This window comes from Staurois parvus, unplaced genomic scaffold, assembly GCF_062004578.1.
Source record: "Staurois parvus isolate SC_StPar_1 unplaced genomic scaffold, SC_StPar_1.0 ptg001418l, whole genome shotgun sequence".
NCBI lineage: Eukaryota > Metazoa > Chordata > Amphibia > Anura > Ranidae > Staurois > Staurois parvus.
Genome location: NW_028319214.1, coordinates 208,798 through 280,886, shown reverse-complemented (window position 1 = coordinate 280,886; position 72,089 = coordinate 208,798). Strand labels below are relative to the sequence as shown.

General features: G+C 43.1%; 1 protein-coding gene across 3 annotated transcripts; it reads left to right on the top strand.

The window, feature by feature from the left end:
- Positions 1 to 18,424: 18,424 nt before the first annotated feature.
- On the top strand, positions 18,425 to 44,355 carry HMGCR (3-hydroxy-3-methylglutaryl-CoA reductase). 3 transcript variants are annotated; one of them, XM_089661972.1, is made up of 20 exons: positions 18,425 to 18,560; positions 29,640 to 29,823; positions 31,552 to 31,663; positions 31,784 to 31,871; positions 31,961 to 32,045; positions 32,143 to 32,248; positions 34,841 to 34,947; positions 35,111 to 35,230; positions 36,157 to 36,320; positions 36,749 to 36,987; positions 37,116 to 37,285; positions 37,455 to 37,649; positions 37,895 to 38,053; positions 39,164 to 39,321; positions 40,138 to 40,243; positions 40,469 to 40,639; positions 41,174 to 41,314; positions 41,414 to 41,572; positions 41,816 to 41,970; positions 42,841 to 44,355. In XM_089661972.1, exons 2-20 carry the CDS (start codon positions 29,659 to 29,661, stop codon positions 42,893 to 42,895), a joined length of 2,655 nt encoding a protein of 884 aa, XP_089518098.1. In that variant the 5' UTR covers positions 18,425 to 18,560; positions 29,640 to 29,658; the 3' UTR covers positions 42,896 to 44,355. The 3 variants fall into 3 exon arrangements, with proteins under 3 accessions (XP_089518098.1, XP_089518099.1, XP_089518097.1); XM_089661973.1 differs by lacking the exon at positions 18,425 to 18,560 and adding an exon at positions 18,672 to 18,817; XM_089661971.1 differs by lacking the exon at positions 18,425 to 18,560 and adding an exon at positions 18,689 to 18,808.
- Positions 44,356 to 72,089: the final 27,734 nt, after the last annotated feature.

Here is a 72,089-nt window from a genome sequence, read left to right as displayed (position 1 = left end):
CCAGTTTACTTTACATTCTACTCACAGTTTACAGTGGGTATAGTTTAGTTTACCCATATTTCCTGCTGCCCGGAGATCAGCAGCCCTTGGAGGAGGTAGGGGGTGGTAATCATACTGTGTGTGTGTGTAGTCCCATACGATCTATCAGTGATCCTGTCTCATGTGCTGCATGGATGACAGGAGGGAGAGCCCACAGAACACAACACAGCTCACCTCCTCCCAGCTCTTTCCTCTCCATGTTTTCTGGGAAGTGTAATGTGGATTTGGGGGGGTGGGTGTTGTTATTTGCTAGGAGGAATGGGGGGAATAGAGAGAGAGGAAGGGAGAGAGGAGAGGGAGTAGGAGAGAGGGAGGGAGAGAGAGAGTAGGAGAGAAAGTGGGAGAGAGAGAAAGGCAGAGGGAGAGAGAGGAAGTGAGAGAGGAGAGCGAGTAGGAGAAGGATAGAGAGTAGGAGAGGGAGAGTGGGGGAGAGAGGAAGTGAGAGAGGAAAGGGAGTAGGAGAGAGAGAGGGAGAGAGAGTGGGAGAGAGAGGAAGTGAGAGAGGAGAGGGAGTAGGAGAGAGAGAGGGAGAGAGAGGGTAGGGGAGAGAGTGGGAGAGAGAGGAAGTGAGAGAGGAGAGGGAGAGAGAGTGGGAGAGAGAGAAAGGCAGAGAGAGGGGGGGAGTGAGAGAGGAGAGGGAGTGGGAGAGAGAGTGGGAGAGAAAGACAGAGAGAGGAAGTGAGAGAGGGAGTAGGAGAGGGAGAGAGAGTAGGAGAGAGAGTGGGAGAGAGAGACAGAGAGAAAAGCAGAGAGAGAGAGAGAGAAGGCGAGGGAGCAGGAGAGAGAGAGGGAGGGTGAGAAAGACAGGGGGCAAAAAAGAGGAGAGAGAGAGAAGGAGAGGGAGAAGGAAAGAGAGGGGGAGAGAGGGGGTGAAAGAGAGGGAGAGAGAGAGAGGAAGGGAGGGGGGAGAGAAAGGGAGAGAGAAGGAGAGGGAGAAGGAGGAAGGGGGAGAGAGAGAGGAGGAGAGAGAATGGGGGAGAGAGGGGGGGGGAAGGGGAGAGAGAGAGAAGGAGAGAGGGAGGAGAGAGAGAGAGAAAATATCTTGTACACATGCACACACTTATTGAACTCTCTCGCTCACTCATTGGAGGGGGGGGGGGCACAATTTTTGTGTTGCCTAGGGCAGCACAAAACCTAACTACACCACTGCCCACATGCCTTTTCCATTAAAGCCACATCCACTAAATGCTGCGGCCATTAAAACCCACTTCTATCACATGTTCTGGCCATTATGAGAGACTTGTACTGTCACTTTCAGACTTTTAATTTAATTTTCATTAAAAAGACATTTTTTTTCCTAAAAGCCAAATCTGACCCACCAACAACTACCCATACCTGAGATATAAGTGGAGTAACCCTGAGGTGGCAAACCATCAATATTCAATTGGTTAGTGGATGCATGGGTCTCTTTCACCAGATTAGTCCAGCAGATCGTAGCGGTTTCTCTCTCTCTCTCTGTCTCTCTCTCCAAGTGGGGTCACTCTCCAGTTCGTCTGGTCTCCTGCTGTCAGATTGTCCTGCTCAGCAGTGTGGCAGACCAGGTGGTCAGTAGGCTCTTTCCACTCTTCCCCTCTCTCCAACTCCAGCTCTGCGGCCTAGTTCAGCACTTCAGCTGTCAGTACACTTCCTTCTCTTTTAGTCTCTCCCCACAATCTCCTGACCAATCTCCCGGGGCTTTGATATTTACATGCCCGCACCCACAAGCTACCTCTCTTGGGAAATGTAGTCCCTGACCACCCTGCTCACCAGCTGAATCCTGCTATACAGCATACAAGTTCCAGAAGGCTGTTCTGTCCATGTGAGCGACCCTGAATGGCAGACCACCGTCATCTAATGTCCATTTTAATGTACTGCAAGTAATAACATTTCAATAAGCTACAAAAAGAAAAAAACTGTTTTAATTAGTTTCTGTTATACTTTGCAAATAATTATATGTGAAAATGTATACATTATATGAAATTCCTCAACCCTGATGTACTGACTGCCTTTCTTATTTCGTGGAGCTCTAAAATGCAAGGACAACCCTATGGCAAGCAGATAGTCCAATGTATTTAGTAAGCAGCATGGCAAGTTTTTTGAAGTTGTAATGTTTTGCCAGAATTTTTGAAAAATGAATAAAAATAGATTTCACAAAGTTGACATTTTTATAAAAGTTTTTCAACACACAGCAAAACACATTTTGCCTATCTGCCCACATGTATAGAGGAGGCCAAAACCCAAGCAGCACCTTCAGGCTTTCAAGTTCCTAATGTAAACAATGCATCCAATTTGTTGACTACCCATCCAATTTTTTGATGCCCTGAAGTGCCAGGACAGGAGAAACACCTACAAAATTATGATATTTTGGAATACATTTTTTGCCACACATTTTTGGAAAACGAAGAAAATATATAGAGATATTTATTTTTTAATACACACACACCCACCTAATAATAAAATATTTCTCACACACCATGGTATATTTACTCCCCAAAACATTCTGCTATTCCACCTCAGTATGGGTATACCACATAGGTGAAACGTTGCAGTCTAGCCACATAATGGGGTTCAAAATCCAAGAAGCACCATTAAGGTTTCATTTTTCTGCCACAAGCTTTAGGAAAATGTGGGAAGAAAATGAAAATGTTTATTTACACAGAGTTCTAAATTATTAAGATACTTCTACCATACAGCATTGGCATACTTACAAGTTTGCAAGGTGCATAGATTATGCATATAATTTCCTGACTACCTATCCATTTTTGCAGGCCCTGGAACACCAGGACAGTAGAAACATAAACCAAATGAGCATATATTGGAAAATAAACACTGTTTGGTGGTATGGTGGGAATTTAGAATTTTTTTTTTTTGCAACAAGTTCTAAGAAACTGCAGAAAGATAGATAATGAAAATATATTTTTACACAAAGCTGTCAATTTAATAATTTGCACACTGCATGGGCACACTTTTTCACCCCAAAAACACATTCTGCTTCTTTGAGTATAGGGTTACCACATGTGAGACTTTTAATGTTTGGACTGATTATGTACCAGACATTATTTCTTGTGTATCATACAAATCAACCAACATTGTAATGTTTCTTTGTGTAAGTGGTCAGCTAGTGTTGAGTCACCTATAGCAGTCCCAATTTCGTATGAGCCAAACAAGCACAGCCTCCTGGTACATGACTGCCACAAAACCAGCACACAGTGTCAGCAGAGCAGTGCAGCAAGCACTGTGCCCCTGATCACTAGCCACTCCAGTATAAAGCCAGGTCCAGTGCAGTCAGCCACAGTGTCCTGGATCTTTGCCACACCAGTACAATGTTACCAGATCGGTTTTTCTGATTGTTGCCTCACCACTCAGTGTATCCCCAGATCAGTGCAACCAGTAACAGTGTTCCAAGTGCTAGCCACACCCGAGCCAGTATAATCCAGCCTGATCAGTAGCTACACCAGTACCAGAGAAGCTAGCAACAGTGTTCCTCATCACCGCCACCTAGTACACTGACAGCAGAGCCAGTGTAAGAGAGCAACAGTCTTGATTGCCAAGCACCACCAGTGCCAGTGAAGCCAGCAACATTGTCCTGATAACTAGCCACACCAATGCCACCAGGAACAGTGAAGCCAGCATTTTGATTGCTAGCCACACCAGTGTCAGTAGAGCCAGCACAATTGCACTGGTGTAGCTGCAATCATGTTATTGGGGTGGCTAGCAGCCAGAACAGTGTCATTGTGAGCTGATCGACAACCAGCAGCACTACCAGCATGATCAGTTATCAGTAGAGTCACTGGCAAAAGTGTCCCAAAATATTTACCCAAGTGAAGAGACCCTTCAGACTGAGTATGACTGAGAGTAATGGGTAAGAGATCCGTGAAAAGCAGTGGTTCATTAATACCCATTTGTGATTCTGAGGATAAAAACGGGCCCCTGCTATAGTGATTCTATCAAGTGAACTGAAGAAGTCATTTGGATGAGTAGTGAAACTTTTTCAAGAATGATCAATAAGTCTGTTGGTTTTTCTACTAATAGACAATTGTCCACTCATTTTCCATGTATGTCGATGCTCTGTGCCTATATTGTGTTTATTTTGGTAAATGGAACTTCACAATAAGATCAATGAACCAAATTGCAAAAAGTGACTTTGCGTAAGCAAACACTCAATAGAATCAATGGTGGAGAAGATCTGGGAGTTCTGGAAGATCACAAGCTTAATAATGGCATGCAATGTCAAGCTGCGGTTTCTAAAGCGAGCAAAATCCTCTCTTGTATTAAAAGAGGTATAGACTCCAGAGAGAGAGATATCATATTACCCCGGTACAAATCATTAGTAAGACCTCATCTGAAATATGCAGTTCAGTTTTGGGCACAAATTCACAAAAAGAACATTGGGGAACTGGAGAAAGTACAGAGAAGGGCAACCAAACTGATAAAGAGGCATGGAGGAGCTCAGCTATGAGGAAAGATTACAGGAACTGAATTTATTCTCTCTTGAGAAGAGGAGATTAAGGGGGGATATGATCAACATGTATAAATACATCAGTGGTTCATACAGTGAACTCGGTGTAGAGCTATTCACCCTGAGGTCATCACAGAGGACAAGGGGGCACTCTTTACGTCTGGAGGAAAATAAATTTAATCTCCAAACACGGAAAGGTTTCTTCACAGTGAGAGTTGGTTCTGGCCAGCTCAGTGGATTTCTTTAAAAAAGGCCTGGATTCTTTCTTGGATACACAAAATATAATTGGTTACTAACATTTATAGGTAAAGTTGATCCAGGGAATATCTGATTGCCTCTCGGGAGATCAGGAAGGAATATTTTTCCCCTGCAAGAGCAAATTGGGTCATGCTTTGCTGTTTTTTTTTGCCTTCCTCTGGATCAACTGTGGGTATAGGATTGTAACTTTTTTTTTTTACTGGTTGAACTGGATGGACTTTTGCCTTTTTTTCAGCCAGGCTAACTATATGTAATGGCAAATGACTGCAGCTTGAACTGAATAGGCCTATAGCTTGGATAGGCTCCTTTGCTTCATAAATGCACTTCTCAGAAAAACACATTGAACTGAATGAACTCCTTTCTCTTTAGCCTCAGCAATAAGAGATTCATTTATCACTCTGCTCTGTCAGCACCTTGCCTATATTATCTTATCAGATGAACTGCGGTCCTGTTGCTGTGCAATACAAGCAGTGGTTACATAAGGACTGCCACTCTTTAGTTGTGTAAGGTGTGGAGTGTACAAATATTCTATGGTTCTGCTTGGTGAAATGTTACAGTATAATTAAGTTTGCATTATTAAATTGAAAAGTGCAGTTAAAACTGAACTCTAAAAAGATATAAACAAACACAAATTCATGGAGTTATTTTATCATTAACCACTTGCCCTCCAGAGGATTTACACCCCTTCCTGACCAGGCCATTTTTTTGCAATACGGCACTACGTTACTTTAACTGACAACTGCGCGGTCATGCAACAATGTACATAAATTAAATTGATGTCCTTTTGTTCCCACAAATAGAACTTTCTTTCAGTGGTATTTGATCACCTGTGCAGTTTTTATTCTTTGCGCTAGGAAAAAAAAGACAGACAATATTAAAAAAATATATATTTTTTACTTTTTTGCTATAAAACATGTCCCGTAAAAAAATGTTAAAAATAAAATTTCTTCATAAATTTAGGCCAAAATGTACCTGCTACGTCTTTGCTAAAACAAATCCCAATACGTGTAAATTAATTGGTTTACGTGAAAGTTATAGCATCTACAAATGGCGATATGTATACTAGAATTTGTTTTTACTAGTAATGCTGGCGATCAGCAACTTATTGCATCCCCAGTGACACTAATACAGTGATCAGTGCTAATTAATAGCACTGTCACTGTACTAATGACACTGGGCAAGAAGGGGTTAAGATCTGGGGCGATCAAGGGGTTAACTGTGTGATGTGTTGCGGTTTACTATGAAGACAAGCTGCCTGCTGACAGGGGAGAAATCTGTATTGTTTATGTACAGACCTCTCCCCTGTCAGCTCTGCCGACGATCAACGAGTCCTGGCCGAGAATCGGCGGCTGCGACCCAGTGATTGCCAATGAGCCAATAGCGGCACGTGTAGGGTGCACGGGCGTGTGCCCCCTACCCAGGAATACAAAATCACATATATATATATATATATATATATATATATATATATATAATCCCTGCCACCTTGTAGCAGTACTTCTGCTACAAGGCAGTCAGTAATCGGTTAAACTGTTACTAAACCCAGGACCCTGCATTGACTGGTCTCCCACAGTACACAAAACATGGAAATGGGGTCTGCGGACCCCACTTTAATGTGTGTAGTCACTCTTATATTATTATATTATTATTTTTTATGATTATTTATTAAATTATAGTTTATGATTTCGTGTTTCAAGTTTTATCATATCCGGAAAGCTTACTAGACTCTTGTTCGACCAGATTTCAGTAAGTTATTCCTAAAAATTACAGGCCTACAATAAAAAAACTACATATTTCCATGCAAAATAATGGAACCGCTTTCATCACCAAAAATCTGAAATAATCATACCGCCAGGGAAGTTAAATCTTCCATGTGGTGATACTGGAGGTAAAAGAGATCTGTAACCATATCTGAGGTACGCCTGTGAGTGTCTGCCAGCATCACCGGAGAGGACACCCCTTTTTTTGATTGTTATCGAGGACCATCTATTTGAGATCATCGTTTGGGGTTTTCTATATGCTTTGTGACCCCGTGTGGGTCGCAGTTTGGAAGTGAGCACGCACACTAGCTGGTGGAGGATTGATTGATTACATTTGTTCACTGGATGTCTCACGGCTTATGCTGAAGATTCACTGTGTTCCTGTTTTTGGGACTGTTACTATTCATTTTAGGACATATTCAATGTGTCACATTTTGTTCCTCAGAATGTATTATTTATATTTACATAATTTTTGTTCACCTAGTCACTGGTATATCACAAGTACACTGTGTTGCTTTACTGATGTTTGATATTGTCTGCACTTACCATTTTTGGTAATGATTTCTGCACTTGTTGCTGTCAGCAATTTGTTGTCTTCACACTTGGATGAGGGTTAAATGTGCATTTATTTTAATATTTTATTCATTTATATGTCCATTTATTATTTATGCAGTAGCAGAGCACTCATTCATTTTACCGTGATAGGTTGCCACCCGTGCAATAAGTCCATCTGTGAAATTTTCTTTCTACTAAATATTCCACGGTCAACTATTAGTGGTATTATAACAAAGTGGAAGCAACTGAAAATGACAGCAACTCAGCCACGAAGTGGTAGGCCACGTAAAATGACAGAGCTGGGTCAGCGCATGCTGAAGTGCACAGTGTACAGGAATTCCCAACTGTCTGCAGAGTCAATAGCTAAAGACCTCCAAACTTCATGTGGCCTTCAGATTAGCACAACAGTGCATAGAGAGCTTCATGGAATGGGTTTCCATGGCCGAGCAGCTGCATCCAAGCCTTACATCACCAAGTGCAATGCAAAGCATTGGATGCAGTGGTGTAAATAAGGAGTGAGAGGAATCATGCTTCTCTGTCTGGCAAACCGATGGACGTGTCTGGGTTTGGCAGTTACCAGAACAGTACTTGCCTGACTGCATTGTGCCAAGGGTAAAAATTGGTGGAGGGGGAGATTATGGTGTGGGGTTGTTTTTCAGGGGTTGGGCTTGGCCCTAGTTCCAGTGAAGGGAATTCTTAAGGCGTCAGCATACCAAGACATTTTGGACAATTTCATGCTCCCAACTTTGTGGGAACAGTTTGGGGATGGCCTCTTCCTGTTCCAACATGACTGCACACCAGTGCACAAAGCAAGGTCCATAAAGACATGGATGAGCGAGTTTGGGGTGGAGGAACTTGAGTGGCCTGCACAGAGTCCTGAGCTCAACATGATAGAACACCTTTGGGATGAATTATAGTGGAGACTGCAAGCCAGGCCTTCTCGTCAGACATCAGTGCCTGACCTCAATGTGCTTCTGGAGGAATGGTCAAACATTCCCATAGACACACTCCTAAACCTTGTGGACAGCCTTCCCAGAAGAGTTGAAGCTGTTAAAGCTGCAAAGGGCAGGCCAACTCAATATTGAACCCTATGGACTAAGACTGGGATGCCATTAAAGTTCATGTGCATGTAAAGGCAGGAGTCCAATACTTTTGGCAATATAGTGCATATATTATTGCAGAAGACACATTTTTTGCCTCTTCTGTAATAAGAAGCCTGCCTGCTCACTTTTTTATATTATACTTTAGTTCTGCTTTAAGTTTGCAAACTTACCCAAAATCCAAACCCTGGGCATTCGGCTCATCACTAATCATATTACGGTCAATTCACTAAAGGATTCCGTATGCTATACGAAGGTCACATAACTCATTTTTTGCAAATATTGCATGAGATAACAAAAGAGTCAATTCATCAAAGTAAAATATTGAATGTGAGGTATAGGAGTACCTCGGTTTACGAACTCCTCTGTTAACGTAATTTTCAGTTTACGAATGAAAATCCACTGAAAATAATGCCTCAGTTTACGAATTTTTTTCGCAATACGAACAGATTAATTTGTTTTCAATGCATTTACAATTTTTTTTTAATCATGTCCCTGTACAGTACTATGCCTTTAAAGAGCACTTTTATAAAGAGTTTTGAACAGATTCGACTTTTTTTTACTTTTATCTGACCTCCGGAACAGATTATTTGGTTTTCAATGCATTTACAATTTTTTTTTAATCATGTCCCTTTATGCCTTTAAAGTGCACTTTATAAAGAGTTTTGAACAGATAAAAGACTTTTTTTTTCACTTTTTTCTGACCTCCGGAACGGATTAATTTGTTTTCAATGCATTCCTATGGGAAACCGTGTTTCGCTTTACGAATATTTTGCAATATGAAAAGTCCCGCAGAACGAATTAAATTCGTAAACCGAGGTATACCGTATTTTTCGCTCCATAAGACGCACTTTTTTCCCCCCAAAATGGGGGGAAAATGTCTGAGCGTCTTATGGAGCGAATATTGAGCGGCCAATCCGGTATTTCCACAGCCGCCGTGTCAGAATACCGGGCCGCCCGCTCAGCTCTTCTCTGCAGCAGAACCTTACCTGTTCCTCGGTCCAACGCTGTACAGTCTTCCCGCGCCGGCTTCTTTAGTGTGGGCTCTCGGCTGTGACAGCCGGGTGCCCAGTGCACATGCGCAAGAAGCGCTGCGCTTTTTGAATGGTACGGCGTCTTCTGGGACACATGACAGGTCCCAGAAGACGCCGGACCAATCACAAAGCGCAGCGCTTCTCATGCATGTGCACTGGGCACCCAGCTGTCAGCTGGGTGCCCACACTAAAGGGAAGACAACTCCGCGGAAGTGGGAGCGGGTACCTGTCAAATTCAGGTACCCACTCCCCCTCCCTCCCCAAAGGTCAGCAGTCTCTTAGTCATCCCCTGCACTGTCTGCAGTCTCTGGTCATCCCCTGTACTGTCCGCAGTCTCTGGTCATCCCCTGCACTGTCCGCAGTCTCTGATCATCCCCTATACTGTCCGCAGTCTCTTGGTCATCCCCTATATTGTCCACAGTCTCTTGGTCATCCCCTATACTGCCCGCAGTCTCTGGTCATCCACTGTACTGTCCGCAGTCTCTGGTCATCCCCTATACTGTCCGCAGTCTCTTGGTCATCCCCTATATTGTCCACAGTCTCTTGGTCATCCCCTATACTGCCCGCAGTCTCTGGTCATCCCCTGTACTGTGCCCGCAGTCTCTGGTCATCCCCTGTACTGTCCGCAGTCTCTGGTCATCTCCTGCACTGTCCGCAGTCTCTTGGTCATCCCCTGTACTCTCTGCAGTCTCTTGGTCATCCCCTATACTGTCCACAGTCTCTGGTGATCTCCTGTACTGTCCGCTGTCTCTGGTCATCTCCTGTACTGTGTCCGCAGTCTCTGATCATCTCCTGTACTGTGTCCGCAGTCTCCGGTCATCTCCTGTACTGTGTCCGCAGTCTCTGGTCATCTCCTGTAGTATGTCTGCAGTCTCTGGTCATGTCCTCTACTGTCTGCAGTCTCTGGTCATCTCCTGTACTATGTCCACAGTCTCTGGTCATCTCCTGTACTATGTCCGCAGTCTCTGGTCATCTCCTGTAGTATGTCCGCAGTCTCTGGTCATCTCCTGTACTATGTCCGCAGTCTCTGGTCATCTCCTGTACTGTGTCTGTAGTCTCTGGTCATCTCCTGTACTGTGTCTGCAGTCTCTGGTCATCTCCTGTAGTATGTCTGCAGTCTCTGGTCATCTCCTGTACTGTCTGCAGTCTCTGGTCATCTCCTGTACTATGTCCGCAGTTTCTGATCATCTCCTGTAATATGTTCGCAGTCTCTGGTCATCTCCTGTACTATGTCCGCAGTCTCTGGTCATCTCCTGTACTGTGTCCGCAGTCTCTGGTCATCTCCTGTAGTATGTCTGCAGTCTCTAGTCATCTCCTGTACTGTCTGCAGTCTCTGGTCATCTCCTGTACTATGTCCGCAGTTTCTGATCATCTCCTGTAATATGTCCGCAGTCTCTGGTCATCTCCTGTACTATGTCCACAGTCTCTGGTCATCTCCTGTACTGTGTCTGCAGTCTCTGGTCATCTCCTGTAGTATGTCTGCAGTCTCTGGTCATCTCCTGTACTGTCTGCAGTCTCTGGTCATCTCCTGTACTATGTCCGCAGTCTCTGGTCATCTCCTGTACTGTGTCCGCAGTCTCTGGTCATCTCCTGTAGTATGTCTGCAGTCTCTAGTCATCTCCTGTACTGTGTCCGCAGTCTCTGGTCATCTCCTGTACTGTGTCCGCAGTCTCTGGTCATCTCCTGCAGTATGTCTGCAGTCTCTAGTCATCTCCTGTACTGTGTCCGCAGTCTCTGGTCATCTCCTGTACTATGTCCGCAGTCTCTGGTCATCTCTTATAGTATGTCTGCAGTCTCTGGTCATCTCCTCTACTGTGTCCGCAGTCTCTGATCATCTCCTGTACTACGTCCTCAGTCTCTGGTCATCTCCTGTACTATGTCTGCAGTCTCTGGTCATCTCCTGTACTGTGTCCACAGTCTCTGGTCATCTCCTGTAGTATATCTGCAGTCTCTGGTCATCTCCTGTACTATGTCCGCAGTCTCTGGTCATCTCCTGTAGTATGTCCGCAGTCTCTGTTCATCTCCTATACTGTGTCCGCAGTCTCTGGTCACCTCCTGTACTGTGTCCGCAGTCTCCGGTCATCTCCTGTACTGTGTCTGTAGTCTCTGGTCATCTCTTGTACTATGTCTGCAGTCCATTGGTTCAAAATATTTTTTTTCTTGTTTTCCACCTCTAAAACCTAGGTGCGTCTTATGGTCAGGTGTGTCTTATGGAGCGCAAAATACGGTATATTGCAAAAAATAATGAGATAACATTAAAGTCAATTCACTAAAGAACACACACATTTGTTATTTATCACCTGGCAGTAGGCAGTCAGTATTTTTGCAATGTTCAAAATAACAATGAGGGAAACTGCACTGGCCAATAAGGTAAAATTATACAATGTATCAGTGTGTAAATGTTCTGCCCTGAGCTCAGGAATGGAAATAAATTGTAACATTTCACCAGAGGGAGATTGTTCTGTAGTGAAAGCACACTAGAATGTTTTCAGTTTCATAATATGTCTGTGTGCCTTTACCTGTATTTACAGAACTATCTTCCTCTGGTGAAGTGTTAGCAGGTGTAAAAACTGCTAAAAAACACCAAAAATAATGCTAAATTTATGTGATAAATATTGCAAAACATAAATATTTAACACGTTAGGTAAATAACACACGTTTTTTAGTCAGTTGACTACTTGTGAGATAAATACCACATGAATTATCTTACCTCAATGATGTATGCAGTATTTATCTTCGTGAATTGACCCCATTATCATTCATCCTTCATAGAAGCACTGCTCCCTCGTACCACTACCTGGGGATATGCATACATGCTTCCCAAAGGTTCCAGGCAGCATGCGTCAGATTCAAATGCAATAAATTATTTACTAATGTGCACATTATCATTCTATCTATATTTGTCTAGAAACACAAGAAACTGAATTAACGAATGTACAAAACCAGGTGTGTAAAAATGTGCCCTTAAATCCATAGGTTATCTAACCAGCTTGTGAATTCACAGGTTTTCCAGCCCCTGAATGTAGTTGTATGGCACATCAAATGGCAGACCCACTTCCCTTTAAAGAACCTGTATAGGTTCTTTAAAGGGATAAAACAAGAGGAAATGTGCATGTATCACAGAGATGAACAGCATATATTTTTTTGCCCTGCCATATGTTTTTACTAGCTTTAGGCATACCTACCAACTTTCTGAAAGAAAAAGGGACACCATGTAGGCAGGATGGAAATTGCTAGTTAGCTGCTGCCTGGCAGCCATCCATCTGCTCAGTGGCGATCAGCAGACAGACCACCCACTGAGCAGGTGGACTCCTCGTTCAGTCCGCCTCATGTGGAAGGGACTTAAAACTTTAAATAGGGGTTGGATAAAAGGTTTAGGGTAGGATAACCCATTTGGTAATTAAATAGTACATACAATAGTACAGAGGTTGACACTTGAGACCAAAAAAGAGGGACAATTGAGGAGGAATAAGGGACAGAGTTAACTTTTTTCTGGGGTGTTTTTGGTGAGCTGCTGCTGGGCTCTGCCCCCATTTCCCAGAGCATGTAAAATCAGGAGGGAGCTGCTCCCAGATGAGTCCTGCTACATGGGAGCAGGATTGGCTGACAGCTACCATGTATTATTATTATTATTATACAGTATTTATATAGCGCCAAAGGGTATGCTCAGCGCTGTACAGTAGCAAGGAGGACATAACATGAGACAAGAACCATACACTACACGAGGGGTTCGAGGGAACTGCTCTTTCGAGCTTACAATCTAGGAGGGAGGGGAAGGTGGCACAAGAGGAGATGGCTGTGGGGGATGGAGTGGTGGGTGGAATGGAGGAGGTTAGTTGTTAGGCGACGTCGGGTGTTAGGTGAGGTTGGGGTAGGCTTCCCTGAAGAGGAGGGTTTTCAGGGTGCGCCTGAAGGTGAGGAGGGTAGGTGACAGTCTGATGGATTGGGGTAGGGAGTTCCAGAGGATGGGGGAGGTCCTGGAGAAGTCCTGCAATCGGGCGTGGGAGGAGGAGACCAGGGAGCTAGAGAGCAGGAGGTCCTGTGAGGAGCGGAGGGCATGGGTAGGGTAGTATCTGGGTATCAGGTCAGTTATGTAGTTCAGGGCGGCATTGTGAATGGCCTTGTAGGTCAGGGTTAGCAGCTTGAACTTGATGCGTTGGGCAATCGGGAGCCAATGAAGGGATTGGCAGAGGAGGGAGGCAGATGTGGAGCGCTTGGTGAGGTGGATGAGTCTGGCCGCTGAGTTTAGGATCGACTGGATGTAACCAGATCCTTCAGCACACCATCTGCCCAGAGGGGCTCTGCTTGGCTCTCCTTCAGCTACCTTCTCGGCTATCTGTCATCACTGAATTATGCCTGCCATGAGGAGCCTGCCAACATCTATGGAGCTGCTGAGACTTGTAGTCCTCCTGAAGACACCAGCATGGACTCAACCTGTAAAGGTATGTCGGGGCAGCACAGAAGCCTGATTTAGGGATTAGGAACATTGGGAAAGGACTGTTTCTTATGCATTTGGGATTTTTTCATGTTTGCACATTTTCTAAGCAAAGCTTTATTAAAGCCAATTGGGTCCACCTGTCAGTTTTCCACGCAGACTTGATCGGACCCTCCATACCCCTTTATGAAGAGGTGGGTGTTAAATGGTCGTATGTCCTTTTACACCCACCTACATCCAATCAGATGGTTGGATATCCCTTCCCCATCCGTCTAGCAGATCGGATGGCAGTCAGGTGTAAACTGCCAGGCAGTCCATTTACATCCGACTGCCCATAGAGGATAGCGGGCTGTGTCTGTGTCCGCTCTGCATAAGTGGAGTAGACATGCTCAGTGGAGATCAGTGGACAGATCACCCACTGAGCAGGTGGACTCCTCGTTCAGTCCGCCTCATGTGTAGGGGACTTAAGACTTTAAATAGGGGTTGGATAAAAGTTTTAGGGTAGGATAACCCATTTGGTAATTAAATAGTACACAGTACATACAATAGTACAGAGGTTGACACTTGAGACCAAAAATAGGGACATTTGAGGAGGAACTAGGGACAGAGGGATTTGTCTCCAAAATAGGGGCAGTCCCCCCCCCCCTCCCCAATGAGGAGCAGTTGGGAGCAATGCATAGGTCCTGACAGCATGACAATTTCTGACCATTTGGTCCCCCATCAATTTACTTTTTACTCCACTTTCTTTCTAATTATATTACAACAGAGAAATGACTACCTGGATAATTAGAGTCATAAATCCCAACCCTACATGGACATATTATAGCATCTCTCAGCAACAGCTCTAATTAATTCTTTAATTTATGTTCAAAGTTTCTGTATAAATACAATAAATCCAGGATAGAGTGTACTACCATGGACCATTACCTTTCCAGTTAATTAGCTGTTCTCTTATAATTTGTTAGTGTACTTGTTGATGTTTCATTTTGTATATCTTACGAACAGTAATGCCCCTTGCAGACAGGGGCATCTGTGTGCTGTGCATCTAACTCAGCATTTTAAATGCACTGCCTGTCAAGATCTATGGCTGACTGAAGTATGAAGGCAGAACACCTGTATTCTGGACATTCATCCCTGAACACACGGGGCCCTATACACGCGTTTCACTCTGTCCAGCCAAAGTGTGCCATAGATGAACACACAACAGCGACTGTACATGCCCCCATGTACAAGGAGCCTCTTTAACTGGTTCTATTCTTTTGTTGAAAGCCTTAATAAAAAAAAAAACTATAAAAAGAAATGTGTTGTGGCATCATGATGATGTGTAGACTACTGCCTGCAGCCCTTCCAGTTAGGATATTCTCACACAATTAGGCTCACACAAGAGCCAATCAAGTCTGCTATCGTTGAGATTATTCTATAATATGTAGGAACGTGCTTGTACCCCAACTGGATGCAGTGCTCTTTATGAGAGATCTTGAATTTCTTTTACAGTTAGAAGTTGGTTTCAGCACCAGATCCCTTTACTGTGTTGTAGCCGAATCCATATTCAAAGAAATTTACTAACCTCTACTATTCCCTTCATACGCACTCATCAAGAGAGCCAGATTCTGCCACACATCAATACGTCCCATTGCCAGAAGGTTTGCTGGGTCTCCCAGCACAGTCTCAAGAGCATGGAGGAAATTCCAGGAGACAACCTTTTACTCTAGGAGATCTGGACAGGGCCGAAGAAGGTCCTTAACCCATCAGCAGGACCGGTATCTTCTCCATTGTGCAGGGAGGACCAGGATCAGCACTGCCAGAGCCCTATAAAATGACCTCCAGCAGGCCACTGGTGTGAATGTCTCTGATCAAACAATCAGAAACAGACTTCATGATGAGGGCCCGACGTCCTCTAGTGGCCCCTGTGCTCACTGCCCAGCACCATAGAGCTTGATTGGCATTTGCCATTGAACACCAGAATTGACATGTCTGCTACTGGTGCCCTGTGCTTTTCACAGATGAGAGCAGGTTCACACTAACATGCAACAGACAAGAAAGGGACTGGACTAACTTCACTGCTCATATGAAAGGGTTTACAGCTACTTTAAGTCCTGTAAGTTGCTAGATAGGGCCTCCATGGATTGAACTTGTTTTTCCAGCAAATCCCACAGATGCTCAAATGGATTTAGATCTGGAGAATTTGGAGGCTAAGTCAACACCTCAAACTTGTTGTTGTGTTCCTCAAGCCATTCTTGATTTCATCAGACCAGACCACCTTCTTCCATTGCTCTGTGGTCCAGTTTTGATGTTCACGTGCTCATTGTAGGCACTTTTGGCTGTGGGCATGGGTCAGCATGGACATCATGTCTGGTCTGTGGCTACGCATCCCCATACACAACAAACTGTGATGCGTTGTGTGTTCTGACACCTATCAGAAGCAGCATTAACTTTTTCAGCATTTTGAGATACAGTAGCTCTTCTCTTGGATTGGACTGCACATGCCAACCTTTAATCCCCACCTGCATCAAAAAGACTTGGCCACCAATGACCCTGTTTCCCTTCCCTGGACCACTTTTGGTTGGTCCTGACCACTGCAGACCAGGAACATCCCACAAGAGCTTCAGTGTTGGAGTTGCTCTAGCCCAGTCGTCTAGCCATCACAACTTGGCCCTTGTCATAGTCGCTCAGATCTTTACACTTGCCCATTTTGTCTGCTTTCAACTCATCAACCTCATGGACAACATGTTCACTTTCCGCCTAATATATCCCACCAATTTTCAGATGCCATTGTAACAAGATAATCAATGTCATTCACTTTACCTGGCTGATCAGTGTTTATCACCAAAGCTTTCTTTTGGCGATATACACTGCTCAAAAAAATGAAAGGTACACTTTTGAAAACACATCAGATCTCACGGAGGAAAAATATGATGCTGGATATCTATACTGATAAGGACTGGGTAATGTGTTAGGAACATAAGGATGCCCCATCGTTTGATGGAAATGAGAATTACCAACCTACAGAGGACTGAATTCAAAGACACCCTGAAAATCAAAGTAAAAAAATTATGCAGCAGGCTAGTCCATTTTGCTGAAATGTCATTGCAGCAACTCAAAATGGTCCTCAGTAGTTTGTATAGTCCCCATGTGCTTGTATGCATGCCTGACAACGTTGGGGCACGCTCCTAATGAGAGGACGGATGGTGTCCTGGGGTATTTCCTCCCAGATCTGGACCAAGGCATCACTGAGCTCCTGGACAGTCTGAGGTGCAACCTGGCGGCGTTGGACGGACTGAAACATGATTTCCCAGAGGTGTTCGATTGGATTTAGGTCAGGCGAGTGTGGGGGCCATTCAATGGTATCAATTCCTTCATCCTCCAGGAACTGCCTGCATACTCTCACCACATGAAGCCAGGCATTGTCGTGCACCAGGAGGAACCCAGGACCCACCACACCAGCGTATGGTCTGACAATGGGTCCAAGGATTTCATCCCGATACCTAATGGTAGTCAGGGTGCCATTGTCTAGCCTGTAGAGATCTGTGCGTCCCTCCATGGATATGCCTCCCCAGACGATCACTGGCCCACCACCAAAACGGTCATGCTGAACGATGTTACATGCAGCATAATGTTCTCCACGGCTTCTCCAGACCCTTTCACGTCTGTCACATGTGCTCAGGGTGAACCTGGTATCATCTGTGAAAAGCACAGGGCGCCAGTGACGGACCTGACAATTCTGGTGTTCAATGGCAAATGCCAATCAAGCTCTATGGTGCGAGGCAGTGAGCACAAGGCCCACTAGAGGACGTCGGGCCCTCAGGTCACCCTCATGAAGTATGTTCCTGATTGGTCAGAGACATTCACACCAGTGGCCTGCTGGAGGTCATTTTGTAGGGCTCTGGCAGTGCTCATCCTGTTCCTCCTTGCACAAAGGAGCAGATACCGGTCCTGCTGATGGGTTAAGGACCTTCTACGGCCCTGTCCAGCTCTCCTAGAGTAACTGCCTGTCTCCTGGAATCTTCTCCATGCTCTTGAGACTGTGCTTGGAGACACAGCAAACCTTCTGGCAATGGCACGTATTGATGTGCCGTCCTGGAGGAGTTGGACTGTCTGTGCAACCCCTGTAGGGTCCATGTATGGCCTCATGCTACCAGTAGTGACACTGACCCTAGCCAAATGCAAAACTAGTAAAAAACTGAGAAAAGATGAATAGGGAAAAAATATCAGTGGCCTCCATTCCTGTTTTGGGGGTTGTCTCATTGTTGCCCATCTAGTACACCTGTTAATTTCATTAACACCAAAGCAGCTGAAACAGACTAACAACCCCCTCTGCTACTCAACTGAGCAGATCAATACCCCAGGAGTTTAATGGACTTGATGCTATACTCTGATTAATAAGTGTTCCTTTCATTTCTTTGATCAGTGTACAAGTGAGGATTGAAGATTGGTTCAGTCACAGCCCCAGGTCTGCTGATGGGTTGTATGTAGTATCCCGGAACGTATATGACCATACATCAGTAGATGAGTGTGACGTGTGTGCACAGCGTACGTTATACGGGGCGATGCAGCGAACTGCCGGCTGTCCCCTGTAGTTCATGGCCAGTTTGCACAGCCAGGCTGCCTTGTCCCCCTCACTCCCTGCTCTCCCTTACTATTGGCTCGCCGTCAGTGAGGCGAGATCGCCTTGTCTTACACGGATGCTCGTTGCCACAGCAACTGCAATGACGAGCTCACCTGGCCAAGCCGCCCATTGGCTGCAGGATCAGACCACTCGTTGCTTGGAACGCTCTAGCACCGCCTTCTTCGTCTAGCCTGTCACTTCGGCGGATCGGGTGACGCGCTCGTTCACTCGCTTTGCGGCGGCGGACGGGAGAGGTTCTCCTATCGTAGTACCGCTTCCTGACTTGCCAACCCCGCCGCCGCCGGGCCAGTCAAGATAGATCCACCTGCCTGAAGGTGAGTGTGCGCGCCGGGCAGAGGTGACATTCGCTTTGATTATTCCAGTCAGGCACTGAGTTAGACAGCCCCGGGCAGTGCTGTATGAAGGGGTCCTTCGGTCTGCCCTCTTCTTCCTGTATGAGGTCATGACCCGGGACAAACAGTTGTGGACGAGGAAGGAGGAGGCTGGTCACCATTATTAGATGTCCTACCTGGAGGAGGCTCCATGAAGTGGGCACAGGACTGATCGCAGGAGCGGAGGGGGTGTAAGTGCGGCAAGTATCCTCTTCCCCTATGGTGGGGGGCTCAGATCCTCTAGGCTGGTGCAGGTTATATGTGTGGAGACCCCTCCCCCCCCACCTCCACAGTGGCCATGTTCAGAGCTGAGATCACAGCTTGTTGGGGTGGAAGCTCCTCCAGCCTCCATTTCTCTGCTTATAAAATATTATATGACCGAATGCAGAGAGCTGTAAAGGAAGACCAATATGTGCAGCCATGTGTATGTGAGCCCGTGTTCTACCAGACATCACCCACCGCTCACTGTGTCCCCATCCCCTATGACTCCGTGGTCCCCCCCCCATGACTGCTACTCTGTCGTCCTCCCTATGGCTGCGCCCCCCCCATTACTGTTGCTCTGTGGTCCCCCCATGACTCTGACTCAACTGTCCTCTCTATGGCTGCGCCCCCCCCCCCCATGACTGTTGCTCTGTGGTCCCCCCATGACTCTGACTCAACTGTCCTCTCTATGGCTGCGCCCCCCCCCCATGACTGACTCAACTGTCCTCCCTATGGCTGCTTGCACCCCCCCATGACTGGCTCCGCGGTCCTCCCTATGGCTGTGCCTCTCCCACAACTGCAGCTTCGCAGTCCTCCCTATGGCTGTGCCTCCCCACGATTGTGGCTCCACGGTCCTCCCCATGGCTGCGGTGTTGTGGTTACCCCCCCCAACTGCAGCTCCACTGTCCTTCCTTTAGTACAGTCTCTCCCCCCGCAGGACTGTGGCTCCACAGTCCTCCCTATGGCTGCGGTGTTTTGGTTACACCCCCCCCCCCCCCAGCTGTGGCTCCGCGGTCCTCCCTATGGCTGCGGTCTCTCCCCTCCAGGGCTGCGGTCCCCCCCCCCCCCCCAGGACTGCGGCTCTGCGGTCCTCCCTATGGCTGCGGTCCCCCCCCATGACTGCGGCTCTGCGGTCCTCCCTATGGCTGCGGTCCCCCCCCCCCCCCCATGACTGCGGCTCTGCGGTCCTCCCTATGGCTGCGGTCCCCCCCCCCCCATAACTGCGGCTCTGCGGTCCTCCCTATGGCTGCGGTCCCCCCCCCCCATGACTGCGGCTCTGCGGTCCTCCCTATGGCTGCGGTCCCCCCCCCCATGACTGCGGCTCTGCGGTCCTCCCTATGGCTGCGGTCCCCCCCCCCCATGACTGCGGCTCCGCGGTCCTCCCTATGGCTGCGGTCCTCCCTATGGCTGCGGTCCTCCCTATGGCTGCGGTCCTCCCTATGGCTGCGGTTCCCCACAACACCCCCCCCCCCCACGACTGTGGCTCCACGGTCTTCCCTATGGCTGCGGCTCCCCACCCCCCCACGACTGCGGCTCCGCGGTCCTCCCTATGGCTGCGGTCCCCCCCCACGACTGCGGCTCCGCGGTCCTCCCTATGGCTGCGGTCCCCCCCCACGACTGCGGCTCCGCAGTCCTCCCTATGGCTGCGGTCCCCCCCCACGACTGCGGCTCCGCGGTCCTCTCTATGGCTGCGGTCCCCCCCCCTCGACTGTGGCTCCGTGGTCCTCTCTATGGCTGCAGTCCCCCCCCCACGACTGCGGCTCCATGGTCCTCTCTATGGCTGCTGTCCCCCCCCCCCCCCCCACGACTGCGGCTCCGCGGTCCTCTCTATGACTGCGGTCCCCCCCCACGACTGCGGCTCCGCGGTCCTCTCTATGGCTGCAGGCCCCCCCCCCCCCACGACTGCGGCTCCGCGGTCCTCTCTATGGCTGCGGTCCCCCCCCCCCACAACTGCGGCTCCACAGTCCTCTCTATGGCTGCGGTCCCCCCCCCCCCCCACGACTGCGGCTCCACAGTCCTCTCTATGGCTGCGGTCCCCCCCCCCCCCACGACTGCGGCTCCGCGGTCCTCTCTATGGCTGCGGTCCCCCCCCCCCCACGACTGCGGCTCCGCGGTCCTCTCTATGGCTGCGGTCATCCCCCCCATGACTGCGGCTCCGCGGTCCTCTCTATGGCTGCGGTCCCCCCCATGACTGCGGCTCCGCGGTCCTACCTATGGCTGCGATCCCTCCCATTTCTCCAGTCCTCCCTATGAATGCAGGTTCAAACACACACATGGCTGTGGATCCCTTCACAACTGTGGCTCTGCCACATACACACACCTGTGGCTCCCCCTATGGCTGCAGCACCATATCCTTCAATTACTAATTATTTGAGGTTTGAAGTGCAGCCCTTTGGTGTTGGTACAATTAGAAGTGGGAGCATTGATTTGTAGAGGAGCCTTCAATAACCATAATCTCTAGCAGTTACATGCAACAAGTCCCTAGTCTGTCTTCTACAGCATGACGTCAGTCTCCTACCTCTTCTATAGAACAGTATCTGATTATTTCCTCCAGTAAGTCTTCAGCTGTAGCCCTTTGGAGATATCAGGGGCTGCCTTTGAGGCCTATTATACCTTGTAATGTGACAGACACTGATTTACAGTATTTAATTAGTGTATAGTAAAGAAAATAAGGAAGTATATGGGTGTGTGTGATATATATACATCTCACTGTATAAGACTATATCATAAAAATACAGTGTATACTGGAATCTATATAAATACACAACTGATCCAAAATGTTTTATATTAGTTTTTACCTAATAAAATATTGATATTCCTATTCAGCTTTTCTTTAGTAATAGCTGTTAATTTAGATGTACTAAAATAAAGCCAAACTATATAACCGTAAACTTTGTGGACTTTGTATCAATTATTCTACTTTATTATATATGTTGTACAATAAATAGATCTTTGACTTGATGTCTGTGATCATCATCATCCTTCAGTGACTTGGTACAATAGAAGTTGTCTGTGCAGATTATAGCCGGCGCCATATTGAACAAGAATCCAGAAGAGCCCTGCCCAGTAGACCTTTTCTATAGATTGCCTTGTTTATTTGTCTCCATTGCAGCTTAGAATTCAGATTGTGAATACACAGAGTTTATAAAGATGGGTTACAATAATAATAAAGTATATTGGATTCCCAACAATGATTTTTAGTTGTTTTGTTACTAGTTTGTAATAGATCATAATGGTAATTTGGTTGTTTTCTACTAGTATGTGTTGGGGGTTTTTTTTTTATGTATGGTCAATGATCCTTCCAGGCTCTGAGCCTTTTTAAGCTGCCTGCTATGTTAATTAGTTGGATCAGATTTTCAACAGGTACCATTAGTTATGGATGGTGGAACTAAACCAGTACTGATCATTCTTTTCTTTGTTATTGTATCATCTTATCTTACATGACTGTTAGAATTGTGGTTAATCTGCAAATCATTCACAAGCTGCTGCCTAGATAGCTGAAAATCCATCCCATCCCATAAGGACTGTTGACTGTGCTGGCACGTGATGCAAAAAAAAAAAAAAAAACCCAATGAAAGCCTTGTTACAGATATTTCTGTTGAATCTCCTTTACTGTTTATGTATCAGTCATAGCTGCCTGTTGAGAGTATATGGCCAATACACATACAAAGTGTTTTGTTTTTTAAATCTGCACATCTGCCAATCAGATGTAACCTGTGCTGAAAAAAAGACTGTATGAACCTGTTAGGTTGGTATTTAGAGACCTGGGAAGATTATATTGGAGGTTGTCATCAATGTCCTGTCCTTCTGATCAATTTGGATTGGGGACATGGGAAGTATTGAAGCCAGAGATAATTATGCAAGTAGTGTTCTTTGAAAGAGTATTTCTCTGTGTAGGTTTACTTTTCTAGAACTCTTTTTAGAATGCTCTTAACTGTCAAAATATGTTCAAAACGTTTACTCTGGAACCTGTCCAATACCTGTCATTTAATTGTTAGACGTAGAATACAAAATTGTAACTATTTTAAACTGTTCTAATATTGTAACTGTTGTTTTCCTCTTCATTTTAAATACAGAATTTTATTAAAAAAAAACTGTCAAGTAGAAATACATTTATTCAAATTACTTTAAAGGGCTTATTCACAGCATATGTATTGGGCTTCTCTGAGCAATGAGAAGGCCCATTGGCCTGAGTCTTGAGTTCACGTCACAGAACTGTTCTGCAGTGGTGTTCACTGAATAAAAATAGGACATGCTTTTCTTTGTCAGAACAGTGTGTTGTGACCCAGTACACTACATCGTATCCCCTTGCATTGAATAAACCTGAATGAAATGTTACTATGACATTTAAATACCAATTTATTTTACTTTTTACAAAAGTAAACTGTGCAATGCATCAGCCTCATTTCCATCGCAGAGAACACCGTCAGCCATGGTAAAACATAACTGTTGGTATGAACGAGCCTAAAACATCCACCCAGGTATAGAACCAGTGTGCACCCAGTGTTTTGTGCTGCAAAATTTTTCCTTGAGAATAAACCCAATGTAAGGAAACCAACACATTATAGGAACACCAGTGCAAATTAACATGACATGAAATGGTTGTCTGGCTGGATCCATGTAATATTATACAGGATTTCTATAGCGCCAACAGTTTGCGCAGCGCTTTACAAAATGAAGGTAGACATTACAGTTACAATACAATTTGGTACAAGAGGAAACAGAGGGCCCTGCTCAATCTAGGAAGAACATGTATTGCATGGACATGGTTTTAGGCTGCATGCACACTGGCGTTTTTTTTAAAACTCCTAGAAACTACTAGCATTTTTTCTGCACCTAGAAGCTAACTAGTGTTCTCCATCGTGTCCATGCACACTGCTTAGGCTATTCACATTTTTTGAGCTTCAGCGTCTAGGAGCAGAAAAAAATAATTTTTGTAGAGTTTTTTTTTTTGTTTTTTAGAGCGTTTTTCCAGCAGAAAACCAATTAATCTGTTCCGGAGATCAGAAAAAAGTAAACACTAATAAATACTGCATGAGTTATTTTATCAAGTCGTGCGGCCTTTTAGTAGTGACAACCATTTGTTAATATTTCAGCTGTCAGCAGGGTTCCTCACTGACAGCTGAATGTAAAAGAATTGCCGGCAATTAAAAAAATAATTTAAAAAACTGCGTGGGGTGCCCCTTCCCATCCATACCAAGCCCTTCGTGTCTGGTATGGATTTTGAGGGGAACTCCCACGGCAAAATTTTAAAAAAAAAATGGCGTGGGGGTCCTCCCCAAAATCCATACCAGACCCTATTCAGAGCATGCAGCCTGGCAGGTCAGGAAAGGGGGGGCAAACAATGTTTCTTTTTAGTTTCTTAAAAGCAACAACATTTCCATTAACTTTGCGGAAAGTGACAGCTAATCTTGTGAGCTATAATGAAGAAAAAAAAAAAGAGCCAGCAATTGCTTTTAAAAATCAGCACTGACATACACTTCGTATTGCGAAAAAAAAATTCATACAAAATTTGTAAACCAAGGCATTATTTTCAGTGGAGTTTCATTTGTAAACCGAAAATTACTTTAACCGAGGTATTACTGTATTGCCAAAACTTAATTGACCAAGCTGAAGTTAGAAGCTGATTGGCTACCATACAGAGCTGTACCAGATTCTGAGTGCTCCAATTTTAGTAAATCTCCCCCATGTGTAATATGATCATTTAATTATTGATTATGTACTGTGTGCCTCACACAGATTCCCCTTCACTTGTCCTTTGCCTTTGTTGAGTCCACTAAAGTTTTCTAGTACTCCATCATCAAAAATACTGCATCATTTTCATTCCAGTGATGTGCACACACTCGGTTTTGCTGCTCTTAGCCCCTTGACGCTGAGCGCATGCAAATATGCGGCCTCCTGGCATCTGGGCCTTGACACCGAGCGCATGCAAATATGCGGCCTCCCAGCATCTGGGCCTTGACGCCTAGCGGCCGCATATTTGCATATAATTAGAAAATACATATGTGCTGAGAGCGCACACAGTGCGTGCTCCCAGCACACATGTCCGTGACTCACGGAAAATTCCCGATCTCCCCTTTCGATCGGGACCTTTTCCGATCATGTGATGGCGAATCCTGGGCGGTCACATGACCCTAAAACCCCGCCTCCCGGCTTCTGAAACTCTTAAAGGACTGGGAGGCGCCAGCTTGAAGTGGTTAAACAATATAGGTGAAACCTATTGAATACATGTGGAAGCTCAGTACTGATTGAAACCACCTATAGGGTCTTTCACATGGGCGTTCCGTGTTTTTTTTTTTTTTCTTCCCATCAGTTCAGTCATGTTTTTTCCAAGAAGAAATGGATCGGTTCACATTGCTTTTCATCGGTTCACGTCTGTTTTTTTTTTTTACATCCTTTACCAATACAAAAAGGGACCATATGTCCGATTACATCGTTTTTTTTTTGCCCGTCCTGGGTTTTTTACAGAAGAAAAATAGGGTTTTTTTCCGTTCAAAAAAATGGATGTTAACGGATGCGAACATTAACAGATGTAAACGTATGATCATCTGTTTACATCCGCTAGCCCATAGAAATATATTGGTGTCTGTTTTTCATCCATTAACAGACAGAAAGTGTGAAAGAGCCCATATACCCATCATCAAACTAATCATGTTAAAACTCTTCAGCTCTTTGTATCTTATGTTCCAAAAGCCAGTTGTGACTGAGGTGTGATAAACTACACTTCTTCAAGTACAAAAAAAAAACTTTAATTATAACAACATAGTATCAAGGTGTATGACATTGTATCAAAAAGGACTTTCCAGGAGCTTCATTTTAATATGGCATTTTGTTACTTATTTTAATTTGAGTTTTTGTGCTAGAAGGGTAGTTTTACACCTTTTAGAGTCTCAATTGTTTTGACACATAGGATACAAAGAATTGCAGTTTGTACACTAATAAATGGATTATGGGTATACAGGAGGTTTTGTTAAGTATTGTGCTTTTCCATATATTTTAACAAAGTTCTATGGTAAATAAAACGGCAGTACACCTAGAAAGGCAGATCCCTCTCCTATTTTCAGTAGACTGAGATATGTATTGACAAAGGGAGGCTGTGATTGGTCACCCTTTAGATGTTCTTATATGTCAGAGAATGTTTGTCTGTAATGTCAAAAATGTGGCCAGATTGCTCTCTACTGATGATTCAAACATAATGCTCGATCTACAGAGCTATAATATAAGGATCTTTATTTTGACTTTTTTTTTTTTTTTTTTCGTTAGTAAATCTTATGGAACTCAGTTGTTAGTTTTAGGAAAAAAGTATGTTTTTGTTTGTTATTTTTTTCTATGTGTTGTAGCCTTGTGAATTGAGTATAAACCCGGTGCATTTTCTATAGTTATAAAGTGAAATATTATTATTATACAGTATATAGAGCCAACAGTTTGCTCAGCGCTGTACGTTACAGTGGGGGACAATACATGAGACAGTACAATAACAATACAGTGCGAAACACGAGGGGTTCGAGTGCCCTGCTCCTTGGAACTTACAATCTAGGAGGGAGGGGAGAAAAATCTGTGGGGGATGGGAGTGGTAGGAAGAGTGGAGGAGATCGGCAGTTAGCAGAGGGTGGGGTAGGCTTCCCTGAAGAGGTGGGTTTTTAGGGTGCGCCTAAAGGAGAGAAGAGTGGGTGATAGTCTGATGGATTGGGGAAGGGAGTTCCAGAGGATGAGTGATGCCCTGGATATTTTGGTAGTGTCATAAGTATCTGGACACCAATATAGGGAATGTAATTTTTAGGATGAATAAGGCTGATTAAACCTTGTCCTTAGATAAAAGCCATGTTTAGTTGCTCATTAGTGTTTCTTACTTGTTCAGACTTAAGCTGGCCATAGATTGAAATTCGTTTGGTTCAGCAGTGAGTGGCCAAATTTCAATCTGTGTGTGGTCATCCCTATTCAGAAGTCTGATATTAGATCAACTAATGCCAATAGACAAACTGAGAAAACCTTTATCAATCAGTGGCTGCAGCTGCTGGTCAGTGTATTCTGACAGGGGAAAGTCTGGCTATCAGAATATAATGTCCAGGGGGAGGGATTCCTTCCACCATGTTTTGTGTGGATGGAGAAATCTGTGTCCTTCCCCTTTTTTATTTTTTTTTTTTTCTTCAGCCCTCTGACTGATGGGGTAAAGTGAACCATCTTTGGCCAGCTTAAAGTGGTTATAAAGCCTAAACATGTTTTACCTTTGTGTGTTCCTTGTAATAAAGTAAATGTTTTAGGCATCAGTATCCCACTCACCGGGGTGTCGGTGGGGTGGGGAGGGGGGTGTTGTGAGGCCAAGTCCCACTGTCTGTGTTAACAGATGCAGACAGTGAGGCTTGGGAGCTAGCCCACTCAAGTGCCCTCATAGAAAGCCACTTTCTATGGGGCCCTCTGCGTAGGGGAGGAGCTAGGATCCAAGATGAGGAGCGGGATCCAAGATGAGGTGGTTTGCGGCCACTCTGTGCAATTCCATTGCACAAAGCAGTTCATTATAAACTTGGTTGTTGTTTAAAAAAAAAAAAAAAAACACATTTACAATCAGTTTCACGTCCATATTGAATTGGTTGTAGATAATGAGCATGTCTGTCATATGTATATGCTCAATATATAGTATGATGGCTTCATCTTGTCCCAACAAGTTTGACTGGGTAGTGAATGTTCGCAGCAGTCAGATTTGGGTAGTCAAAGTGAGACTTAGGCTCCATGCACACAGGGCGTTTTAATAACGCTGGTAACATTAGCTGTGTAAAGTCACATTAAAAGCCAGAGTTTCTCAGCAATTCTTTTAGTTAAGCATTTTTGTATTGGCGTTTAGCCACGTTTCACATTTTTTCTCATTTGCAGTTTTTCGCATTTCTTAGATTTATTTTGGCCCAAACAAAAATATTTTTTGGTAAAAACACTGGTTTACTGCATTTTGCCGTGTTTTTCAGCATTATTATTATTATACATTAGATCGTTTTAACATATAAAGAAACTCCTCTGGAAACCCGCTACTCCTGGGTCTTATTTCCAGCCAAAAAATGCTGATTACAGTCTATGTTGTAAAGCGCTGAGCAAACTGTTGGCGCTATATAAATCCTGTATAATAATATGTGTGCATGGACACACAGGATAACATGCTGGGGAGTTTACTGGCTGTAGAAAAAAACGTCAAAAGCCAAAAACAGCCGCTGTAAAAACGTCCAGTGTGCAGGAGGACTTGTGTTTGATCTGTTATCAGTGTTTGCGCTTGGATGGTTGCGTTTACTTTTGTTAGGCAGTCTGGATGTTTTGTTTGGTTATGGCCTATTTAGCTGAGGTATGGTTGCCCTTTCTGCTTCCTATGTTATGTTTGTAGAAAGTGTAGCACTATGGATAAGAAATGCTAGAAGTGCTCTGTAGCTGCCTCTCCTTCTGATGTAGATATGTAGGAAATTCCCGATTTTGTGTTTTCAAAATCCCCCTTTTTGTGCATCCACCTCATATCTTTCAAGTGTTCACACAAATCTGGACTTTCCAAACGTTCCTGGAGTTTCCAGCTAATGTCAGTCTCTAAAGATAGATGTCAGGATGGTATCCAGTGTCTAAACACTAAATGACATTTCCCATTTGCTACTTGAAGTTCTCTGGTGATTGTAATGGGTTGCATCAGCAAGTTTTACAAAGTGATCTGGATGTGTCATCCCTGGACAATGTTGTGCTCTCAATGAGTCAGTTTAAAAGCTTGGCTTGGCAGTCATATGCAGTGCTCTTAGGTGAGTACATTGAGTGCACCCGTCCTAAAGTATGGCGATTGGCATTACCAATGGCACAATACACATAAGTGAACCTTTGAATGCTTGTACCCTAGGCAAAGAAACAAGCATTTAACCCTTGCAGTAGGAGGGGGAAACCCACTGCAAGTTTTTTTTTTCATATTCCAGATGTTCAGTTTTAAGCCCAACCCCCTGCAATCCTGGAGAACCAATGGGTGGGGTTTCATTGTGCCTTAAGAGTCCCTCCTCTACCCTGCGTGTTCTATATGAGTGTGAGCTGACAGCTTGCACTTTTAGATTTTGGAGACTTGCCCTTTTTCCTGTCCTTGTCATCTGTCGTGATCACAGCAGCACTCCTCACCAAGGAATCCGGTGAGAAGGTGAGCGTTTTGGCTAGACCTCTCTGTAAGATAAGTCCATTCTTGCATTAAAATGTCAGCATGCCATTTGCCTGTCCTAGGAGGGTTCAACTTTGGCAAAATTCCATAATATATTTAATAAAGCTTGCCTATGATTATGCAAACTGTACGTTTTCAGTGCTTTAGATGTCTAAATACTTGCAAGTTTCCATTATGTTAGCACTTATCTTGACATGTACAGCAAATTTAACTTCTTTTTTTTTTCTGGGGGGGGGGGAGTTTATCCATGTTTGGTCACTGGTTTCACTTTAGGAGAACTGTTGAACAGTCTAAAGGTGGAGAAGGTCTCAATATTGTTCATACAATACTCAATTGAATAATCAGGTCAGTGAACTTGACAGACTGCAGTCAAGGATTGGCAGGGATTTATGAGAGATAAGGGTTTGATATGGATGGCTCAGTGTGTACAAAGGGAACTTTTATACTTCCCTCATGTTCTTTAACCAGAAGAATGCAACATATACATTCATAGAAAAGAATTGGATGGATCTGTTCAGTTGCAGCAAGTAGTATTAACACTGCCTCCTATAATTGAAATTTGATTTACTAGCACTGTAAGGGTAGGTAGTTGTGACTGTTTATTACTCTGAAAATGACTTGGCAATATAACAAAGTGAAAGCTGTTGTGGTCTTGAATAGAATTTTCTGCAGTAGATTTAGCTGAGCAGCTGAGTCTGGCAAGTCCTCTCTTGGTCATTGTTTCAAACAGGAATCAAATTAACATAAGAAGTAAAGTAAGACTTTTGATTTTGTTAAAATCCTGTGTTATTGGCCTCCGAGTTTATTGCTCTGTGCTTTCTTCTGTGCGATGCTGAAATATTTGGAATTAATTTACAATTGGTAATTTTATTTGTTTTCAGATCACTACAAAGTGTAAAGATGTTATCCCGATTGTTCCGCATGCATGGCCAGTTCGTGGCTTCCCATCCATGGGAGGTCATCGTGGGTACAGTGACTATCACCATCTGCATGATGTCCATGAACATGTTCACCGGGAATGATAAAATCTGTGGATGGAACTACGAGTGCCCAAAGTTTGATGAAGTAAGTTCAGGAAGATCTTTCTCTAGTCATCATATCTGCTTATAACTTACTGTCTTCATTTTATCATTGTAATTAAGTTGGGGTTCTTTCTGTTGGCATGTTTTGGTAGTGCGCTTTGGAAAAACTGCTATCCCTTTATTGAATATTGTAGGCTTTTTATTGAATTAGAACACTTTGGGGTCTATTTACTAAAACTGGAGAATGCAGAATCTGGTGCAGCTCTGCATAGAAACCAATCAGCTTCCAGGTTTTATTGCCAAAGCTTAATTGAACACGATGAAGTGAGAAGCTGATTGGCTACCATGCACAGCTGCACCAGATTCTGAGTACTCCAGTTTTATTAAATCTATCCCTGTCTCTAACATACAGAACACATGAGAGATAAAATGCACTTATTGCCCATAGTGACCATTTTCTTCCACATTTTAGAAATGGCCCTCAAAATATCATTTCCTGGAGAGCAAAGCTGACTTATAAAAAAAAAAAAAAAACATGTTATTTACTGCCTGTAATTTTTTGTTTTTCTAAAGAGAATGGTTTATTCAAAAGTCTAGATCTTTTATCATTTAGCTTGCACCCAGTTTAGGTAATTAGATGTGTTGCCAGCATTATAGCAGTTATGCTTTCAGTTTGTATTTAGATGAATTTTTCTGCACTTCTTTAACAAATGATAGACAGTTGACCGTATTAAATAAAATTTGGCGTTTAGGCCCTCTTAACACAGATGGACAGCGGTAAGAGACAATATATTGGTGTGTCTGGGCTGATGGGTGGTTACTTGTGGCTTCTACCACTCGGCCTGCACTAGGTTATGATAGACTGACATGACCTTCAGCTGTCGGCCTATCTTGGCATGTATCCGCACATGAAGCGGCTTCCTTTGGTCCTTTGTCCCCGACATCTGACCCTAACCTCAGGTTTAATGTGCGGATACCTGCAGGCAGCTATTGCTTCTCTTAACCTGTCATGTTTGTGTGTTGCCTTAAAGGATATGTCCCCAACATCTGACCCTAACCTCAGGCTTAATGTGCAGATACCTGCAGGCAGCTGTTGCTTCTCCTAACCTGTCATGTTTGTGTGTTGCCTTAAAGGATATGTCCCCGACATCCGACCCTAACCTCAGGTTTAATGTGCGGATACCTGCAGGCAGCTATTGCTTCTCTTAACCTGTCATGTTTGTGTGTTGCCTTAAAGGATATGTCCACTTTTGCAGTCAGAATGGAGCAACCCATTATATGTTTATGTGCTCCCATTCACACAGCATGGCTAAGAATAATAAAAACATTCGGACCTTTTGATCAGGTTTTTGCATAGGGCAGGAATGTTTAGAAAAAGCTTCAAATGTGCAGTTAGGGGACAGACGTGGGAATTTTTTTTTTTTTTTTCTGTATTAACATTCAATGTGGCACCAAAGCCTTACGATCTTTATCCATTTTTTTAGAGCATTTAGTTATACAACTGATAATGAGATCTGGCAGCCCACCATAGATAGTTATTGATGGTAGACATAATCCCACAGCTCGCTCCTTAACATTACATAGAAGTTGAAAGATAAAAATGTACGTAGCAATTTTGAAATATTTCACATGTGGATAGGAACATGTAACAAATATAAAGTAGGCATTCTCCCAATTAGGCTGCAAAACTGGAAATTCACTTTTGATCATTTAGATTTATGTGACCCTTGAATAAATTGGTATTTATTTACGTTTGTTTTGTAAATTTCAGGATGTTTTGAGCAGTGACATCATCATCTTGACCATAACACGCTGCATTGCTATTCTGTACATCTACTTCCAGTTCCAGAACCTCAGGCAGCTTGGATCTAAATACATTTTAGGTGATCTATATGTCTGTATTTAAATATTATATTGAAGTCACTGCTCTTTCCTCACTTTACACTAATCTAATTAAATTTGGATATTTTTTGTTGTTGACTTATGTCTTGTTCTCATTTTAGGCATCGCTGGGCTTTTTACCATCTTCTCAAGCTTTGTTTTTAGCACAGTGGTGATTCATTTCCTAGATAAAGAGTTGACGGGTTTGAAGTAAGTGCAGAATGCCTAGAGCCAATAATACATTTTTTGTTTTTTTCTTTTTACCAGATTTGTGACCTTTATTTCTGTCTTCCTTCCAGTGAGGCTCTTCCATTTTTCCTGCTGCTCATTGATCTCTCTAAAGCCAGTGCATTAGCCAAATTTGCCCTGAGTTCAAACTCACAGGTCAGCATACATTAGATCATGCTATTTACAATGGTATTTCATTTTGTTTTTATTCCACGATTTGTCTATATTGTGGCATTGTAATTTTGTTTGTTAGGATGAAGTTCGAGAGAACATTGCTCGTGGTATGGCCATTCTGGGGCCCACCTTCACTCTGGATGCTCTTGTTGAATGTCTGGTTATTGGAGTGGGCACAATGTCAGGTGAGTGTGGTGTGTAACTTGCCCAAGGAAGAAACCTTGGTTCTTCACAAAATATATGTTGAAAGAGGTCTCATTTACATGAACATATTCTGTAGATTTGCTTTAGAGGAGTGCCTGGAATGGCAACTGTAAATTAATACAAGCCAATAGAACCTGTGGGCTTTTTCTGTTTTTGTTTTTTGTTTTTTTAACGCTGACTGGCCAACAGTAAGTTTACTGCTTGCCAGCAGCTTCCCCAGGCACCTCGATGTACCAGCTCTGAGCGGCCAAAATACCTTGTGATTGCTATGCGATCATGTCACTAGTATACAAAAGTATGGAATCTATTCATGACATCATTGCTTACTACTGTGTGTTAATCTATGATTGGTTACTGGTGGTCACTACTGGAACTACTCTGATGACATTATTTATAATCTCCCCCCAAAAAAAAAGAAAATGGATATTTACATACTGTCACTGGTCAGTATTCCTGAGTACCACCATACCAGTCATATGATATCATATGTACTGCACTGGTGACAAAAAAAATTGTGACCAAAATACATTTAATTTCTTCATTTATCAAAAAATTGTGACTAAAAAAGTTGCAACTTCAAAAACAATTGCCATGCCTTTTACTAAATACCTTGGATTGTCTTCTTTCCAGAAAGGGGTCATTTGGGCGCTATTTGTACTTTCCTGGTGTTTTAGAGCCTTGTGAAATGATAGACAGTCAGTGCATCAGGATTGATCGATTTGATCAATTCATATACACTGCTCAAAATAAATTAAAGGAACACTTTGAAAACACATCAGATCTCAATGGGGAAAAATCTCATGCTGGATATCTATACTGATAAGGACTGGGTAATGTGTTAGGAAAGTAAGGATGCCCCATTGTTTGATGGAAATGAAAATTCTCAACCTACAAAGGCCTGAATTTACTCCAAAAATCAAATTGAAAAAATGATGCAGCAGGCTAGTCTGTTTTTGCTGAAACTTTATTGCAGCAACTCAAAATGGTACTCAGTAGTTTGTATGGCCCCCATGTGCTTGTATGCATGCCTGATAATGTCGGGGCATGCTTCTAATGAGACGACGCATGGTGTTCTGGGGTATTTCCTCCCAGACCAGGGCATCACTGAGCTCTTTGACAGTCTGAGGTTCAACCTGGCAGCGTCAGATGGACAGAAACATGATATGCCAGAGATGTTCTATAGGATTTAGGTCAGGCGAGTGTGGGGGCCATTCAATGGTATCAATTTCTTCATCTTCCAGGGACTGCCTGCATACTCTTGCCACATGAGGCCGGGCATTGTTTTGCACCAGGAGGAACTGAGGACCCAGTGCACCAGCATAGGGCCTCACAATGGGTGTAATGATTTCATCCAGATATCTAATGGCAGTCAGGGTGCCATCACCTAGCTTCTAGAGGTCTGTGTGTCCCTCCATGGATATGCCTCCCCAACCCATCACTGACCCACCACCAAAATGATCACATTGAACGATGTTACAGGCAGCATAACGTTCTCCATGGCTTCTCCAGACCCTTTCACGTCTGTCACATGTGCTCAGGGTGAACCTGCTCTCATCTGTGAAAAGCACAGGGTGCCAGTGGTGGACCTGCCAATTCTGTTGTTCAATGGCAAATGCCAATCAAGCTCTATGGTGCCGGGCAGTGAGCACAGGGCCAACTAGAGGATGTCGGGCCCTCAGGCCACCCTCGTGAAGTCTGTATCTGATTGTTTGGTGGGAGACATTCACACCAGTAAAGGTCATTCTGTAGGGCTCTGGCAGTGCTCATCCTGTTCCTCCTTGCACAAAGGAGCAAATACTAGTCCTGCTGGTGGGTTAAGGACCTTCTACGTCCCTGTCCAGCTCTCCTAGAGTAACTGCATGTCAACTGGAATCTCCAGCATGCTCTTGAGACTGTGCTTGGAGACACAGCAAACCTTCTGGCAATGTCATGTATTAATGTGCCATCCTGGAGGAGTTGGACTGCCTGTGCAACCTTTGTAGGGTCCAGGTATCTCTTCATACTACCAGTAGTGACACTGACCCTAGCCAAATGCAAAACCTAATGAAAAACATGAGTAGGGAAAAAAAATGTCAGTGGCTTTCACCTGTAAAACCATTCCTGTTTTGGGGTTCGTCTCATTGTTGCCCATCCAGTGCACCTCTTGTTAATTTGATTAACACCAAAGCAGCTCAAACTGATTAACAACCCCCTCTACTACTTAACTACCACATCAATATCCCAGGAGTTTAATGGACTTGATGCTTTACTCTGATTAAACAGTGTTCCTTTTAATTTTTTGGATAGATATATATATCCGTGATTTGTAGATTCTCTGTAGATTATCTGTATTTTATCCAATTACCTAATTGGAAATCTACACACACTGGCTGGTATAGCAATGGGGGGAAGTGAAAGAGGAGATTGGTAGGGCAACAGCAGTGGAGCATTTTTCATAGCCATTAAGTAACTCTTGCCTTTTTTACTATACTAATATTTCTTCTTTAAAATACTCCGCTTTTTTTCCTGATTTTGAATGTTTCCCTACAGCATGATTGTACATATTATATGGATATTTTTTGTTCTTAACTCAGGTGTGCGCCAGCTGGAAATAATGTGCTGCTTTGGTTGTATGTCCGTTCTGGCAAACTACTTTGCTTTCATGACTTTCTTCCCAGCTTGTGTGTCCTTAGTCCTGGAGGTAAGTGATTTTTTTTTTTTTTTTATTCTCTCCCAGATATTTTCTTATTCAACAAACAGCATTTGCCTTTAGAACATATTAAATATTTAATTACCCCTGTAGATAACATATGATTTCCACCTATAAGTTATTGTGGAGTCATAATTGTCAAATATATCCCTAGCTATCCAGGGAGAGCCGTGAGGGTCGCCCCATCTGGCAGCTAAGTCAGTTTGCAAATGTGTTGGAAGAGGAGGAGGATAACAAACCAAACCCTGTCACACAGAGAGTGAAAATGATCATGGTGAGTGTCCTTTTAATTGTTTTGGCCTTTTTTATATACATCGTTATTGGTTATCTTGCTTTTCCTTTCCCCTGATTATCCTGTTTTTACTTGATTTTTCCTCACTTCCTTTTTTCATTTGTTTGTTGCTTCTCTGCTTCATAAGTTATGGTGTTCCTAGTTTTTGTTTCTTTTTAATGGTCGTTATCCAGCCATCTGCAGAATGCTGGTAATCATCCCTGCTCCCACTGTCACTCATGGTTTAGTTGCTCTGACAGTAGCGTGTATTGCTTGGTTACAGAGTACCAGTAGGGGGGGCTAGGGGGCAGGTCGTAAGTGTGATGACATAATGTGCTGCATCCAATGCCAGTTTCTGGAGTTCCTGGATGGGAATCTGTATACAGGTGCTAGAGGCTGCTACAGGCACCCCAGTGGGAGGTGTATGTATTGGTCTCCTGCTGGTTAACTGTAAGCTCCTTATGCTTGTGCTATATTGTTTGTATTCTTCCTAACAAAACCCAGCTTTCATTGTCCTGTTACCTGAACGTAATTATTTTAGAGAGTTGCAAAAATATCCCTGTCAGTGGGTATTGTCTGTTTACCTGCTGTTGTGGAGATGTGAGAGACTGAAATCCAATATGTGCTTTACTGAGCTCTTATTATATCAGATTGTACAGCCAGCAGGACCAGGATTCACTTGAAAGAGGCACGTCATGTCTCATCATAAAGCCACCAGCTACGTCTGGCAACAAATGCTTTTTTTTTTTTCCCCCGCCTCTGGCCTTTAGGAATAAGTTGACAGGTTTAGGTAGCCAATTTTTTTTTTTAATATTATAAACACCTTCCATCCAGATCAGATTTTGACTACATAGTATATATTTTTAAAGAAGTTTAATCTGCAAAAAACTCAGATCAATGAAAATATTTCCCTCTTATCTTGTCTTCAGTCTTTAGGCTTGGTTCTTGTTCATGCTCACAGCCGATGGATAAGTCAACCACCTTCTCAAAACAGTACATCTATTCAAGACAATAAGGTTTCCATTGGCCTGGATGACACAATTCCAAAGAGGATTGAGCCCAATATGCCTCTGTGGCAGTTCTATCTTTCTAGGTAACACAAATTATTTATTTCAGGTACTTATATATCGCCATCAATTTACGCAGCGCTTTACATATATATTGTACATTCACACCAGCCCCTAACCCTCAAGGGGCGTACAATCTAAGGTCCCTAACTTACATTCATACATACACATACTAGGGACAATTTAGACAGGAGCCAATTCACCTACCAACATGTCTTTGGAGTGTAGGAGGAAACCGGAGTACCCGGAGGAAACCCACGCAGGCACAAGGAGAACATGCACTTCAGGCAGGTGGTGCCATTGCTGGGATTCGAACCAATGACCCTACTACTGCCAGGCGGAAGTGCTAACCATTTAGCCACTGTGCTGCCCCAAATGACTCAAGTCTTAATTTTATTTAATCTTGTTTATTTGGAGTATTGCCTGCTAATAAAGACTTGTTTTTATTCCATAGAATGGTCACCATGGACATAGAGCAGGTCATAACCTTGGGCCTTGCTCTCCTCCTGGCTGTCAAGTACATATTCTTTGAGCAAACTGAAACCGAATCCACCCTTTCCCTGAAGAACCCAATTACATCTCCTGTGACCCTGCAGAAGAAACCAGTGGAGGGATGCTGCAGAAAGGAACCTGTAGCAGAGAAGCCAGGAAAAGAAGTTAAAGTGGAGGATGTCTCATCATTGGAGGAAAAAGGTACCATATTTCAGGAGTCTTCACAGTAAAATCTCTGTTTAATCTTTATTCAAAGTAGCATTATGGGTTTCCTCCCAATGAATGAATACGTTTTTTGTTTTTTGTTTTTTTTTATCCTTCTATTTCAGAGGCTGTTATAAAGCCATTACCTCTAGAGACTATACCAGACAGACCAAACTTTCTTTTGGGAGAGACACCATCACAAGACTCAAGTGAAGAGGAACACGAAAACAGTTTTGATATCCCAGAAGAGCCACGGCCCATTAATGAATGCATTTGCATCCTCAAAAGCCCAGATGTAAGTGGTTGGATAGTACTTATTGGTGCTGTTTGGAGGTTGTATGTAATTTGTCTTTACATTGGGAGACTTTATAGTTTTCTTATTAAGGCCAGCTATGATCTATAGCTTAAGCAGGCATGCTACCATGTTACGAAAGTAAATGAAACCTCTTTTATGCTCCATATAGAAAGGTGCTCGGTACCTGAGTGATGCAGAGGTGATCAGATTGGTGAACGCCAAACACATCCCAGCCTACAAACTGGAAACCATGATGGAGACTCCAGAAAGGGGAATTGCTATCCGCAGACAAATGTTATCTAAGAAACTGCCACAGTCATCTGCTCTTCAGAACTTGCCTTACAAGAACTACGACTATTCATTGGTAGGTCTCAAACCACAATATTTTTTTTCTCTCTCTTAACTTTAAGGTTTTTTTAGTTTTTAATCCGCTTGCTTGCATTTAATTTAATGTTTGCATTCTAAGGTTGTGCTCCCTAAAGGTTTTATAGTTTTTAGCACTGGAAATCTTTAAATCATTTTCTTGCAGTTGTAATTTGGTGATAGTGAAATTGTATCTGTTCTAAATGGAAAAGGATCTTATGCATTAATGCTAACTCCCTTCTTTAGGTGATGGGGGCATGTTGTGAGAATGTTATTGGATACATGCCCATTCCTGTTGGGGTAGCAGGACCTCTTATTTTGGACAACAAAGAGTATCAAGTTCCCATGGCTACAACTGAAGGCTGCCTTGTGGCCAGTACCAACAGAGGCTGCAGAGCTATACTGGTGAGTTTAACTCGATTTTTAGGTCCGTGTTTTCTAAAAAAAAAAAGGACTCTTCAGTTGGAACACAACAGAGCTCAGCATTTACCTATAGGGCAGCCTTGTGAGCTCTTTGGGGGGTCAGCTTCCAGTTGCAGGCTCTAGAACAGGGGTGTCAAACTGGCAGCCCTTCAGCTGTTGTGAAACTACAAGTCCCATCATGTCTCTACCTTTTGGGAGTCATGCTTGTAACTGTCAATCTTGCAATGCCTCATGGGACTTGTAGTTTGGCAACAGCTGGAGGGCCACCAGTTTAACACCTGTGCTCTAGAAGGAATGTTGATCTAGATAGCATGCTGATTCTAAGACTTGTTGACACCTGTGCTCTAGAAGGAATGCTGATCTAGACAGCATGCTGGATCTAAGACCTGTTGACACCTGTGCTCTAGAAGGAATGTTGATCTAGATAGCATGCTGATTCTAAGACCTGTTGCAGTGTACGTCTTACCAGAAAACTGCAGTGACATCTAATGCAGCTGAAGCAGCGGTGTTTTGGTTTCCTTTTTTGTTTTTTGCTTCTGTTTGATTTTGTTAGGGTGGCTACATGTATTCTTCATGGTCCCATTGAATGTGGGAATGTAGCCACCCTCTCTTGTTTTTCCTCCTAATATGGATTATGGGATGTGTAGTGTGCATAGAGCAGTGCACATGACTGCCAAGTAATGTTCACTGCTGGTTCCAAAGAAATGGAAGTGAGGAGGAAAAGAGAGATCACGGGATGTTACAAGGAGGCAGAAAAACACTGTAAAACAGTGTAATTAAAATAGATTGCAGGGCCAATTAGTGGTGGATGTTTAATGTGACTTTAAGCTAAACCTCTTCGAACAATTACCCCCCCCCCCCCCACTTCCTTTGCTGTGTCATGACTAGTGGAAAGAGATCAATCCATAGTACAGATGAAATTTCATAAATCATTGTGAGACCACAAATTAGTTTGTGTGACATTTTTTGTATTTGATATAGAAATCTAGTGTAGCCTGCTAAGATGCTGCATTTTCTGCTGGTATGCTTGTGTGTAGTTTGACCCACTACTGACTAGTTCCAGAATATAACCAAACTGTGTGCTCCTTTCAGCTGGGCGGAGGTGCTCGCAGCCGTATCCTGGCTGATGGAATGACTCGAGGGCCAGTGGTGAGGTTGCCAACAGCTTGTGATGCAGCTGAAGTGAAAACTTGGTTAGACAGTCCTGAGGGATTTAAAGTAGTCAAGGATGCCTTTGACAGCACAAGTCGGTAAGTGTTTATTTACCTGTAGGCTAACTTTTTCATATGTGTATAAATCTACCCCTACAAACTAACACAAAGTTGTGTGTTTGTTTTTTATTAAAACAAAAAAAAATGTGTAAATGGCTGTACTGTGAGATTACTAAGATTCCTAATTGTACAAAGTTATACAGGGCAAAATTCGAACCATGAGTGCCCCGCAAGCTGCATCTGGCTGGACAAAATTTGTTTTACAAGTTGACTAAGCTAGGTGGGAAAATATTGGCCGAACAGTGAATGCATTCTGTCAGGTGCAGTCACTGTTCAGCAGCACAATTGTATTCAAGTTGCTACAGCTGCCTGAATACAATGGAGATTCCTTAATCCATGCTACGATGGCCAAATCGAGTGGATTTTTTTTTTTTTTTCTTTCTTTGCCTTAGACAGGAATGACAATTTTGGACTTTCATTCAGTCTGCACGGGTCTAAATAGAGGGCCTGTCTATGTAAACAAGATATAAGGGATTCCAGTGTTTTGGAGTCAGGGTGGATATGTGTAACACAGTTGATATCTGATTAGTCATCTGCAACTATCTCACTTTCACTTTCTTTTCTGTCCTTTGCTTTTTCTCCTCTGCTGATCTTTCACTTTCATGTCTCCTAAATTCATATTCATTGAAACATCTTTGTTTTGCAGCTGTCCTGTTCTGTTCTTTAATAGCTTTTTATTTTAGCTGTTATGCTTCTAATTATGTTTTATGTTTAACATTTATATATTAAGCTCAGAAACTCAGTTTGTACATTGAGTCTGTATGATGGTTTGTGTGGTTTTCTGTCTGCTTCTAGGTTTGCCAGACTTGGGAGACTTCAAACCAGTGTAGCTGGGCGTAACCTTTACATTCGATTTCAGTCAAAAACTGGAGATGCTATGGGAATGAACATGATATCAAAGGTAAGAGGCAATATATAGTGCTGCTTGCATTTTTTAAGCTAAAATTGGCTATATCCAGCTGTACATTTTTTAATGGCAACCTATATTCCTTGTTTAAAATAACTTCAGCAGAACTTAGTTTACAATTTAACACTAAATATTGTTGGAACTTTTTCATTCTATAGGAATTATAGTTCAGGCTTTCTAAACACTTTTTGTGTCTTTTTAAACTATTTATTACCACAGGGAACTGAAAAGGCTCTGTCTAGATTGCAAGAAGAGTTCCCTGAGCTGCATGTCCTTGCTGTAAGTGGCAACTTCTGTACAGACAAGAAGCCAGCTGCCATCAACTGGGTGGAGGGGAGAGGAAAGTCTGTGGTGTGTGAAGCTATCATTCCAGCGAATGTTGTGCGAGAGGTGAGAACAAGGTCTTGCATTATCCTACTTATTAGGTGTAAGGATTTCTATTTGATTTAAGATGAGACTAAACAATGGGTTGGCAGTTTTTTATTTAGTTTTTTTTTTTTTTTTTTTTTTTTGCGTGTTGTATAAAAATCTATACTGAAAAAAGACCCCACTGTACAACTTGCAGGTGTAAGAAGATGATTGTCTTTGCATTGCTAATCTACTTGATCTAATAATGCTTAAAGCGGAGTTCCACCCAACTTTTTGGGGGGTGTTACCTGGTTTTGACAGGTACACCTGTCAAAACCAGGTAACAACCCCCCCAAAAAGTTGCCAAATGTGGCACCAAAGCTTTGCTGCTTTATGGGGGCGGGGGGGTTGGACCCTTGAACCTCTGGCTCAGTTCCCTGCAGCGGACTGACACCTCCTTGTCAGTCCACTGCAGCAAACTAAGCCAGAGGTTTGAAGGGCCGGAACTCTTCTTCTTTTAATCCACTGTGATGACTTGTTTCCAGTACACACTCTCATATGTACTTGTATCTGCAGGTACTGAAAACATCAACCGCTGCACTGGTGGAAGTCAACATCAACAAGAATCTGGTTGGCTCTGCCATGGCTGGCAGCATTGGAGGTTACAACGCACATGCAGCTAACATTGTGACTGCAATATACATAGCTTGTGGACAGGTAAGGGGAAACATAGATACTTTACAATTACTTTTTTTATGAAAATTGAATTAGAATCGGATGGTGGGTTTTTTTTTTTTTTTTTTTCCCTTTTTGTAGGATGCCGCTCAGAATGTAGGGAGCTCCAACTGCATCACTCTAATGGAGCCTGCAGGCCCTACTAATGAGGATTTATACATCACCTGCACAATGCCTTCTATAGAAATTGGAACTGTTGGAGGTGGAACTACTCTGGCCCCCCAGCAGGCTTGCTTACAGGTAATATAAAAAATGTTATGCGGTCATCGTTTCAGTAAATTTTGTAGCATTGCAAATAGGGATTTCTTGGCACACCGTTGTACCATTTGTTGTCCTCAATTGGCTCAGCCTGTACATTCATTAGAAACATTTTCTGGAACTATGAATTAATATTTCTTTTGATCATGTTTTATAGTTACTGAGTTCAACTTGTATATGAATTGTCATTACATATGTGGGTTTTTTTGTTTTTTTTATGAATAGATGCTTGGAGTACAGGGCGCAAGCACAGAGTATCCTGGTAAAAATGCATGCCAGCTTGCACAAATCGTCTGTGGCACAGTAATGGCAGGAGAACTTTCCCTAATGGCAGCTTTGGCAGCTGGGCATTTGGTGAAGAGCCATATGGTCCACAACAGGTAATGCAACTTTTAATAAGACTGAATACCACCTGCCTGTCTTAAAGAGATTCTGGCATGTTGCTTATTTCAGATAGTTTTTCATTAAAAATTAACCCCTACCCTTGCATGGTTGAAGTCAAAACCCTTTTCAAGATCAGTGTTAAAGCTTACATAGGGTTAGTAAAAGTATTTGGGCCTGGGGAGTGGCTGCTCGGGCCCAAGGTTTGCATTATTAGAGTAGGTGACTTTCTCGCCCATCGTCTGTTATACTGGGACAGGTGAAGAATATGAATTTCTGATTTGTGGTATTTATTTAGTAAATTACGGTTTGTAATAAAGGAGTATTTTTAAACATGAAATCTTTTGACTGTATATTAGTAAGACCATCTATATGCCGCATGAGTCTGTAATATGGTGGCTGCTTTAATCAGGGTATCTATGCCCTGGATTAATTTGTTCGCACATGCTTGCCCATACCTGAAAGCCCTTTTCACACGAGTGGACTGATGAGGTCTGCCTGTCCGTTTTTCAGGCGGATGCGATCGGTCCATCCATAGACTTCTATGGACCGGTGGGTGTCTGTGTACAATAGTCCGCTGACACCTGCTGGCATCCCGTCCAATCCTGTATGCCAAAAACAGACGTTCCCCATCTGTCCAGCGGATCGGATGACAATCTGGTGGGAACAGACAGGCAGTCTGTTTCCATCCAACTGTCCCATTGAAACCAGCAGGCGCATCATCTGCCCACTCTGCAGAAGCCTCGATAGTCCCTGATGGCTTCAACAGATTTACCTTCTGTCTGTGAATTTGTGAACTGCTACATATCCAAAGACTCTTTTGATTTCCTTTTAACAAATACACATTTTTTTCTTTTCCTTTCTTGCAGGTCAAAAATAAACCTTCAGGATTTGGCAGGCACATGCATAAAAAAAGCTGCCTGAGCACAAATGTTGGTTTGAACACAGGACCATAAGAGAGACAGGAAAATAAAACGGAAACTTCTCTATAGGGAATGTGCTTTGTCACGAGTGGGAAGGGACGGTATGCAGGCAACCTGAAAGGAAGACTTATTACAGCCTCAACACAAGTCTATGTGCCTCATGTCTAGTTTGTCTCACGGGGTCCAGTTATCGGTGCTGGCCCAGATGATTTGTCTGCTGCTGAGGCCAAAACGCCAAAAAAACTGAACTTGGACATTTTTACTTTTTTTTTTTTTTTTTTTTTTTTTTTTTTTACACAGCTTGCATAAAACCTTTACATTTGCAAGCTATTTTGCATTTACATTTAAAGAATGGTTATTTTTATTTTATTTAATAATTTGGAAAATTGTAATATACCTCGGTTTTAGTTGATAAAAAGGAATAATTTATTTCTTCTTCGTCCGGCTTCTCTCTTTTTTTTTTTTTTCTTTTTTTTTTTTAAAGGCCACAGCAGTTTAAAAAGAATATTTCATGTTTTCTGAAATTACTTCCAGAGCAGAGGTGGTCAACCTATGACTTGCCAGCTGTTCTCTAAGCCCAATAATTCTATTTTGAACTCGGCGTGTCTTTATGTTTCTATTTTGTGGACATTGGGTCCTCAAATTTTTTCGCTTATGTTGTGATAATCTCACTTCCATTGTGTTCCTGTTTGTGCCACAGACTCTGTTTTGAGTTTTCTTTGCTCACAGCATCCTCTGCTTAAGTGTCTTTGCTTTGCTTTGACACTAGGATTAGTCAGAGAAAGGTAAAATCTGGGATTCAGAAGTGCTGCAAACATACAGCACTTCTTTTAACCCTACAGGCATATAGATGTGAGTGAAGTTATCACCCAAAACTTGCTTTATCCAACGGTGTACTGTTTGGGTGAGTTTTCCTTTTAAGTCTGCTGAAAGGCAGAAGTATCTGAATAATGCCCTACAGCTATGAAATTTTATTTGTTTCAAAAATGTAAATTTTGACTCCCCTATGCTTTCAAAAGCTACTCGATTAGGAAAAAAAAAAGTTGAAAGTGTGGTGTTCTGGTGCTGGTGGCCAAAGTTCTTTTGGTGGTCAATCACTACCTCATTCAGAATAGCTGTGACCATCCAATGCCAAACAAGCAATGACATCACAGCCTAACCACACCTCATGGGCGTGGAACACCAAGCCCAGAGTAGGCTAGTTTGAGACTCCATAAATTTTATATGGCTGTCTACACTGTATTTCAAGATTTTGTACTTTTTGTAACTTTTATTTTTCCTTTTTGTATCATATTATTTTCTGTTTAATACTTGATATTCATCAGAGGTATTAAGTTGGTTCAGAAAAGCATCTGTCAACCTGGAAGCAATGTGTTAACTACAGAAAGTGGTGCCTGTGTCACTTTTTTTGCACTGGTAAAGAGCTGACATCGTGATGAATAAAGCATCTGTTTCCGTTTTCCCAATCTGGTATTTATTGGAATATAAACTGAAAGGGTCACTTTTTTTTTTTTTTCTTGTATTTTCAAACTTAAGCTATCTTTAAGTTGCTGGAATAAATGTACCTATTTTTTTAAACGTCCTGTTTCTTTTGGTGCCTGTTTCGTTCTTCCCAAAATTACCTAGGGTGGTTGTGTAAGGAGTACAGGGAACACTACAAAGATAATTTCTTTAAAATAGCTAGATGTTTATCTTTTTTTATTTCTCCTAAAGCTGAACATCAGGCAGCTGAAGGCAGTAATTAAATAAATTCTTACTAAATGTGTTTTTAAATGCAGCTAGTTTACAGTGCATTTCCAACTTTGCAATCACATTTAGGAAACACTCACTAAATGTCTGTTTCATGGCATACCTAAAATTAAAAAATATATTGCTTACTTTTTTAGCTATTTTTTTGAAGCGGGGTTAAACATAAGTCAATATCTGCAGCTTCTATTGCTCCACATAGATGGCAATATACAGATAAGGGAGAGACTTGTGTATAAGAGTGTATTCAGACACAATATACTACCCAGGTCTTGAGACCTTTTTTCATTTTTGAATGGTGACACGAAATGCAAATAACCATCTGACAATATCAATAAACAATGGGCAATGCCACAATGGTCGAGGCACACAATCAGTAGGGTATGTTTCAACAAATGCATTCAGTCAACATATAGGATGACTTCTGACAGTGCCTTGAAAAAGTATTTATACCCCTTGAAATTTTCCACATTTTGTTATGTTAAAACCAAAACCGGAAATGTATTGGGATTTTATGTGATAGACCAACACAAAGTGGCACATAATTGTGAAGTTGAAGGAAAATGATAAATAGTTGTCAAACTTTTTTACAAATAAATATCTGAAAAGTGGAGTGCATTTGTATTCGGCCCCCTTTACTCTGATTATCCCCATCTACAATCTAGTGGAACCAATCAATTTCAGAAGTCATTTAATTAGTAAATAGAGCCCACCTGTGTGTAATTTAATCTCAGATAAATACTGCTGTTCTGTGAAGCCCTCAGAGGTTTGTTAGAGAACATTAGTGAACAAACAGCATCATGAAGGCCAAGGAACACACCAGACAGGTCAGTGATACAGTTGTGGAGAAGTTTAACCACTTCCTGTCCGGACACTTTTACCCCCTTCCTGTCCTGGCCAATTTTCAGCTTTCGGCGCTCTCGCATTGTGAATGACAATTACTCAGGCATACAACACTGTATCTAAATGAAATTATTATCATTTTTTTCAAACAAATAGAGCTTTAATTTGGTGGTATTTAATCATCACTGGGGTTTTTATTTTTTGCTAGAAAAATGAAAAAAGACTGAAAATTTTGAAAAAAAACATGTTTTTCTTAGTATTTGATACTAAATTTTGCAAATAAATATACTTTCTTCATAAATTTAGGCCAAAATCCATTGTGCTACATTTTGTTGGTAGACATAACCCAAATCAGTGTGTATTATTTAGTCTTTGTGAAAGTTATAGAGTCCACAGACCACGGTATATATATTTGATATATTTGAAAATGTATCAATCCTGATGCACGGACTACCTATATAATTTCTTGGGGCCCTAAAATGCCAGGACAGTACAAATACCCCCCAAACGACCCCTTTTTGGAAAGTAGACAGTCTGAGGTATTTAATGAGAGGCATGGGGAGTTTTTTGAAGTTGTCATTTTTTGCCAATTTTTTAAGGAAATAATGAAAGTAAAAAAAATTCTTTTTTTTTTCCCACAAAGTTGTCATTTAACAAGTTCTTTCTCTCACACGGCATAGGCATACATGCAATTACACCCCAAAACACATTCTGCTACTCATCCTGAGTATGGCGATACCACATGTGTAAAACTTTTTCACAACCTAACCACATAGAAGGGCCCCACATCCAATAAGCACCCTTAGGCGTTCTAGGGGCAAAAATTACACATCTAATTTCTTGACTGTCTATCACAGTTTTGGAGGTCCTGGAGCACCAGGACAATTGAATTACCCACAAAATGACCCCATTTTTGAAAGAAAACACCTCAAGGTATGTTTTAAGAGGCATGGGGAGTCCTCTGAAGACTTCATTTTTTGCCACATGTTTTTGGAAAATGTGAAAAGAAAATGAAAATGTATTTTTTTTTTACGCAAAGTTGTCAATCTATGAGATATTTCTATTACACAGCATAGGCATACTTAAAATGAAAGCTCAAAACGCATTCTTTAACTCCTGCTGAATATGGCGATACCAAATGTGTGAGACTTTTTCACAGTCTGGCCACATAGAGGGGTTCCACATCCAATAAGCACCTGTTAGCGTTCTAAGGGCAAAAATTACACATCTAATTTCTTGACTACCTATTGCCGTTTTGGAGGTCCTGGAGCATCAGGGCAATGGAATTATCCACAAAATGACCCCATTTTGGAAAGCAAACACCCCAAGGTATGTTTTAAGAGGCATGCAGAGTCTTCTGAAGACTTCATTTTTTGCCACAAGTTTTTGGAAAATGCCAAAAGAAAATGAAAATGTATTTTTTTCTACACAAAGTTGTCAATCTATGAGTTATTTCTAATACACTGCATAGGCATACTTAAAATTACACCCCAAAACACAGTCTCTAACTCTTCCTGAATATGGTGATACCAAATGTGTGAGACTTTTTCACAGTCTGGCCACATAGAGGGGTTCCACATCCAATAAGCACCTGTTAGCGTTCTAAGGGCAAAGATCGCACATCTAATTTCTTAACTACCTATTGCTGTTTTGGAGGTCCTGGAGCATCAGGACAATGGAATTATCCACAAAAAGACCCCATTTTGGAAAGCAAACACCCCAAGGTATGTTTTAAGTTCTCCGTCACTTTCATCTGTCATACTCAGAATTTGAAATGCCTCCTCGCTTATATATGATCTTTTGGCCATATTTTTGACACTGATCAGGACCCACTGGTATGGCAGTGATCAGGATGGTGTTGCAGTGAGGGACAGATATCTGGCTGCAGTTAGTTCACACTAGTCACTGTTGGGCAAAAATCAGAGATACAGTGAGGTGGCTGGCAATGTTTTGTGAGTGTGTGTAAACTCTGTGCAAAGGCTGAAAATTACTCACAGTTAGCTGTACTGGATCTCTCTCCTCACAGACGATGGCAGTGAACAGGATCCACTGGTGTGGCAGAGATCAGGGACACTTTATGAACAGGCACACTGTAAGGTGATCAGGGACACTGATTGGGCCACTGTATGGTGATCAGGGACACTGCTGGGCCACTGCGGTGATCAGGGACACTGCTGGGCCACTTGTGTGGCAATCAGGGACACTGTGGCGATCAGGGACACTGCTGGACCACTTGTGGGGCGACCATGGACACTGCTGGGCCACTGCGATGATCAGGACACTGCTGGGCCACTTGTGTGGCGATCAGAAACACTGCTGGGCAACTGCGGTGATCAGGGGCACTGCTGGACCACTTGTCCGGCGATCAGGGACACTGCTGGCCACTTGTGTGGTGATCTGGGCCACTGCGGCAATCAGGGACACTGCGGTGATCAGGGACACTGCTGGACCACTTGTGCAGCAATCGGGGACACTGCTGGGACACTTCGGCGATCAGGGACACTGCTGGACCACTTCTGTGGCGATCAGGGACACTGCTGGGCCACTGCGATGATCAGGACACTGCTGGGCCACTTGTGTGGCAATCAGAAACACTGCTGGACTACTGCGGTGATCAGGGACACTTCGTGATCAGGGGCACTGCTGGACCACTTATCCGGCGATCAGGGACACTGCTGGGCCACTTGTGTGGTGATCAGGAACACTGCTGGGCCAATGTGGGGATCTGGGACACTGCTGGGCCAATTGTGTGGTGATCAGGAACACTGCTGGGCCAATGCGGTGATCAGGGACACTGCTGGGCCACTTGTGTGGTGATCAGGAACACTGCTGGGCCAATGCGGTGATCAGGGACACTGCTGGGCCACTTGTGTGGTGGTCAGGGACACTGCTGGGCCACTGCGGCAATCAGGGCCACTGCGGCGATCAGGGACACTGCTGGACCACTTGTGCGGCAATCAGGGACACTGCTGGGCCACTGCGGTGATCAGGGACACTGCTGGACCACTTGTGCGGCAATCAGGGACAATGCTGGGTTACTTGTGCGGCAATCAGGGACAATGCTGGGTTACTTGTGCGGTGATCAGGGACACTGCTGGGCCACTTGTGTGGCGATCAGGGACACTGCTGGGCCACTTCGGCAATCAGGGACACTGCGGCAATCAGGGACACTGCTGGACCACTTGTGCGGCAATCAGGGACGCTGTGGCGATCAGGAACACTGCTGGACCACTTGTGCGGCAATCAGGGACACTGCGGCGATCAGGGACACTGCTGGGCCACTGCGGCGATCAGGGACACTGCTGGACCACTTGTGCGGCAATCAGGGACACTGCGGTGATCAGGGACACTGCTGGGCCACTGCGGCAATCAGGGACACTTCTGGGCCACTTGTGTGGCAATCAGGGACACTGCTTGGCCACTGCGGCGATACTGCTGGGCCACTTGTGTGATGATCAGGAACACTGCTTGGCCACTGCGGCAATCAGGGACACTGCTGGGCCACTTCGGCAATCAGGGACACTGCGGCAATCAGGGACACTGCTGGACCACTTGTGCGGCAATCAGGGACGCTGTGGCGATCAGGAACACTGCTGGACCACTTGTGCGGCAATCAGGGACACTGCGGTGATCAGGGACACTGCTGGGCCACTGCGGCGATCAGGGACACTGCTGGACCACTTGTGTGGCAATCAGGGACACTGCGGTGATCAGGGACACTGCTGGGCCACTGCGGCAATCAGGGACACTTCTGGGCCACTTGTGTGGCAATCAGGGACACTGCTTGGCCACTGCGGCGATACTGCTGGGCCACTTGTGTGATGATCAGGAACACTGCTTGGCCACTGCGGCGATCAGGGACACTGCTTGGCCACTTGTGTGGCGATCAGGAACACTGCTGGGCCACTATGTGGCGATCCGGGACACTGACAATCAGGGACACTGCTGGGCCACTTGTTGGGCGATCAGGGCCACTTGTGGGCGATCAGGGCCACTTGTGGGCGATCAGGGCCACTTGTGGAGGCGATCAGGGCCACTTGTGGAGGCGATCAGGGCCACTTGTGGGGGCGATCAGGGACACGTGGGGCAATCGGGGCCACTTTAGGGGCGATCAGGTGTCACTGAGGTGGAGGGCAGTTAGCTACAACCTCTTCTTCGCTGTTTCTCCTCTCACAGACAACTCCGTGTGAGGAGAAGGAGGCGGAAGCCGCACCATGCGGCTTTTGTTTACACTTAAGCTGTGTCCTTATTGGACACAGCTGATCACATGGTATGGGACCGATTTCATTGGTCCCATACCATGTCACGTAATCCACCGTGTCCGTCGGACTTGGCGATCATCGGGCTCGCGGGTGCGCGCTCTAGGAGCCGCGCACGAGCCTCAGATACAAGGTGCTGTTTAGAGACGGCAACCCGCTCCTGTAGGTGTCCCGTCCTGCCGTTTATAAACAGCGGCCGGACGGGAAGTGGTTAAAGCAGGGTTAGGTTGTAAAAAAAATAAATAAATATCTCAGGGAGAACTATTCAATCCATCATCCAAAAATGGAAAGAGTATGGCACAACTGCAAACCTACCAAGACATGGCCGTCTACCTAAATTGACAGGCGGGGCAAGGAGAGCATTAATCAGAGAAGCAGAGTAGAGGTCCATGGTAACTCTGGAGGAGCTGTAAAGATCCACAGCTCAGGTGGCAGAATCTGTCCAAAGGACAACTATTAGTCATGTACTCCACAAATCTGGCGTTTTATGGAAGAGTGGCAAGAAGAAACCCATTGTTGATAGTCATAAGGAGTCTTGTTTGCTGTGTCCCCCACATGGCTTTCCGCAAACTGTAAACATGTGGAAGAAGGTGCTCTGGTCAGATGAGACCAAATTTGAACTTTTTGGCCTAAAAGCAAAACGCTATATGTGGTGGAACACTAAAAATGCACATCACCCTGAACACACCATCCCCACTGTGAAACACGGTGGTGGCAGCATCAGGTTGTGGGGATGCTTTTCTTTAGCAGGGACAGGAAAGCTGGTCAGAGTTGATGGGAAGATGGGTGGAGCCAAATACAGGGCAATCTTAGAAGAAAACCTGTTAAGAGTCTACAAAAGACTTGAGACTGGGTCAGAGTTTCACCTTCCAGCAGGACACGGCCCTAAACATACAGCCAGAGCTACAATGGAATGGTTTCGATCAAAGCATATTCGTGTGTTAGAATGGCCCAGTCAAAGTCCAGACCTAAATCCAATTGAGAATCTGTGGCAAGACTTGAAAATTGCTGTTCACAGATGCTATCCATCCAATCTGACAGAGCTTGAGCTATTTTGCAAAGAAGAATGGGCAAAAATGGCATTCCTATGGATGTGCAAAGCTGGTAGAGACATCCCAAAAAGACTTGTTGCTGTAATTTTAGCGAAAGGTGGTTCTGCAAAGTATTGACTCTGGGGAGCTAAATACAAATGCATGCCACACTTTTCAGATATTTATTTGTAAAAAAATGTTAAAAACCATTTATCATTTTCCTTCCACTTCACAATTATATGCCACTTTGTGTTGGTCTATCACATAAAATCTCAAAATACATTTTTGATTTTGGTTGAAACATTACAAACTGTGGAAAATTTCAAGGGGTATGAATACCTTTTCAAGGCCTGTATATCCCAAAGGCCTTGCAGTTTGGTATTACACCTCTGTTTGCTCGCAAGGGTAGTTAGAGTAGCCCGCAGATGTTTAATCTTTTTGAGAACAGTATTTACCAAATGTAAAAGGCAAGCAAAAAAAAAAAGGGGGGTTGGGGGTAGGGGAGTGGGAAAGGACAGTGTACACCCTTAATCTGCTCCTGGGGAGGGAGCAATGGCCATCAGGTCCTTGTAGGTCATGGAGTATCGGAACTGAGTCCAATAAAACCAGTGGTTTTTGGGGTCTCTTTTAGTTCTTGTGTTTTTAAGCACTCTTACTGGTGTCTCATAGACATTGTGAGGTCTTCCATTGTTTCAGTATCATTTACTGCTTTAATCCATTGGCAGAGGCCTTCAGATCTTTAACCGTTTGTTAGGACCAACAATCCTTATCTAGTTTTGCAACTGATAATGAAATCTGTTAATGGCAATACTGACAGTCGATTATGGAAAATGCAGCTCCTCTGTCCCTCATAAATATTACACAGAAAAAGAGAACTAAGTTGGATTTTCAGACACGGAGTTTTCAGAAAACATCATGTAAAAATGTTAGTAAGTAAAATTTTTGTATGTCACGTGAATGAGAACGTGACAAAAATAGAGTAGGTGTTGTACCAGTTTTGCCTCAAAAGTGCCTGAATTTGATTTGGAATGAGTCTCCCTTAATCCTCTGTACATCAGAACTGAGACTTGGAGAAGAAAGGGCAGCACTGGGAGCCAGTCAGGTGAAATGCACATACTTCTGCTTGAATGGAACAAACTGACAGATGAAGAGTGAAGAGTGAAGAGTGATGGTCTTATCAGTCTGTTGCTGCTAATTTTATTGCCAATCAAAGACTGGGAGCATTGAGGTGACCAGGTGTCCAAGTCTTAGGAATGGATGGGCAAAGTTACAAATCCTTGTTCAGGTTAAACAACTTCTATCTATAGCTCATGAAAGTAAGGTTAATAATATAACTTGGATTAAAAAAAAAATCTTCATTTTTACTCAAATTAGTCAATGCAAAAATGAACACACCCCACAACAAAAACTACTACATCTAGTATTTTGTATGACCTCCATGATATGTAAGGACAGCAGCAAGTCTTCTAGGCATGGAATGAACAAGTTGGTGACATATTGCAACCTCTATCTTTTTCCATTCTTCTAGAACAACTCCCTTTTAGAGCCTGGATGCTGTATGGAGAGAGATGCTCAACTTGTCTTTCAGAATTCCCCATAGGTGTTCGAATGGATTCAGATCAGGAGACATACTTGGCCACTGAATCACTTTCACCCTGTTTGTCTTCAGAAATGCAAAAGTGGCCTTAGATGTGTGTTTTGGATCATTGTCATGTTGGAAAAGTGCACAACAGTCAAGGGCACAGAGTGATGATAGCATCTTCTCTTTCAATACAGAACACTGTGAATTCATGATACCATCAATGCAATGCAGGTCCCTGACACCAGCAGCACTCATGCAGCCCCACAGAAGGATACTGCCACCACCATGTTTCACTGTAGGCACCATGCATTTTTCTTTGTACTCCTCACCTTTGCGATACCATACAGTTTTGAAGCCATGAGTTCCAAAAACATTTATCTTGGTCTCATCACTACAGAGTCCCAGTAGTCTTTTTCAGCATGGGCCCTGGCAAATTCTAGGAAGGCTTTTTTGTGCATGGCTTTAGGAGAGGCTTCCTTCGTGGACGACACCAAAGCATGCCATTCCTCTGCTGTATATGCTGTATTGTGCTACAGGAAACAATCTCCCCAGTTTGGATTTGTACTTCTTTAGCTAGCTGCAATGAACTTGCATGGTGATTTTCTTCAACCCTTTTCATCATCAGAAGATGCTCCTGTCGAGGTGTTCACTTCCATGGACGGTCTGGACGTCTCTGTGAGATGGTTGCAATTCCATCTTTGTTAAATTTTTGTATCACTTTTGCTACAGTATTCTGACTGATAAGTAAAGCTTTGCTGATCTTCTTGTAGTCTTCACTTTTCTTGTGTAAAGAAACTATTTTCTTTCTCAGGCCAGACATTTCTCTTCCATGTGGTGCCATTGTTGACAGCATGAAATAGGAAGGGGGTTTCTTTAAGTAACTCCCTTTTATAATTAACTGTCTGCTGGACATGTGTTTGATGCATAATTAGACTCACCTGTAGTTGAGTTCTTATTAATTAGGATTTTGTTGTCTAAAATTTAGCGTTGCTCCTAATGCAGGCCATAGATGGGTCGAAAATCGGCCGATTTTTCGGCCGAAAATAAAATCGGCCGATTTTCGGATCGTTAGTGGGCTATTTGTTCGGCTGTTTTTCGGTATTTTGGCCATTTTTTTTAAATCGGGAAAGTTGGAAAAAAACGGCCGATTTTGCCGATCGGCCGATTTTCGCGGCAATGATGGGCTAATCGGCCGATTTTTTTACCAATAAAAAATCTGCACATGAGCAGTGACCTGCAAGAGGAAGACAAAAAGAAGAAGAAGAAGAGGATGAAGAAGAAGAAGAGGATGAAGAAGAAGAGGATGATGATGACGAAGAAGAAGAAGAAGAAGAGGATGATGATGACAAAGAAGAAGAAGAGGATGATGATGATGAAGAAAAAGAAAAAGAGGAGGAGGATGATGATGAAGAAGAAGAGGAGGAGGATGATGATGAAGTAGAAGAAGAGGATGATGATGAAGTAGAAGAAGAAGAGGATGATGATGAAGTAGAAGAAGATGAAGAAGAGGAGGATGATGATGAAGAAGAGGAGGATGATGATGACGAAAAAGAAGAGGATGATGATGAAGAAGAAGAGGATGATGATGAAGTAGAAGAAGATGAAGAAGAGGAAGATGATGAAGAAGTATAAGAAGATGAAGAAGAGGATGATGAAGAAGTAGAAGAAGAAGAGGAGGATGATGAAGAAGTAGAAGAAGAGGATGATGATGATGATGAAGAAGTAGAAGAAGAAGAGGATGATGATGAAGAAGTAGAAGAAGAGGATGATGATGATGATGATGAAGAAGTAGAAGAAGAAGAGGATGATGATGAAGGAGAAGAAGGATGAAACATAAGAGGAATTCCAGTCCGACAAAAAGTGTCTCTGCAGAGAGCTATTTCTTTGACAGTTCCTTGACATTTACAGAGGTTGCAACATTGTATCTATTTGTTTCCGAATAAAAACATCTGTATCCTAAATGGATACAAATAAATACAAATAAATACATTGTTGCAACCTCTGTAAATGTCAAGGAACTGTCAAAGAAATAGCAGAGCTCTCTGCAGGGACACTTTTTGCCGGCTGTAGACGGGATGAAAATCGGCCGATTTTTTTTACCATTGGTGGTAACGTCGGCCACTTGAACGACCGATTTTTCGTTTTTTTATAAGAAAAATGGCTGATTTTCGACCCATCTATGGCCTGCATAAGACTTTCATTGGGATGTATTAATTTGTGCAACATGGCCTTGAACGAATTTGTTAGGAAAAATACTTTTTTGTGTGTGCAAATTACCAAATCTTGTTTGCAATCGATGGCCTGCATTTATGGGAGTATTTTGTAGTATAGTGTCCCAAAGAAAATGTTTATTCTGAAAGGAAAGTAAAAGGTTTTCTGACAAATCTGTTGGTGTACTCATTTATGCTGAGTACTGTGTGTACATATATATACACACACACTATTTTGCCAAAAGTATTGGGACGCCTGCCTTTACACTCTCACAAAGTTTAATGGCATCCCAGTCTTGGTTTGTAGGATTCAATGGTGAGTTGTCCCACCCATTGCAGCTATAACCGCTTCACCTCTTCTGTGAAGGCTGTCCACAAGGTTTAGGAGTGTGTTTATGAGAATGTTTGACCATTCTTCCAGAAGCTTATTTGTGAGATCTAGCACGAGAAGGCCTGGCTCACAGATCCTGCTCTAATTCATCCCAAAGGTGTTTTACCAGGTTGAGATCAGGACTCAATCAAGTTCCTCCACCCCAAACTCGCTTATCCATGTCTTTATGGACATATGTTTTGTGAACTGGTGCGCAGTCATGTTGGAACAGGAAGGGGCCATCCCCAAACTGTTCCCACAAAGTTGGGAGCATGAAGTTGTCCAAAATGTCTTGGTTTCCTGATGCCTTAGGAGTTCCTTTCACTGGAACTAAGGGGCCAAGCCCAACCCCTGAAAAACCCCACACCATAATCCCCCCTCCACCAAACTTTACACTTGTCACAATGCAGTCAGGCAAGTACTGTTCTCCTGGCAACCGCCAAACCCAGACATGTCCATTGGATTGCCAGACAGAGAAGCATAATTTATCATTCCAGAGAACACGTCTCTACATCTTTGGAGTCCAGTAGCGGCTTCTAACGTTTTGCATTGCACTTGGTGATGTAAGGCTTGGATACAGCTGCTCGGCCATGGAAACCCATTCCAAGAAGCTCTCTATGCACTGTTGTTGTGCTAATCTGAAGGCCACATGAAGTTTGGAGGTCTTTAGCTATTGACCCTGCAGAGAGTTGGCAACTTCTGTGCACTTTGCGCTTCAGCATGTGCTCTATTATGTTATGTGGCCTTCTACTACGTGGCTGAGTTGTTCCCAGTTGCTTTCACATTGTTATAGTACCACTAACAGTTGACTGTGGAATATTTAGTAGCAAGGAAATGTCACGGATGGACTTATTGCACAGGTGGCAACCTATCACGGTACCATGCTTGAATTCACTGAGCTCCAGAGAGTGACCCATTCTTTCACAAATGTTTGTAGAAGCAGTCTGCATGCCTAGGTGCTTGATTTTATACACCTGTGGCCATGGTGATTGGAATACCGGAATCCAATGTTTTTTTTTTGGAGGGGGGGGTCCCAATACTTTTGGCATTATAGTGTATATTTTTACGGTGATATGACACAAGGATCAGACCTATTTAGTGGTACTCACAGAACCACCAAGCAGACTTTTTAACAAATGCTTGATAAGGGCTTGAGTGAACATGAGACACATTGCAGAGCTCTGATTGAATTGCATTGCTTGAGTAAAATTTTCATTGTGTGTTTATTCCCAATTTTGACATAATACACTTGAGTCCAAAGATATATTGGATGAAATGTCCTGATCTGATCCAATTAGAAGATCTATGAAGGTAAATAATTCTGTGATTTAAACAAATGCTTGATTTTTTTCAGCCCTTTTCTATGTAGTTAAACAGTTTTTAAGGATTAACTATAACATCAATTGGCATGAATTTTACATTCCCAAACTTAATTTGGCAAATGCATCACAAATGATTGACTTACACTTTGTGCACATTTAGGGCTCATTACATGATAATGTGATGTGGTAACGCATGCACTATATCTCTGTGCTGCAGTGCATTATTAGCATCCATAGCTGCCCAACACACATCAACAATGGATGGAGGGGATTACCAAATGTGGTGTATGCAGAATCTGGTGCAGCTGTGCATAGTCACAAATCAGTTTCTGGGTTTTATTGTAAAATCTTATTTGAAGAAGCAAATTATGATCAAATAGGTTTTTCGCAAACATTTTAGAGATGAAGTTACAAGCGTTTAGTATGTAAGCACGTTACATAAGATTAGGAAGTAAAGGGGGAAATAGAATAAACATTGGTCTAAGGGGGAAATAGAATAAACATTGGTCTAAATGAGATTTCTCCAATATAGAGTGAACAACTAGATACAAATGTTATCAGAATAGCTAATGAGGGTATAGACAGACGACCGCTAGAACTCACAGTGAGGTCATAAATGTAAAGTACCAACTAGGTAAAAGAGGACTTATCAATATCCAATATAAAAAGAAAAGGGAGGGGTGAGCTGCAAGTATATAAGCAACAGCTATATAGGTAAGAGAATATATCCAAACCTTGGTAGCACCAAAGAGGAGTTAACCCAAAAAGTAGCCTCTTAAAAGAACCAACCACAGTGTAAGTACACAACAATACTGGCACTGTGCATCAGTTACTTAAAGCAAAGCTTGGTTTTTGGTTATAGGATGGTCCTGATTAAGCCAGTTGGGTAATCGTATTACAGTGTTAGGTTTTGGGGCAATTTGATTTAAAAAAAAGTGTCTCAGTGAAGTTTCATGAGATAACCCGGGCTCTAGGTGCGATAATGTTGTCAGTCCTTAATTTCAAGGAGGTTTTTAATTAAATACCTATTTTTGGTGATTTTGTAAAATTTGATTTTTGTACTCAAGCATATTTAATTCTAAAGTTACATCGCAGTTGGTCCCTTTAAAAGACTACTTGTTGAGTTTGCTCCCCTTTAGTGTTACCAAGGTTTGGATATATGGTATTTTTTTGGGCTTCAAAGGACCCCATCAAGCTTTAAGGTGAGACGGTGACCTGAATAATTAAATGGTTTAGATTTTTTTGTTTTCTATCAGAGGATTTTTACACTTAATTTTACTATTTTTTGGAGGTTTTTCTTTTTTTTTTTTAAATGTTTTGGAGGTTTGTGTAGGTAAGAGAACCCACAGCATGGGGTCTAGAGACTACTCTGCTCAAGTAAATTAGGAAGAGAAGCGTCCAAAGACATATACACCAAGGGGGAAAAAAAAGGGGGGATCAGATATTAAGTGAGGAGAGCTTGGAAAATTGCAAAGTAACTGTAAATGTGCCAGCAAGTCCAAGCAGAATGAACCTTTTCAGGGTCGGCATCTTCTGCTACCAGCATCTCCATCGCCATTATGTCATTAGAACCTGGGCCCATTCCAAGAGTAAGGGGGAAGAGGTAGACTTCCAATGACATGAAATAACTACTCTGGATGCCAATAGGCAATGTCAAAGGATACTTTTTTTATTTTGGATATGGGTCCAAGAATGATAGACAAAAGGATGACTGCAGGGAACACTGGAACATCTGAAATACACATAGATTTATATGCCTTCAAAATTTTCTCCCATAACTGTGTAAGCATGTGGCAACTCCACCATTGGAGGTAGGTACCCACGTCCTCCGATCATCACCAGCAAATATTGGAGATAGAAGGATATATACAATGTAAGAAATCCAGGGTCTTGTACCATAGAGACAATATCTTATAACTTTTTTCTTGGTAGAAGGAGAACATACAAAGTTTATGGGTAAACAAGAAACACTTCCTTCAATTATCTTCCGAAAATGAAGAGCCCAGATAGGACTCCGACTTTGCGACAAAGGGAAGATCCTTGGTGGTAGTCCCCTCTCTCAACATGCCATAAAGTGTAGATACTGTATGTTCTGGGCCAGTATCTTGTGAAAGGATTGACTCAAGCAGCGTGTAGATAAAGGAAGCATGAGTGTCAGTGCGACGATTACATAAAAAGGCTGTCAGTTGGGCCCTGACAAACCAGTGGCTGTTTTGCAGACGACTTGGGGGGTAGGTGGTCCATCCTGATGTGTAATGTGGTCAGGGTAGATGTCGCAAATTTGGGGCCAATCTGTTTGGGACAGGCCTGCAAGAACAGGCAAGTGAGAAGCTGGTTGGTTATTATGCACCAAGACAAAACAAGCGCCATCTAGGTGTAGTATTAAGATCAAAATTTTAATAGTTATAAGCAAATGCACTCACAATGAAAGATGTGACTGGGCATATATAACTCTGTAAAAGGCTGTCATCAATACCGGTCCCAGATCGCAAGGAGATGGAGGCTGTGAGCCCGTTGACAGAATATTATGGAGGCTCCCAGGGCTTCCTGATTAGTGTGAAACACAGCAAGGCGGGTGAAAGTCAGCGTGACCATCGGGCTCTTGGTCACCTCTCTTACTAAGGTCCTGTCCCCCAATTGCTCAGTATATCTGGGTGATCAGCTCTTGGAAGAGTCCTGGTTGTGCCAAACTTCTTCCATTTGAGAATTATGGAGGGCACTGTGCTCCTTGGAAACTTCAGTGCAGAAGCAATTTTTTTGTAGCCTTCCCCAGATCTGTGCCTTGCAATAATCCTGTCTCTGAGCTCTCCAGGCAGTTGCTTTGACCATGACTTTTGCTCAGATACAGTATGCATTGTCAGCTGTGAGGCCTTTAAGGCTACGTTCACACTTGCACAGACTGTGGTTGATGCATTTTCCCAGTTCGTTTTGACACATTTTTAATGCATTTCATATGCGTGTTACATTTTTTTGAGATGTCTTTAATGTTGCCAGGGGGAGGTGTGTGTTGTCATGCAGAAAATGCACCAAAAACACATGAACACACATTTTGCATGCATTTTTTATGCGGTTCCATTGAAGTCTATTGCACGTAAAACACAATCTGCTGCAGGGAAAAAAAAGTTCCTGACCCTTACAACTTAAAGTGTTACTAAACCCACAACAGTAAAATCAGTCTATATATGCAGTAAAGCATTTTTGTTATACTCACTGTGGAACCCAAGGAGTTAATTCTCTGCATTGTGTAAAAATGTAGTTTGATCCTGACTTCTCTGATCCTCCTCTTCTTCCAGTGTCCCCCTCTTATCTCCTGATAAGACTTATTGTGTGGAGACACTCTGCACAAGCTCAGTTTGGTATGTATTGGTAGAGAGATTTTTTTTTTCTTTCTTGTGAGAGTGCATGTGGTCAGCACAGGGCCAATCAGCTCTGTCCAGACAAAGGTCAGGGGTCCTGCATCCTGCTACAGCGGAATGAAAACTCCTACTACAAGCTTTAACATGTGCTCTGCTGGACACTGATGGAAGCCACAAGACTGCCAATGAGAAAAGGTATTTAGCAGTTTATATTTATTAATATATTTGCATTTCCATGTTGTGTACTGTGGGAGACCAGATATAGTGAATGCAGGGTCCTGGGTTTAGTATCAGTTTAAAGCTAATCTCCAGGTTTCATTTAACTTTACTTAGCTTGATTTGATCAGTTTGGTCCAAATGAACAATTTAGAGTTAAATTAAACCTGAAGATTGTCCTTTACATTAGGTTCACACCTAAGCATTTCCTGCAGCGTTTTGTGTTTTGTAGAAACTCCGTACAGTCCATTTAACATGATTTCCTATGGGACATGTTCAAATCTCCACGTTTTCGCCCAATGCGTTTTTTAGAAAGGGTCAGGGACTTTTTTGATTGCAAAAAGTTGCGTTTTTGGTTCTATAGACTTCAATGGAAACGCTACAGAAAAGCATGTAGTACATTTTTGATGCATTTTGCTTTTCAAATCTGCCTAGCAACAAGAAAAATAAAAAAAATGAAAAAAAAACTCCAATGCAAAATGCAGCAAAAATGCAAAACGCAATGCAAAACCGTCTGAAACACAACCTGCATAGGTGTGAACCTAGCCTAAAGGAAACCTTCACAGGGCTACTTTCCTGGCTGTCATATACTCAGATTAGTTGTGACACTTGCTTCATACTTTTCTGGGTCTGCAACTCCAAAGATATCTAATGGCAGCCTGTTCATCTCTCAGCATGATAAATCCACATATGTAACATATTTAAATTAGCTATACACATTTTATAATATTCTAGGAGAATCAAGAATGCAAAAAAGTTCTAGTTGCTAATTCACCCTTGCACGCTATCATTGGGACAGTGGCTGGGCCTGCCTACTATCATTCATGGTGTGTCCTCAGCAGAGCTGCCTCAGCCAATGATTTCCATAGACATCACATCTCCTCAGCACACAGCCTGACCCCCAGGCTTAACTTTCTGAATGGGGGGGGGAGGCAGAATTCGTTCTGAAAATGTGAACCATGCACTGACACAGAAACAGGCTCTTGTATTCTACACAGGGCAGCTCGATATACAAGGATTGGATGGAGGGATTTTTTTTTAAAAGCTAACGTTTTTTAACGCAAATTGGAAACCTAATTGAAAATATTTCATGAGCAAACAATTCACCTTTCAGAAACTTTCCTGCCTTCAGCTAGCTGTACATTACTATCCTATACCCTGCAACTTACTGAGAAGGGAAAGAGGGACACGTTACAGGTGAAACTCGAAAAATTAGAATATCGTGCAAAAGTTCATTTATTTCAGTAATGCAACTTAAAAGGTGAAACTAATATATGAGATAGACTCATTACATGCAAAGCAAGATAGTTCAAGCCGTGATTTGTCATCATTGTGATGATTATGGCTTACAGCTCATGAAAACCCCAAATCCACAATCTCAGAAAATTAGAATATTACATGCAATCAATAAAACAAGGATTGTACATAGAACAATATCGGACCTCTGAAAAGTATAAGCATGCATATGTACTCAGTACTTGGTTTGGGCCCCTTTTGCAGCAATTACTGCCTCAATGCGGCGTGGCATGGAAGCTATCAGCCTGTGGCACTGCTGAGGTATAATGGAAGACCAGGATGCTTCAATAGCGGCCTTCAGCTCTTCTGCATTGTTCGGTCTCATGTCTCTCATCTTTCTCTTGGTAATGCCCCATAGATTCTCTATGGGGTTCAGGTCAGGCGAGTTTGCTGGCCAATCAAGCACAGTAATCCCACGGTCATTGAACCAGGTCTTGGTGCTTTTGGCAGTGTGGGCAGGTGTAAAGTCCTGCTGGAAAATGAAGTCAGCATCCCCATAAAGCTCATCTGTGGAAGGAAGCATTAAGTGCTCCAAAATCTCCTGGTAGATGGCTGCGTTGACCCTGGACTTAATGAAGCACAGTGGACCAACACCAGCAGATGACATGGCTCCCCAAATCAACACAGACTGTGGAAACTTCACACTGGACTTCAAGCATCTTGCAGTGTGTGCCTCTCCATTCTTCCTCCATACTCTGGGTCCTTGGTTTCCAAATGAGATGCAAAAGTTGCTCTCATCAGAAAAGAAGACTTTGGACCACTGAGCAACAGACCAGGTCTGTTTTTCTTTAGCCCAGGTAAGACGCTTCTGACGTTGTTTGTTGTTCAGGAGCGGCTTGACAAGAGGAATACGACATTTGAAGCCCATGTCCAGGATCCGTCTGTGTGTGGTGACTCTTGATGCACTGACTCCAGCCTCAGTCCACTCCTTGTGAAAGTCCCCAACACTTTTGAATGGCCTTTTCCTGACAATCCTCTCCAGGCTGCGGTCATCTCAGCTGCTCGTGCACCTTTTTCTTCCACACTTTTCCATTCCACATAACTTTCTATTAATGTGCTTTGATACAGCACTTTGGGAACATCCAACTTCTTTTGCAATTACCTTTTGAGGCTTTCCCTCCTTATGGAGGGTGTCAATGATGGTTTTCTGCACAACTGTCAGGTCAGCAAAACACATAAAAAATGCAGCACAAATGCAGGTGCAAAAATGCAAAACGCAATGCAAAAATGGCTGAAAAAAACACCTGAAATAGGTGTGAACCTAGCCTAAAGGAAACCTTCATAGGGCTACTTTCCTGGCTTTCATATACTCGGAACAAGTACACAGATTAGAGTTGTGACACTTGCTTCTGGGTCTGCAACTCAAAAGGTATCTATTTAATGACAGCCTGTTCATCTCTCAGCATGATAAATCCACATATGTAACATATTTAAATTAGCTATACACATTTTATAATATTCTAGGAGATCATGTAAAAAATGATTGCTTAACCACTTGTCGACCGCAGATAGCCGAATGACAGCTTCACTGCGGCTTGCCAGTTCTGGGTGGGCGCATCTTGGCCAATCACAGCGGCCTTTTACCACATGATGAGCAGTGTCCAATGACACAGCAGGTCACCGGTAAATGCAGTTGCTGGTTATTGGCTGCACTTTCCTCACACTGTCACAGCGAGGAAAATACTGCCGATAACTGGCAATTGTCAGAAGAGGGATCAGCACCGATCAGAAGGGCCACCCAGCAGTGCCGCCCACAAGTGTCCAGCAGTGCCACCCATCAGTGCTGCCCAGCAGTGCCACCCTTCAGTGCCCAGCAGTGCCGCCACTCAGTGCTCATCATTGTTGCATGCATCCTCATCAATGCACATCAGTGAAGGAGAAAAATTACCTGTTTGCAAAATTTTATAATAGAAACAAAGAAAAACATTTTTTTTTTTCAAAATTTTTGCTCTTTTTTTGTTTATAGCACAAAAAAATAAAACACCCAGCAGCGAGTACATACCACCAAAAGAAAGCTCTATTTGTGTGAAAAAAATTATAAATATTTCATATGAGTGCAGTGTTGCATGACCACGCAATTGTCACTCAAAGTACGACAGCGCTGAAAGCTGAAACTTGACCTGGGCAGGAAGGGGTATAAGTGCCTGGTAGGCAAGTGGTTAAACTGACAACTGTGGTTTTTTTCACCACTACTTCTTTTTTATACTGACTTTTTAAAATGAAAGCATAACTCCACTTTTGTTGAAAAAAAAAAACACACCCCTTGAACTATCTATGTACATTGCAAGGATTTTTACAAACATTGTTGCAGATTCCTACCTTTTGTTATTCAGAAGGAATAGCAGTTTGTTTGTCTGTGTCCACTGCAAAATGAATCTGTATGGGAGTGATTTTATAATTATCAATCAGCTGCTGCACTTGCTGGGTTCTAATGAGGAAATTGACAAGGTCTGCATCCCTTTAGACGTGATTTCCCTTTGGGAGTATTTCACCAAAAGTGATATTTGTGTTGCAGGGGATGCCAAAAATCTGACTTGTATCTTAGTGCATACTTCTGGTATCAGTAAGCCAATCACACCAACAAATTACATTTCCAGGGGGCATTCTGTACACCATCTGTGTACAGAATGTCTCCAGGTAGTCATATTGCATTTTACAGAAAATTACAGCACTGCAGATTGAAAAGGAAAGGTATTTTTAATAACATTCAATTACAATTTGACTTGTAATTGTATACGCTTTATTATTATTTTTTTTATTTGCTAATTGTTTTCCCATGAAAGTGGAGTTACCCTTTAAAACATTTAGATGTTGGGTAAAAGGTTTAGTGCACCACCACTTGATATTTAAATAATGTTTTTCAACTTTTCTGTTGAGGTCTGTACACCAGGATAAAAATTATATGCTTTTTGAACAGGTTTGAACTGCAGGCACAAAATTTTTTATTTAAGTATATTCCTTGATAGCCACAGAGGATACAAATATCCATTTTATGCACAGTTAATTACCCTGTAATACTAGCAGTGACACCATCACTATGCTGCACATAGCCTTTGCTGAAAGTGGATCCGTGGGAGGGAAGCAACAGTTCCACGCATTACAGGCTGCCTGCAGAAAACTACTGTAGGGGGCGGACACAAGACCAGTCACCTTATACAAGGAGAGAGAGCAAGAATGATTAGTCTGTATTGAAGGAAACTCCTGCACAAATGCAAAGTTTCACACTGGATTTCTGCAGAGATCTGAAAGAGTTCACACCAAGATTCAATTAAGAATACACATACCTCTTCTGGAGTTTGTCTTTAAGGGCAGGGGCGGACTGACAACTCATGGGGCCCCCGGGCAATAAGGGATCATGGGGCCCCTGTGTCCTTGCCCAAACTCAAAAAAGCCTATGAAAAAGGTACCAGGGGCATCTCATGGGGCCCCCTACTGACCCTGGGCCCTCGGGCAGTGCCCGAGTTTCCAAATGGTCAGTCCGCCCCTGGTACAGGGAAATCTAAAGGTGGCCACATGCCTAACAGTCTGATTGAACAATCTCCAATCTCTAGATTTGCCAACAACTATGTAATGCTAGAGCCAACCTTAAGGCCCTTTTCACACGAACGTTACTATCAGGTCCACCTGTTTGTTTTTCGAGCGAACCCAATCAGAAACTCCATTCTCTTCTATAGAGTGGTGGATGTAAATGGACATGTGTCCGTTTACACCCGCCTACATTCAATATGATCTGCTAAAAACAGACGTTCCCCTTCCATCCAGCAGATCGGATAGCAGTTGGGTGTAAAGGTACAGATGGTCCATTTACCTCCGACTGTCCAAAGGGGAGAGAGGGCAGTGTTTTGTGTCCACGCTGCATAAGTGGAGGGGACACGGACTGCTCAGCAGGGATTAGCTGACAAATCCCCTGCTGAGCAAGTGGTTCACAGACAGAGTCCGCCCCGTGTGAAATGGGCCTAACAATCCATTGAATTTATTGCTTTCACAGTACCTACAGTCATGGTCAAAAATATTGGCACCCCTGCATTTCTGTCAGATAATACACCAGAAAATTGTTGCAGTTACAAATGTTTAGGCATGTTCATGTTTATTTCTTTTATTTGTATTGGTATGACAAAACAAATGGAGAAACAAAAAGCCAAATCTGATACCTTCCTTGCAAATCCCCAAAAATGGACTGGACAAAATTATTGGCATCCTCAATCTGTTATTTGGTAGCACACCCCTTGGAAAAAATAACTGAAATCAATCGCTCCCTGTAACCATCAATGAGTTTCTTACACCTCTCTACTGGAATTTTGGACCTCTCTTCTTTTGCCAATTGCTCCAGGTCTCTCAGATTGGAAGGGTTACTTTTCCCAACTGCTGTTTTGAGATCTCTCCACAGGTGCTCTATGGGATTGAGATCTGGACTCATTGCTGGCCAGTTCAGTACTCTCCAGCGCTTTGTCTGAAACCATTTCTGGGTGCTTTTTGACGTGTGCTATGGGTCATTGTTCTGCTGTTAGACCCATGACCTCTGATGGAGACCCAACTTTCTGACAATGTGCCCTATATTGCACCCCGGAATTCTTTTGTACTCTTCAGATTTCATAATGCCATGCACACAGTCAAGACATCCAGTGCCTGAAGTAGCAAAGCAGCCTCAAAGCATCAGTAAACCTCTTGCAGTTGGTGGACCCGTGGCGTCTGGCGCATCCAGATGACAGGGACCATTCCTTTTACTCGTCCATTCATTAAACCTACTCCCATCTGGACCACCTCTTGGTTCTCCATAAAGAACTACCTCAGGTTCAGTCGACACAACATAGGAGAAATACTCTTGTGGGATCGTGCCCCAATCCATCTTACCCTCCAGATAGACTTTTCGATTCGAAGGCCCCCATCACAGAGGCTTAACGAAGCCCTTCTCCAATCACCAGACATTCAGCGGATGTTGGAAGCGGCCCTATCAGATTATTTTGTTCATAATGTGGGCTCGGTTGACAATCCTCTAACAGTTTGGGATGCGCACAAGCCAGTGATCCAGGTCGTCTTGATTAAGATTGGAGCGCAGTTGAATAGGGAGAGGGCACTGCAAGTGAACACCCTGCTCGCACGGCTACAATGCCTAGAAGAAGCTCATGAAGCCAGTATAGCCACCTTCACCTTCACGGAGCTCTTCAAAACACGCAAGGAGCTTAACTCCCTTCTTTTTCATAAAGTCAAGCAGAAACTGGCCTGGTCTCATCATACAATGTATGAGTTCTCCAATAAGCCTGGCACCCTTCTGGCAAGAGCACTCTGGGGCCCTCGCACCCAGAACTTCATTTCTCATATCAAATCTGCGTTGGGTCAAAAACTGTTCACTTTGGACACAATGGCGTCAGAGTTTCTGACCCTTTTCCAGGGCTTATACAACTTAGACCCCACACCCGAGTCTGCCTCAACACAAACTCTCTCTTGTACCATCTGTGCCTACATTGGCTCCTTGGGTATGCTGATGTTGTCCAGTCAGTCTGCGGTCAACTGGACTGCCCTATAACTGCAGATTAGCTAGCCGTAGCACTTTCCCAGACGAAGCCAAAGAATGTTCCTAGACCTGATGTCTTAACGACTGCCTACTACCATACCTTTTTTGATGTCCTGGCTCCCTGCTTGGTCCCCGCTCAACATAAAAAGGCATGGGCGTCCATGGAAGACAACAGTGGTGGATGATCACAGAATCCTCTCTATGGTAATGAAAAACCCATTCACAACATCCAGACAAGAGAAGGACACTCTCCATGAGGTGGGCGTATCATTGTCAAAGTCTACAATCAAGAGAAGACTTCAAGAGAGCAAATACAGGAGGTTCACCACAAGGTGCAGGCCATTCATAAGCCTGAAGAATAGAAGAGCCAGATTAGACTTTGCCAAGAAACATCTAAAAAATCCAGACCAGTTCTGGAAAAGCATTCTTTGGACAGATTAATCTGTACCAGAATGACGGGAAGAAAAAAGTGTGGAGAAGGCTTGGAACAGCTCATGATCCAAAGTACACAACGTCATCTGTAAAACATGGTGGAGGCAGTATGATGGCATGAGCAGTCATGACTTCCAGTGGCACTGGGTCATTGGTGAATTCTGCAGTGTTTAGAGATACTGTATACTGTCAGCCCAGATTCAGCCAAATGCAGCAAGGTTGATTGGACAGCGCTTCACAGTACAGATGGACAATGATCCAAAACACACTGTAAAAGCAACCCAGGAGCTTTTGAAGGAAAAGAAGTGGAATATTCTGCAATGGCCGAGTCAATCACCTGATCTAAACCCAATTGAGCATGCATTTCACTTGCTGAAGGCAAAACTAAAGGCAGAAAGACTCACAAACAAAAAACAAGTGAAGACAGCTGCAGTTAGAGCCCAGCAAAGCATCAGAAAGCAGGAAACCCAGTCTTTAGTAATGTCCATGGGTTCCAGACTTCAAGCAGTCATTGCCAGTAAAGGATTCTCAACAAAATATTAAAAATGAACATTTTATTTATGATTATATTCATTTGTCCAATTACATTTGAACCCCTGAAATGGAGGGACTGTGTAAAAAAAATGGTTGTAGTTCCTAATATTTGTACTTGACATTTATGTTCAACCCCTTGAATTAAAGCTGAAAGTCTGCACTTCAAATTAATTTGGATTGTTTAGTTTTAATTTATTCTGATGGCATACAGAGCCAAAAGTATGAAAATTGTGCCTGTGTCCAAATATATATGGACCTAACTGTATATAAGCTACAGAGGAAAAAGATTTCCTGGTTTCCCCAGTTAGTCTTTATAGTTCAGTGCCCGCGTGATATGTCCCGGAACCTGGGGCCCTGTTTCATGGAAACCTAATGACTTATTTGGTGATTTCCCACTGCTTACCTGTTACCTGTTATTGCTCTACAATATTGCCTTACACACATACGAGTGTACCTGAAAACCCATCTGTGAAAGATCATTTGTTTGTACTTCATTTGATTTGTGAAAATAAAGGAATTACAAAACAAACATCAATGAACCTCCACCATGTTAAACTGTAGGGACAGTGTTCATTTCTTTAAAGGCCTCATTTCTTTTTCTGAAAACAGAAGAATGATGGGCTTTATAAAAAAGCTGTAGTTTTGTTTCGTCTGTCCACAGAACATTCTCCTAAAAGGGTTTTGGCAAACTCCAATCTGGCTTTTTTATGTTTCTGTGTCAGCAGTGAGGCCCTCCTGAGCCTCCTACCATAGCGTCCCTTTTCATTCAGATGGCGATGTATAGTGTGAACTGACACAGTTGTACCCTGTGCCTGAGGGCAGCTTCAGTTTGTCTGAAAGTTGATCAAGGTTCTTTAGCCACCATTCACACAATCATTTGTTGCAATCTTTGATCGATTTTTCTCTTTCGTCAAAGTCCAGGAAGATTAGCTACAGTGCCATGGGCTGTAAACTTCTTGACAATGTTGATTGTATTTGACCATCTATACACTTCTATAAGAAGGATCTTTTCCATTGACCACCAATGTAAGGGAGCTGTTTACTAACCAACAATTAAACAACAATTAATCTCTTCTCGCTATCAGTGTGGGAGAATGTCACTGACAACCAAGTGAGAGAATACTACAGTTTTCACTGTCTGCAATGTATTGTTTATGTTGGTATCAGGAGTTCCTGGAGGCATTCAATTATTTTCAAGGGTGATTCATATTAAGAAAGGTTTAAAAGGGCTGGTGAGGGAAGTGTCTGAACATGTAGGCCTAGTGTTCTTCTCCTGCTGATCAGTACATTTTGTAAAGGAAGATGACAAAGTAGTTCACACCTTTAAGGAAATAACCTACCTATGTGGTATATAGCAACCAGATGCTTTGGTTATATTTTCTTTATTAGAAAAACAATATATTGAATGTAAATTTTCTACAAAGCCCAATGTGTTCTATTGGGAAAAAAAAACTGAAATACCTAGACTGAACAGGTCTTCACCGAACAGAACCTGTCAGGATAACCTGGGATCTGGTATTGTTGAATTTATAATAATATAGTGTAGGATAGGGGCATGGCAGTGTGCAAAGTAGTTCCTTGGTTTGGTCATGAGGTTTTGCCATAATTATCAGAGTAGGTTCATAGATCCTTTGTAATGTGTAGGCAGTGTGATCACCCAGATAGGGCCCCAGAGCAGCAATGTGGTGTGACCCTTGGTAGTGACCCTTGGTAGTGGGAAATCTTCAGTTGTGGGGATCATATTTCAATAGTTCTGGTGGCAGTCTGCTGGTGATTGTCAAGGGAAGTGTCTGGGAGGCCCAGTCATAGCAAGGATGTAGTCTTTGAGGCTTTAGCTTTCCCTTAGAGGGGAAGTAGAGAAGGAAGGACTATTGGGACTACTCACGTGCCCTTTGAATTCTGTATTTTGGCAAACCGGCCTAAAAGGTATAGGCACCTTGACTTGGCTCTCCACTCACCTATGTTCTCTCTATTGTTTACGTCCCAAAGGAATGTGCTGTAACTGCTGGGATGACTGAAAGGATATATATATATATACTGTATACAGTGGGGAAAATAAATATTTGATCTCCTGCTGATTTTGTAAGTTTGCCCACTTACAAAGAAATGAAGGGTCTATAATTTTTTATCATAGTTGTATATTAAATGATAAAAACAGAATATCATCCAAAAATCCATAAAAAATACTATACAAATGTTATAAATTGAGTTGCAGTTCAGCGAGTAAAATAAGTATTTGATCCCCGAGCAAAAGATGACTTAGTACTTGGTGGCGAAACCCATGTTGGAAAGCACAAAGGTAAGACGTTTCTTGTAGTTGGTTAACAGGCTTGCACACATCTCAGGAGGGATTTTGGTCCACTCTTCTTTACAGATCTTCTCTAAATACTTAATGTTTCTTGGCTGTCACTTGGCAACTCAAAGTGTAACGGACCGCCTGACAGTACCTCTATCAGTCCCCTGATAGAGCCTCCCCAGAGCGCGGAGTCTAAGTACCGGAGCACTTGTTCACCAGGGCCCCTGATGGTGATCCCCACTTGGACTTGGAGCGCTCCGGGACCAGGTCGCAGCTGCTAGGTATCTCTACCAGAAGTAGAGGAGTCTGCCAAGGGCTCCAGCAGGTTAAGAGTCTGATGTGAGGGAGCCCAGGGATCCCTGAGGGATGGATGGATGGATGAGCAAAGTCAGAGTCAAACAAGCCGGGTCGGTAACTAGCGGGTCAGTGAGGTACAAGACGATAGGCAAAGGATAATCGGGTCACACGCAGGGTCAATACCAAAAGATCAGATCTATAAGGGAACATCCAGGAGCAGAGTCAGGCAAGCCAAGGGGTCAGGACAGGACAAGGCAACAAGGTCAGACAATCCAGATCAGAGTACTCACAACACAGGCAACAGGATACAAAAGACCATTCGGCAACAAGCGTCTGTGCAGGGCTGGTTTAAGTAGCCTGCCCTGCACCTGACAGGCGCCGCCTAGGTCCCAGTGCCTGCCTAGTACTGTCAAGATGACGGGTGCGCCTGGGTCCTAGTGCCCTGCTACCTGCACGTCTTGACAGACGCCTACGCATGTGTAGACCCATGCATCGCGATGGTGCCTGACACAAAGTTTCAACTCCCTCTTAAATTTTCTATAGGTTTAAGGTCTGGAAAATGGATAGGCCACTCCATGACCTTAATGTGCTTCTTTTTGAGCCACTCCTTTGTTGCTTTGGCAGTATGTTTTGGGTCATTGTCATGCTGGAAGACCCATCCATGACCCATCTTCAGTGTTCTGGGAAGAAGGTTCTCATCCAAGATTTTACAATACATGGCCCATCCATTGGCCCCTCAGTGCGGCAAAGCCGGCCTGTACCTTTAGCAGAGCAACAGCCCCAAAGCATAATGTTTCCACCTCTGTGCTTGACTGTAGGGATGGTGTTCCTAGGCTCACAGCATTTTTCTTCCTCCAAACACGGAGAGTCATGTTAATGCCAAAGAGCTAAATTTTGGTCTCATCTGACCACAGCACTTTCACTCAATTCTTCTCTGAATCATTTAGATGTTCATTGGCAAACTTCAGATGAGCCTGTACATGTGCCTTCTTGAGGAGGGGGAATGTTGCGGGGACTGCAGGATTTCAATTCATGGTGGAGTATTGTGTTTCCAATGGATGGTTTGGTGACTGTGGTCCCAACTGCCTTGAGATCATTCTCAAGCTCCTCCCATGTAGTTCTGGGCTGATTCTTCATTTTTCTCATGATGATCCTTACCCCATGAGGCAAAATCTTGCATGGAGATCCAGACCAAGGGCAATTGATGGTTATTTTGTATTTCTTCAATTTGCAAATAAGCACTCCAACAGTTGTCTCCTTCTCACCAAGCTTCTTGCTGATGGTCTTGTAGCCCATTCCAGCCTTGTGCAGGTCTACAATCTTGTCCCTGACGTCCTTTGACAGCTCTTTGGTCTTGCCCATGGTGGTTCCCTAGAAAAAGATTCTGTGGACAGGTGCCTTTTATACACATAAGGAGTTGTCATTAGGAGCACCTTCTTAAATTTACAGGACTAATCATGAGCACATAACCAGTTTATGGGAGCCAGAATTATTGTTGGTTGGTAGGGGATCAAATACTTATTTTACTCACTAAATTGCTCAATTTATAACATTTGTATCGTTTTTTGGGGGATTTTTGGTTGATATTCTGTCTCTATAATTCAAAATACACCTATGATACAAATTATAGACCCTTCATTTCTTTGTAAGTGGGCAGACTTACTATTTTCCCCACTGTATATATAATAAAAATAGCTACATTTAGTAAATAGTATTTTGTTGTATGGTTTTTTTCCTTCTTTTAATCTCAAGATGGGGACATCCTCTAGGAACAGATGGTGTTGGCTGCAGCTGCAATTGGGGTCTATTGTTGTAATGCAGATATAGGAGGAATGACTTGGAGAGTGGTGCTTAGGCCAGATCAGGAGTCTCCTAGGGTGCACTGTGTATTGA

What these genes read in the sequence shown, in the direction of transcription:
- HMGCR (XM_089661972.1), top strand. Translation starts at nt 29,659, where the DNA reads ATGTTATCCCGATTGTTCCGCATGCATGGCCAGTTCGTGGCTTCCCAT. An exon ending in CCCTGAGTTCAAACTCACAG is followed by an intron (nt 32,046 to 32,142) that starts GTCAGCATACAT and finishes TTTGTTTGTTAG; the next exon opens with GATGAAGTTCGAGAGAACAT. An exon ending in CCCAGCAGGCTTGCTTACAG is followed by an intron (nt 41,573 to 41,815) that starts GTAATATAAAAA and finishes TTTTATGAATAG; the next exon opens with ATGCTTGGAGTACAGGGCGC.